This window comes from Carassius gibelio, chromosome B17 (assembly GCF_023724105.1).
Source record: "Carassius gibelio isolate Cgi1373 ecotype wild population from Czech Republic chromosome B17, carGib1.2-hapl.c, whole genome shotgun sequence".
NCBI lineage: Eukaryota > Metazoa > Chordata > Actinopteri > Cypriniformes > Cyprinidae > Carassius > Carassius gibelio.
The window spans coordinates 1054186-1105291 of NC_068412.1; the positions used below are offsets into that span (position 1 = coordinate 1054186).

At 35.8% G+C, this 51106-nt stretch overlaps 2 protein-coding genes across 4 annotated transcripts; both read left to right on the plus strand.

Moving 5' to 3' along the window:
• Positions 1-277: 277 nt before the first annotated feature.
• fosl2 (FOS like 2, AP-1 transcription factor subunit) lies at positions 278-7709 on the plus strand. 2 transcript variants are annotated; one of them, XM_052579873.1, is made up of 5 exons: positions 278-442; positions 793-885; positions 3712-3966; positions 4288-4395; positions 5445-7709. In XM_052579873.1, the coding sequence occupies exons 3-5, from the start codon at positions 3727-3729 to the stop codon at positions 5988-5990; spliced, it is 894 nt and encodes a 297-aa protein (XP_052435833.1). In that variant the 5' UTR covers positions 278-442; positions 793-885; positions 3712-3726; the 3' UTR covers positions 5991-7709. The 2 variants fall into 2 exon arrangements, with proteins under 2 accessions (XP_052435833.1, XP_052435832.1); XM_052579872.1 differs by having other exon boundaries at positions 279-442; positions 672-885.
• A 3909-nt stretch (positions 7710-11618) lies between these two features.
• Positions 11619-33278, plus strand: LOC127975844 (molybdenum cofactor biosynthesis protein 1). Of its 2 annotated transcripts, none has more exons than XM_052579853.1 (11): positions 11619-11859; positions 15277-15415; positions 16251-16418; positions 18647-18811; positions 19661-19722; positions 22766-22877; positions 23800-23912; positions 24175-24285; positions 24411-24531; positions 24666-24713; positions 31797-33278. In XM_052579853.1, the coding sequence occupies exons 1-11, from the start codon at positions 11704-11706 to the stop codon at positions 32849-32851; spliced, it is 2250 nt and encodes a 749-aa protein (XP_052435813.1). In that variant the 5' UTR covers positions 11619-11703; the 3' UTR covers positions 32852-33278. The 2 variants fall into 2 exon arrangements, with proteins under 2 accessions (XP_052435813.1, XP_052435814.1); XM_052579854.1 differs by having other exon boundaries at positions 11625-11859; positions 24666-24728; positions 31797-31969.
• The last annotated feature ends 17828 nt before the right edge of the window (positions 33279-51106 follow it).

Here is a 51106-nt window from a genome sequence, read left to right on the forward strand (position 1 = left end):
GGTCGAAACCAACTGTGAAATGGGGGTGGCTGTGAAAAGCAAACAAGTTTAAAGGAAATTAAAGCATTTTAAACATTTCTCAATTGCTCAGTAGAATATATAATTCGTAATTTACCCATATTATTCCATAAACTTTTTACTGGACAGTAATGCCTGGTAGTGATTATGTACAATATGTATGCTGCCACCCCTATTTTGCTGTGCGCCTTATCAAGACTGTGACGCGTAGACGCAGGTTGGCGTTGATAAGCGGAGCTACGAAGTAGAGTAGTGCCATTGAAGTGAGTCATCTAACGACGTGACCTGTAGAAGTAGCACTGAAGTTCACTTAGTCGCCAAAATCAGCTCAACAAAGTCCAGAGCGGTACACTCATCACAGCCGTGAGTCACTGCTATAGGGACAGGACTAAACCTACGAGAGCACAGAGTTCACTGAAGAAAAGTAGGTGCTTCACAGATTTTTTTTTTTCTTCATTTCATCTGCTTCTACTAGAACATCTCAGTAGCGATGAATATTAGGCATTAGGTTTACACGGGAACATCTATTTATTGGACTGTTAAAGAGACTACAGAATTTGAGAGCGTTGACTTCTCTTATAATATAATATTACACAGATATTCCTGGATTTTACATAATGACCATTAAGAAGTATTTTGGATATAATTTTTAGATTAGGTATAAAGGAATCGCTTTGCTTGGAAGTGCTTTTTTGCCACTGGAGACACTGGTCGTGTGGGAATTCATTATCAACCTTCTGAAATTTCCTCCTCTTTCTCTGGATCATGTACCAGGATTACATCGGGACATACGACACGTCCTCCCGCGGCAGCAGCAGCTCACCGGCGCACCCGGACACCAGCCCCATTCCTGCCTCTAACTATCAGGTAGCATAATGTGCTTGAGTGTCCACTTTACATGTTTGCACTATTCGGGTTTACATGAATAGTCCTAGTTACCATGTTATCATAAATAATTCCAAACTGACAGGTAACGATATGCACTTATGCAGAGCATATTGTCTTCACACACTTTACATCACAGTGCGCATACTACACATACTAAACAATGTGTTGTTAAACAACAATGGCAATATGCAATTAGAAGCAGCTCCGCTAAATAATAACACTGTAGCACATATTAACATAAACTGCGATGTAAAATGGGACCAAACTTTCTATACACCGAGGACTTGGTCATTGGCATTGGCTTTCATTTTCATTATGTGAACTAAATTAGGCTACATTCAGTGGCCCTGTATGAATGTTTTTGATTAAAAAAGCAGCGCAAGTGTTATAAGTGCTTAAAAAAAACTTGACACTTGATAATTGAATAGACGGACGATGCGCCCTTACCTTAAGTAGGCTATGCATGCCTACCGTAAGAATACAGTGTATGCTACATATTTTTATAACTGTTTTCCGAATTGCTAGGTTTTAAAATAATCGTATCCGATCATTATTTTCAAAAGAAAGTGCACGAAGGACGCACATAGCTTTTATGCATCCGCAAAATGCGTAAAATCCAAGCAGAGGAGTCCGTCTCGCTCTCTTAATAAATGATTCCCAGTGTTTTTCGTTGTTGTTGTTTTGCCCGTCTTGCAGTCTATCGTTTTGTTAAGACAGTGCACATGTTGGCACCCATAACATTATGTTTCCGTGGAATTAGGCATGTTGTCAGATAAGGGTAGCAGTGGCGTGGGTGGTGTGCGTAATGTGAAATAAACCCACGGAGAGTGCGTACGTAGTGGCCACAGGATGCCACACTTCCGGGACTTCCACATAAGCTATTGCTTTTTACTAACCTTCAGAACATTTCATTTGTTTATCTGAAAGAAAAAAAATATATATATGTGTGTGTGATGGGGATAATAGGATACAGCATATGCTTAAATAGCTGCTTAAAAATGGAGGGGGTGGGGGTTGCATTAAATTACAGTTTATTTAATTATTATAATTTATAATTTAATATAAACCTTGTTGCAAATAATGTTTATCACATACATTGTAATATATAATTGCCATCTGTCTATGGCTATACCACGAGGGTTGCATTATATATTACATGTTTCAAGTAAAGTTTTCTAACAGCTAAGAAGTTTAGGCAATTTTGTGAGAATTTTCCGATCTCGACATCAGCGCGAATGAATGGGAGCTTGTGCACCGGTCAGTTTGGCAACTTGTTCCCCAGACTGGTATTTTAATCACATCTGGTACGTTAAACACAGCCCCTGTCAGAAATTCCCGAGCATCATCGTCTTGTATGGTTGCTGTTTTAACTACCAAACCCATGGAATAAACTGCCCCCTTTCGATTCCAGCATGCGCTGTTTTGACTCCTTTGGGGAAAAATCAAGTGAAGGGGAAAATGCTGGTACATTTCAGGAGAAATTAGCGCAACGCGGTAAATTTCGCAACACAACAGAGCTTCATGGAATGATTCAGTAAGATGTTTATATGTTGACCTTCCCTTCTCGGTCGCTTGTGATGGACTCGATGAGAAATAGACGCAACAGTTCCTGGAAGGTAGTGGAGTCTTTCGCAATACTGAGTTGTAGAAAACTCTTCTCTACCACCGTAAAGAAACACTATACTTTTAGTGAAAATAAAACACTAAAGTGAGACTTACAAATACTGACGTTTAGCTCTAGTCAATTTTTTAATGCACGCAATGATTGTTATCCTTTTAAACAACACCACGCTTCCCGTAATTCATTCACCTCCAAATGTTTAAACATGGTCCGTCACATTTTCCCGTCAGTTCACAGTTTCAAGTCAGTTTCCCGTTAAAATCCCACCAGGAATGCGTGAAAGGACTGGAATTTGGTGGATGGAATGTGCTGGCATGGGATCCCAGTTCAGTTTCCCGGATGACTGTAATAAAGAGCAACCTTTGTAACGTGATTAAGCATTTGTCAGACTACATATGTAAAAAAAAAAAAAAAAACATATAACCCTATAACTTGGGTACTTTTTTACAAGTAATATTTAGGTAATAGCCTTGTTTGTACTGCAACTTTCACTATGTGTTAATTTACAGATCAGAAGTTCACATATTTTCAAACGTGACTATATTTGAACAAATATTTGTGATATTAATCTTTTCTAAATTGACATTATTAACATTAAAGTTATTTAAAACTGATGTTAGTAATAGAAGACCCGTAAGTGTCACTAGCTGCTGTGTACTTACATTGAAATTAATAATTGGATACAATGCACTTATTGTGGACATACATGATTATTCATTTGATTAAAATCAGCATTTTATTTCAGTCATCTTATAAACAAAGAAGTGTATTTGTTATGAGCCATATTCACTTCTTATAAGACAGAGTCTGTTTAAAAAAAATATGTTGTATACCCACACAGCAGTGAATCCGTTGCCCATTGCATCACAGAGGCTAATTATCTAACCCTGGCCGGCTTCTTTCATTGAGGGTTGTGGGCTTTCCCATGATTCACCGTGTGTGTGTCACCCTGTCGCTCTGGGGGTCAAGCAGTCAAGAGGGCGCAGAGCGAAGTAGCACGTGGAATGATTCATTAATCTGTGATGATGGGAATTTGTAAAATGGCTAAAAAGTGGGTGGCTGGGGTACTGCAGTAACAAAGAATAATGAATCATACAATTTTTAACGAACAGTGAAAGTCAGAGTTCTAATCCAGATTTTTATCATAAATATTTACACGTTAATCTCTCTCTCTCTTTTCACAGAAGTACATAGTAGACATGCCTGGCTCTAGCAGTGCCTTCATTCCCACAATTAATGCCATAACGACCAGTCAGGACCTGCAGTGGATGGTTCAGCCCACAGTAATCACATCCATGTCTAATCCATATTCCCGGCCTCACCCGTACGGCCTGTCTGTGTCTAGTGGCCCGAGCCTCCTCGGTCACACAGCCCTCACACGGCCCGGGGTCATCCGGTCCATCGGCGACGCCCGGGGTCGACGTAAACGAGACGAGCAGGTCAGTGTTAAATTTTTCATCAGACAAATTTTTTTTTTTTTTTTTCATGTGCTAACATCTGCTAAATTATTAAACAACGACATTTGTTTGTAATTAAAGCTTCATTACAGCAGAACTTTGCTACATTAATACTGTTATTTTCTTTTTTTATTTGCTGAGAAACAATTGTTATTGTACAAGTGTAATTTAAATAAATTTGCCTTCAAGTATGTTGCTTAATATGATGTAAGCCTTTTTTTTTTCTTCTTCGTGAGAACGATTTCTCACAAACAACTGGAAAAGTTTACTTGTGTGAGTGCTCACTCCTCATTTTGTGTGTAGCTCACCCCAGAGGAAGAAGAAAAACGGAGAGTTAGACGAGAAAGAAACAAACTAGCTGCTGCAAAATGTCGGAACCGCAGAAGAGAACTGACCGACATGCTTCAAGGGGTGAGTTTTCTACCATTGTTACAAAAAACATTCTTGTAAATTAACAGCACAAGGCGAACACGTTTACCAAATAGTCCAAATGAAATGTCCACAACTATCGCTAGGCTTATTTTCACAAAATTTTTAGTGGTTGAAAGTTGAAAAGACCATAAAAAGAAGGTTTTACAGCCACAGAAGACCAGTGTTCTCTGACAGACATGGGAATGCCCCCAGTCCCAGACAATTCTGGCTGTAATTTAACTACTAAGCTTCTTTATAATGGCATCTCTCAGGCTTTCAGACCTGAAACATGAGGGAGGAATGTGCTACAGGGGGTTGGAGGGAAGCAAACGTCTGATATTGTTCGACTAGGAAACCACAGCTAACCATCAAACCCCACACACTGCTATCTTCTCTCATCCCTTCCCCCACGCTTCATTCCTCACCAAATAAGGAACTGTATGACAATAACTATGCCCTTTCTTCCAATGTACTGTTTCTTTCTCTGTAAAACAAGCATTTGTTTTGCTTTTAGTTTCCTTCTTCCTCATAGCCATATTAATGAGTCAAAGACAGCTATGGTTTATATATGGCTGTCTAGCCACATTGTTATGTCTGTTTCAACCTTCTGTAGGCTTTGACAGTTGTTCCAAAATATTTGGTGCTGTGTCAAGTGTCCTGTTTAACAAAGAAATGTGAACAGCTCAAATTTATTTGGGAAATAATTGCTTGTGTTTATGGTTTGCTTTTTATAGTGCCAAATTGCTCTGAAGAGTTCAGTCAGGAAAATGTTCGGGGTGTGGATGAAATTAGGCTTTATATTCTAAGATAATTAAAACTAAACTAAACTAAACTAAAATATATTATTATTGTAAAAATAGTAGTACTGGGTTGACTAAGACCACCCAGAGCACCCTGTCAGCAACCTTGATAAACTTTTTAAAATACTTAAATTGAATCAGTAATTACAGCATAATTAATTTGCAAATCATTTCACTATCCAAAAGAGTATCAGACAAAATGAAGCCTGATCATTTATTGTATTTATTTTTTTATTTTTTTAATTCAAGGAGACAGAGAAGTTAGAGGAGGAGAAGGCTGACCTGCAGAAAGAAATCGAGACCCTGCAGAAGGAAAAGGACAAGTTGGAGTTCATGTTGGTGGCCCACAACCCCGTGTGCAAACTGCCTCCTGAAGAACGCCATCAGAACTCGCACTCCCAGCAGTGTGCGCCCCTCCCTCTGACCATGCGCTCCAACCTTGGTCCCCGGGGACCGATGGGTACCCTCAACCCAGTGGTGGTTAAACAGGAGCCTTTGGAAGACGATGACGATGAGGAAGAAGGAAAAAGCCAACGTTCAGTCATCAAGCCCATCTGCCTAGGTGGCGGCATGTATTGTTCTGATGGAGACAGCCTCAACACGCCTGTGGTGGCTGCTTCCACCCCGTTGTCCACTCCGAACATCCCAAGCCTCATCTTCACCTACCCCAGCATGCTTGAGCCCGAGAGTCCTTCACCCTCATCGGAGTCCTGCTCCAAAGCCCACCGTCGTAGCAGTAGCAGCGGCGACCAATCTTCAGATTCCCTTAATTCTCCCACCCTCTTGGCACTTTGAAGGAAGATTTGACGGTGCTCCTTTGCCATTCTTACAGATCTCCAGAGCGCGCTCAGCTACGACTTCACCTCAGCAAAGCTGAGAACCCTCAAGGGCTAATTTGCTCGTTTTATTTAAGCGTTTCAGAAGAGAGTTTTTGTTGTAATTTTTGTTTAAATGTATGTGCAAACTCAACTTGCTGTTTCAGTTACAAATAATCATGAGTTTCTGGAATGCGGATGAAATAAGGGGAGGAGAGATTTCATCTTTCATCTTTAGAAAGACTCAGAGCATCTTGCAGTCGGCTACCTGTACAGTAGAGCAAGATATTTCCTGCTGGCTGTCTGACTAATAAAAGATTGGAATGGTTTGCAAGATCGAATTCTTGATAGGTACAGAATAAGACATTGGACACTACAGTAGAAAGCTGCCCTCAAAACATCATCTTTGTATTTTTGACGTGTGGTTATTGTCCCTTTGTATTTTATGTCCTGCTGTTTATAATATTTAGGGTTCACTGGATGAGCCTCACTGCTGAGTGTCGGAAGAACCATCTTGTATATTAAAATGCTGACCTTTGTTGATATTTTGTATTTGCGGCACAGGCACTAAGATAATTTGCCAAATTTACATAGCTTTTGTTATGTGAAGCAAACAAAGAAAAAAAAAAAAAACACTTTTTAGCATCAGCGGATCTACTGTCAGGGATTTTTGTCTGTGTCAGTGAGCCATACAAGCATTACTAGAAGCAATTGCACAGAGAACACAATATAACGGTGTACATGAGGGAAACTCTAGCCATATTAGGCTCTGCCTCTAACCCTGACATGGCAATATCGCTTTTGTATTGGCACACACTGTGGTTTTCAAATAATAATAATGATGATTAAAAAAAAATAGTACTTTTATAATATGTACTTTTATGTCTTGATTGGCCCTTTTTTCAGGGTACAGTTTAAACTGAATCATATATCAGCCATATGAGCACTTCTCCCTGAAGAACTGGTTGGCTTTTATTGCCACACTTGGGAACAGATGCACTTTGTCAGCAACCTTACAATCAAATAAAACGCCATTCTTTACAGTGATGGAATAAACAGGGAACGCAAAATGATATTGAATGTTTGATGCAATAGGTGAGTGTGGTGTGCATCAGACGCTGAAGAAAAGATACACATTGCAATATTTCTTGAAAAACATTCCATGGAAAAGAAGACTTCAGTGAGATCTCAAGGTTACTGTTGCTACAGTCAGATAATAACTGAGGGTGAATGTGAGTATTTTGTTGTACAGGATGCAGCAAACTGAAAAAAAAAAAAAAACAAAACAAAACAAATGTGGCTTCTATTTGAAGGACTTTGTTGCTTTATTTATGTCAGGAACTTTCAAGGATCTAGGAGATAATTTCAGTGTTCGTTTTATGGAGTATGAGAGATTCTAGTTTTGAAAACCAATTTAATACCAAAAAAAAAGGAAAATGTTTAATGACTGTGTGCTGTAAACCGTTCTCTGTTGGTCTTTGAACCCTGTGTAATTTGAGCAAGCCGTCTGTATAGCTTTCTGCACATGTCCTGCTTATCAGTCTGTTCTCTCTCTCTCTCTCTCTCTCTCTCTCTTTATATTGCTTTTACTGTTGAAAGACAGAAAATAACCTACAAAAACAGCAATATGTAAGGCAGTGTTGTTCCTTTGGTAATTTAAATTTATTATAATGATAATAAAAACATTTCCAAAGTGGTATTTTTGGATAGTCGTACTTTGCTGTGTGAAGTGTTTTGCCTATGTTGGATATTTCATTGTTACAATGTGGTGCTTCTGTGTTTCTTTGAGTCAGTTACAAGATGGTTGAATGCACCTGCTTTATGCGTCAGTTATTCATTTGTCTCTAATTTCTGCACTTAATCAGAGATGCAGATTTATTTGGCCTAATATTGGTCTGTGAACCTAAATCTGTCATTAAACTTTTTTGATAGACAGCTTTGCTTTATCCAACTGATGATAATGTAAGACAATACTTGCTTTGTAAAATACATAAAACATTTCATAAATGGGGATCGTAGAGTGTAGAAGAAAAAAATAAGCAAAATAAGCATGTGCATACTTGCATGTACTGTACATACGGTTTTAAATACAATACTTTCTGCTCATAGTTCATCAACGCTTTTGCTGTCCTGGTTATCAAAACTGCACTTTATGTAAAAACTAAATGTATAAACTCGTTTGTTAGGTTGCTAATTTGGCCATACAAATTAGGGTTTCTCTTGAAGAATCACTCTATATATATTCATTTCAGATGTCAAAAATTATGTTTTGGTTAAAGGTGCATTCATTATCTTGCATTACCATTGTCTCATTTTACCAGATCAAGTTTTATAATGATTATGTACTAGGTTGAAAATGATTTGCCAAGTTTGAGATTTGAGTCTTTTTAAAAAAAATATTACTGGCTGTTTTGCGGTTGTGTATTGAGCTTTAGGCCAAATTCATGTGTCTGTGTGAAAATCTTTTATTTTGAAATAAATATTTCGATTTTTAAAATCTGAAATGTGTACATATTATTTCAGATATATCACTGCACTGATGTAGTCTCAAATCATTGTAAAAATAATGCTCTTCTGAATGTTTATCAGTTCCATGACTCATACTAAAATTATTTCCACTGAAAATAATAAAATACAATTAATAAAATATCATACAGGATAACATTATTAAAGATCAGATAATTATTATAGTTAATTCAGTTTTCACAATTCACAAAGCGATCACATATTTTATGGCAGTCAATAATTTATTCAAGACATGAAGTGCTTACTATATCTGGCAACCATAAACAAATTATACTTTAATAATGTGTTTACAAGGTATTTTGTAACTATTCACATTTTACAAGATTGTATTTTAGATTAGGTTTAATCTTTTATAATTAATATATATATATATATATATATATATATATATATATATATATATATATATATATATATATATATATATATATATATATATATATATATATATATATATATACACATGTACTCATTAATTAATTTCAATACTGAAAGGAATTTTATTTTAATTTTTGTCCACTGGTTGTGGACTGGTTTGATAGTTTACTGTGTAGTTTTATGAGTACAACACATAGTCTCAAGCTGATTTGGGGAAATTTTAGATCTCTGTCATTCTATGTTCATTTTAAATTAAAAGTCTCTTGCTTCAGTTATCTTTATTTTATATATATATATATATACACACACACACACATTTTACAATAATACTTATAATTCAACCTTCAAGGACAACTAAAAGGTAGTATTTGAAATGTGTAATAGTCAACAGGCAAAAATGGAACACGACACAATAGATTTATACTGCCACCTAGTGTTTAAGATACATATGAGTTTTATGATATTTTATTTTACATTTTTCTGCTTAAAAACAACACAGTTAAGTTATTTTTAGTATATACACATTAAATTATATTATAATAGTCATAATAAACATGAAAGATATTAGTAATCAAAAAGACAAAATAGAAATCTGAAATATCAGAACAAAAAACAGAACAATAATCTTCAAGGATTTATGTAAAAATTATATTACATAATGTGAGAGTTATAAAGTCAGATTGATATCTCCAATGAGCCCCTAACAGATGCTTGTGTAGATGTGCAGTCTATGATTAAAGGTTTAGGCTGGCAAATTAACGATTTCAGGATCTAACTTTTCTGCTTCACTGTGTTAGTGAAGACATTTGTTTTTTAGATACAGTGACAATTGTTATTTATGTACATTTTATGTACATAGTGTTCTATATTGTTAAAAAGGTATAATTGTTTTACAATTCAAATTATTCTAATTGTAGCATACTTTTTGGCATATCAGCAACTCATCTAACTATCATACTATGTGCCTTGCGAAAGTATTCAAACCCTTTAATTTTTTTTTCATGTTTTGTTATATTGATTACTTGATTTCCACATCAGTCTACACTTGCATAATGGCTAAGTGAAAAAAGAACTGTCACCACTTTGTAAATTTATATAAAAAAATAAAAAAACCTGCAATAAGTACATACGTATTCCAGTATTCAAACCCTTAACTTAGCTGAAGCACCTTTACAGCCTCAAGTATTTTGAGTATGATGCAACAAGCTTTGCACATCAGCATTTGGCAATTTTCTGCCACAATTTCAGGTTTCTCTAGAAATATTTGATTGGGTTCAATGCTCTGCACTGGGTTTTCATTAAGGTTATTTATATATTTTGGTGCACTGAGTTTTCTTCTACTCTGATGTGTCCTGAAAAACAGCACCTCGTCATGATGCTGCCACGAGCCCACTTTTTGCTACTCTGCAGGTGATGAGCGGTATCTGGTTTCTTTCAAACATGATGCTTGTAATTGAGGTTCATCAGACCAGAGAATCTGTTTTCTCACAGTCTGAGGGTCCTTTAGGTGCATTGTTTGCAAATGTTTTCATGCATCTTCAAAGAGGAGAAGATTGAGTTCAGCCATACCATCATAAAGCAGAGATCGGTAGAGTGTTGCAATGATGTTTGTCCTTCTGTAGGTTTCTCCTGTCTCCAGATATGATCACGGAGCTCAACTAGATTGACCATCAGCTTCTTCTCTTAACCAAAAGACTTTCTCTATCAATTGCTCAGTTTGGCCAGGAGGCCAGCTCTAGGAAGAGTCCTGGTTGCTCCAAACATCTTCCATCATGGATAATGGAAGCTACATGCTACATTTTTTTTCTTCTAAACTCTTCCCCAGATGTGTGGTTTGATGCAATCCTGTCTCGGAGCTCTATAGGCAGATTATATATTAATTTGTTTATTTATTGCTTCAGGCCTTGGTCTTGCAAAGATACCTGTTATTTGCAAAGATATCTAAAGATAAAAAGATAAAAACCAAATATTTGCTTTGTCATTAAGATGTATGGAGTGTAGATTTATGTGAAAATAAAAAAGATTTTAAAGCAATTCAAAATTTAACATAAGGCTGCAACATAATAAAACATGAAAAAATTAAGTGTGCAAGGCACAGTAATTAATAGTGTTTACTAATTAAATTAAACCTCTGTACAGTGTGTACTCAATGTGGTTTATCCATTTCAGATTAGGCTTTATTTTATTTTTTATGCAGCTACATCTGAACAACAAGTCCACTCAATTTCATCATGTAATTTCGAACTTTAAGTTTGCTTTCACAGGAAAAGATGACTAACTTCAGCAGACTGTGAAGTCACTAACAGATGCTCATCCAAATATCATCCGTGACACACAGTAATTGGGCAGGTTACTGTTGATGACAATACTTGTGACAAGACATTACTTGGTGTATATTCTAACTTTATATAAATTACAATTGCTGGTGCCTATTAACATTTTTAGGTCTACCTTTTAAATTACGGTACATGTATTTGTTTAATTTAAAATCAAACATTATCTAATGGAGTAAGTCAATATGATTTAGCTTGTAAACTATTTTTTTTTATTGTCACGTTCTGAAGTGAGCCTAACCAAAGTCCCTTGATGTATCGTAGTTTGTAGTTCGCTTCGCAATAATAAAACTATATTGCCCAGAATTCTTGTAGACTATTCTTGACGCTCATTGGCTGTGCAAAGACACCCCCTCGTAAATGTTCTAGGCGAACTGCATGTGAAGTTTAGAACAGCCTCTGTACATGCGCAAATGATGTCCCTAATTCTCACAGACTAGCCTTTTTGCTTTGACGATGGCATTAAACTGCAGCACATTTAGACGCCTTATCTTAGGAGCACAGACCGCGGCTGAGGCCTGCACAAAGCGGGCAGTTCAACAGACATGTGGGAGATACAGAGGATGTCGATGGTACTCTGGTGTCACTCATGAAGAGAAAACTCTAGAGCAGGTGTGTTTGTTACACTTTTTACACTTTGACTTTGCCCTGCCGCCGCTGACAGGTACGACATCATGAAGCGCTTTAAAGTCACGTGATGTCTAATTGTATGTTTTGGTTTAAAACATAGGTTTAAAGGTTTAAAACTCTTGCATAAACAGCATTTTAATGTTGTTTGTTTGTTTGAATATTTGTTTCAATGTTTGTTTGAACACTTTGAATGTTTTCGTATAACGTGTTTTGTATGTATTGGTATGTGTTTATGTATGATTGTGGCCTGTTTAACTTTGTTTACTTAGTATTGTGCATAAACTAGCCCTCAAAATTGAAACATTTCATTGCATTAATGTAAAAAAAAAGGATGATTAACATTTTATATATATATATATATATATATATATATATATATATATATATATATATAATGTATACATAAGTGTGTGTGTATACATACACATATATATATATATATATATATATATATATATATATATATATATATAAATATACATACATATATAGTGTGTGTGCGCGCGCATGTGCATATAACTGTTTTAAAGTGTGACAAATTATAAATGTTTCTTTCTTTACAACAGTTGGGTCATAAGACTTTCACTGAAGTACCAAACCAGACAAATCCGTCATGGATGTCACGCTTTGTAACATGCCGTTATGCATTACTGTGAAATCTCTCAACATCAAAGTGCTTCCCCAAACTGGGCAGTAGCCTACAAAACTAAGTAAATCACATCAAAATAAAGTATTTGTATCATAAAACTTTAAATTAATCTCTGTACTTGAGATATATATGGTAATTTCTTGTCAAATTAACCAAATTTCAAAAACTTCCCTAGCTCAGTGTTTTTTTTTTTGTTTTTTGTTTTTTTGCTGATATTGTTTCTTAAGAAAAACATACAAGTATCGTGATGAAACATACATATCACATGTCATGGATGAATATTGACTGAGTACAGTAATCCACTATTTTGTAGAGGGGGGGTCAAAATGGCAATTTTCACCTGAGAATCAAAGCCAAAATACAAGGGGGTACAGATTACTTGGAAGATGGCAGCATCATAATGTTATTTTTACACAGAGATTGGTAGGTCTGTTAGTAAAATCTGTTTTAGACATCTTTATTGCATCATGTGCCAATGGTGAAATAGGGAAACAACATCTATCATGTTTTTGCTCCAAAGTTTGCATGCCTGTAATTAAAGAAGTTTTAAAGATATCTTAAGGCGCTTTTAGATATTGGGACTTACCAAACTTTCCTGTCTGAGAGCCATGAATATTATTTATCCAAAGTTTGAATGCCTATAATTCAAGAATTATTAAAAATATTGCAATAAGATTTTAGGTTTTTAATAAACTTTTCTTTTGGAATCTTCATTTTCAAGGCCCTACATCAATCAGTTCCAGATATATGGGGATCTCAGTGAGTCTCCATTTTCAGAATGTTGAATGTTACCTATTTTTAGTGTCTGAAAAGCAAATGTTGGTCACTGTTTATACAGCTGATTCTTATTGTATTTTAAGCAGAATGTCTGAAGAATAAGTAATGTTGAAACTAGAAATGCATCATGTTTTCCTATATACATACCTGTCGGAGTGCTAAAAATGTACTGAAATGGTCAATGGTCAGTCGATATTGATAATTATCATGAAAAATGTAAATTATTTATTTCTTTAAGGTCTAAAGCCAGATTTTGGCTCTAAAACTAAATAAATATCTAAATAGAAAAACATATTTCTTAGTTTCTGCATGTTCTAATGAGTGATATTGTTTCTCTTAGAAATGTACATTTGGTAGAAGCTTGAGTTAGAGTGTAGAGGAAAATGTTTGTTCATTATCAAAATCTGTAATATCTGTAAAAAAAAATTGTAGCAACCCCAGTTTTAGACGGTTAAATTGATTCTGACCACAAGGATTTTTATTTTTATTTTTTAAGCATTGGTCTCCCATTGTAGCATACATTTAAATCATGATAAACATAGTTAAAACAACACATATAGCACCTCTTTACCATGGTAAAAATATAACTATATGGTTTTTATGTAGCTTATTTGTATAAAACAGCAGTCTAAAAATATTCAGTATAAATGTGCATATGCTAAAGCTTAATCACAAATACATACTATAATTATATATCATTACTCCTGTAATGAAATTCAGCGTGAATATTCCACATTTCTGCCACACTATCATGGTACAGTGAGTATTACTACAGTAAATCCTTTGTAAATGATATCGACATATAGATTGAAAAACCTTCTGACTGTCTCGTTGCACACAGTTTTTTCTCCTGTTTGGCTTTAAAATAGTTTAAATAACAGAGTCATTTGTGTTCATCGGTCTATTCGCACTTCACACTGAATCTCACAGCCCTGTTTAGTGCTCATGTGACTGAGTAAAGCCATCTGCTCTAGTGATCTCGCCTCGAGTGGCAGTTTGAACTTTGATCTGAGCAGATAAATGGTCCGTGTGGCACAATTCAAATGAGACACACTGTTTTGTTCCACTTTTGGAGCATTAACATTATACTGAAGATTTATCAAACTCTTCATATCGTTTTATCAAGGAAAATTATATTGCGATTAATTATCGTTATTAAATTATCAACCAGCCCTATTCTGAAGCTACCAAGAGTTCAAACACAGTATTGTAACATGTTTGAAGCAATTTAAATTTATGACATTCAAACAGGTATGTCCTATAAGATTGTTTAGGATAGAGGGAAACAAGATGCTTTCCTAGTTTCAACATTACTTATTTCTTTCAGATATTTTTACACTAAGTATCCGCTGTATACAAAGTGACCAACATTTGGTTTTGGATGTATATATTCTTCTGTTTGTGTTCTAAAGTTATTTATAATAAGTGAAGTTTGTTAAGTGCAATGATGTCAGACTTGTTCTGGATAATAAGGTTTATTGTTAAATTGTTAAATGCCCTGCATCCATTACATATTTTGTGGCATGATTATAAATGTTTGATTGTCACATTTGAGTTATGATTGCTAAAATTGCTAAAACAACAAAAATAGCTAAACTGAACATATTTTACTAACAGACCTACCAGTCTCTGTGTAAAAATGACATCATGAGCTGCCATCTTCCTGAAGTAATTTTTAGCCCGTTGTAATATGGCTCTGAATCACAGATGGAAATTGGCATTTTGACCCCCTCTACAAAATAGTGGATAAGTAAATTTAGTATTTTGGCTTTCATTACTATACTTTCTTAAGAAAAAATGTTAGCAAAATCAAAAATTGAGCCAGGGACCTGGATAACAAAAATTCACCCTTAATTTTGCAAAAGCTGAATGGATTATTTTTATAATTTAATATTCGAAATCTGACTGTGAATGCAAACTATTTTGTTCTGCTGATTTATGATTTTAACATGTTTTATTTGTTTTCTCTATAGGTCGGAGAGCTTATGGTTCCAGGTAGTCAGAGGCGAGTCCTGAAGGATGTCCTGCCTTTCTCAGCATTTCTTATAGACTCCTTTGGACGCAGGCATAATTACCTTCGCATATCTCTCACTGAAAAATGTAACCTCCGCTGTAAGTCTCTCATATAATATATGTTTTGTAAAAATACTTTTTATAAATGCTTCTGGTCCAAATGAAGCCCTACTAAATTTTAATAAAAAATATTAGTGATTAGTATTACATATATTCTACTGTATTTATCCAGAATTAGTACATAATGGTTTTATTAATTGGGTCACACTTTATTTTGATAGTCCACTCTAGACATTCTACTATGTAAGTAACTTTGCAGCTACAACTAATTCTCATTAATTTGCAAATACATGTCTACTAACTCTCAGAGTAGACCGTTAGGTTTACATTTACATTCAATCATTTAACAGACGCTTTTATCCAAAGCAGCTTACAAATTAGAACAATAGAAGCAGTCAGGTCAACAAGAGAACAAAAACAGTATACAAGTGCCATGACAAGTCTCAGTTAGTCTAGTACAGATCACGTAGCCAGGTTGTTTTTTTTTTTTTTTTTTTTTTTCGTTCAAGAATATGATAGACAAGAAAAGAAAAGGTAAGTGCTAGTATTAGTTGGTTAAGTGCTGGTGAAAAAGATGAGTCTTTAGATGTTTTCTGAAAATAAGTAAAGATTCGTTTCGAGTAAAGCTGTTCGAATTGAGATCAGGAGGTCATTCCACCAGATGGGCACAGTCCAGGAAAAGATCCGTGAGAGTGATTTAGGTTTTCAAAATAAATTTTCACCATTAATTGTAGCAATAAGCCACAAGAGGTTGTATATTACAGTGGTTTTAGATGAAATAATATTACTGCAAGTAAAAAAAAAAAAACTTAAATATGCATGAATATTTGGTTCTGTGTTTCTCCATAATTTAGAGTCAATAATGTTTCCTCAGGTCAATACTGTATGCCTCAGGAAGGGGTAATGCTTACCCCTCGCTCTCAGCTCCTAACAGCAGAAGAGCTGTTGATAATAGCCAGACTCTTTGTACAAGAGGGGGTAAACAAAATACGACTGACTGGAGGAGAACCTCTCATTCGCCCAGACATTCTGCCTATAATAGGTAATTGTTCCACCTTTTGTTAGTTTTGTAATTGCTTTTTACTTTTAAATATAACGGTAGTGGTATAGGCATTTTGAAAACTACATCTTATGTTGAATGCCATAAGGTCTGCAATTGTGAAATGACAATCAGTTCATAGTATTAAAGGGATAGTTCACCCAAAAATCTAAATTTATTTCATTTATAACTCACCCTCATGTTGTTCCAAACCTGTGAGACCTCCATTTATCTTCGAAACACAGTTTAAGATATTTTAGATTTAGTCCAAGAGCTCTCAGTCCCTCCATTGAAACGGTGTGCACGGCCTACTGCCCATGTCCAGAAAGGTAAGAAAAACATCTTCAAAGTAGTCCATGTGACATCAGAGGGTCAGTTAGAATTTTTTGAAGCATCAAAAATAAATTTTGGTCCAAAAATAGCAAAACCTACGACTTTATTCAGCATTGTCTCCGTGTCTGTTGTGAGAGAGCTCAAAACAAAGCAGTTTGTGATATCCGGTTTGCGAAAGAATCATTCGATGTAACCGGATCTAGTTGAGTAATTCATTTACTCAAACAGTACACTGACTGAACTGCTGTGAAGACAGAACTGAAGATGAACACCGAGCCGAGCCAGATAACGAACAGAAGACTGACTCAACTTGACTCGACTTGATTCTGAAGTGATTCTGTGCTAATGTTATGAGCCCAGGTAAACCGAAGGCTTGAATCAAGGGCAATCATCGCCAATAACGCCATTACGTTATTATACCGCATATACCGCAAAAGAACCGGTGAAGTGTTTTCTTCAACCGGTTTATTGAATCTAACTGTCTGAAAGAACTACTGGTGATCCGAAAACCGATGCAACCGGTTCTTGACTCGTGAACGAGTCATTGTTTCGTTCGTTATCTGGCTTGGCTCGGTGTTCATCTTCAGTTCTCTCTTCACAGCAGTTCAGTCAGTGTACTGTTTGAGTAAATTAATTAAGTATTGGTTTGTTTTAACTCGGAGGTAGTGTCAGCCACATTAAAAAAAGTTAACAGCTTAAGTCATTGTGGATTAATGCGTATTGGAGACGCAAACTGTTTAAAACGATTCTGTTCGATTTGGTGAACTGATTCGTTCGCGAACCGGATATCACAAACTGCTTTGATTTGAACTCTCTCGCAACAGACACGGAAGAGAAGAAAATGCTGATTAAAGTCGTAGTTTTTGCAATTTTTGGACCAAAATGTATTTTCGATGCTTCAAAAAATTCTAACTGACCCTCTGATGTCACATGGACTACTTTGATGATGTTTTTCTTACCTTTCTGGACATGGACAGTATACCATACACACAGTTTCAATGGAGGGACTGAGAGCTCTTTTCTCTACATCCGATCTGGGCCACTTCCAAATGTTGATTTTAATTGGATACATAATCTGGACATCAGACCCATAAAGATAGCTTTTTAATGTCTGCATGCTGTATATGCCCATGCATTTTATTGAGGTGGGAACTTTATATGTAATAAAATTGCGGAACATTCAGAAGCTGGTTTTCAAACCCTGCCCCATGAATTTTAGGCTATAGATACAATAGCTTCACTAATAAAACCTACATTATATTTGTCAGCAATGAGGTGATAACTTCATTATAACTGGGGTGATAACTGTTTTTGTAATTAAACTGTAAGGTCCAGGCACTTGGTCCAAGGAAGGTATCCAGTGCTGGCTGAAGGTTTCTTGCGTGTTCGATCTTTTCAGCGTGTAGTGTTATTAAATTTAGGTTAAACTCAAATCTGATTCTTTTTTTATTATTTTAATCTGACTCCATTTTATTATGATCTCGAATTTAGGTTGGAATACCAAAAAAATTGGTTGTATGTCTGTTTCTAATTAGTATTCTTCTGACATTTGATTATTCTAGTTAAACTCTTTTTTTTATATTAACTCGTTCATTCGGGTGCTCATGTTTAATAATGTAAACAAAGTGAAATGTAAAATGGTGGGCCAAAAAATTGTTGTATATGGTCAAACGATTAAGACTTTTGAGTGTAAATGCACCCTAGGACTGATAATAATTTTGTTGGTCTGAATTTTTGGCAATTTATTCTGCAACTTGCATGACAAAACAATGTTACACTCAAAAACACTAATTAATATATATATATATATATATATATATATATATATATAATATTATTATTATTATTTTATGATTTTTTTTTTTTTTATAGTTATCTTTTCTCTTTCTTTCTGAAAGCGGAACTTAGGAAGTTGGAGGGTCTGAAGACCATTGCAGTGACCACAAATGGGATGAATTTGACCCGACTGTTGCCCAGTCTAAAGAAAGCTGGAGTGGATCTACTCAACATCAGTCTAGACACTCTGGTCCCTGCAAAATTTGAGTTCATCGCTAGACGAAAAGGTATTAGGTCCTAGATCCAAAATGGTTCATAAACTACAAAAGTTTATATTCCTGCATGACGGCTAGATAGGTGCAGAAAGAACGCATAAGGTGTGTCAAATTCTCAATACAAATCATCGTACTGATGACAAAACTAATCTGACTTCTCTACCCTGTAACATACAACTCAGTCAACCTCCAGTTGTCAATAACATTATACAATACCAATAAAATACTGTACTTCCCTTACAAAAGTATGGTGATGGTGTCCCGTCAAGAAGCTACTATCACTACCTCAAACCACACATGTACTGATCTTTGTCATATGACTGTTAGCTCTGCTGTTTCTGAAGCCATTACATAAAAACATTCCATCACAGGTGTCATGGATGAAGAAATGTAGATTGTGATTGTTATGAAGCATAAAGGTAGCAGCAGAACATTGAGAAAGTGTATGAAGCAGTTGATCTCAAAAGGCTGAAAATAACTGACGAAAGGATTATGAAAATGTTTTATTTGAGATTGCTCCATGTTCAAGTTTCATAATTTTCATTTATTACCAATTTGAGTCTGTTACATTATTGGGTCAAAACATATAACTACATTAATATGTTCTAATCAAATATTGACCAGTAAAACTTTTATTATGGATTTGAAAGAGATGATCTTTTAACCATTTATTACATTTTAATGCCAAGCTGTATAAGCGGCTTACCTTTTTTTTTTAGTTTATTAATGTTATTTACAAAATAGACACTTGTACAGTCACACTCACACAAAATGTTTGGTTGCCAAAATAAGTTGGTGTGTCTGCCACCTTAAATATGTGCAATCTGTCTAATTGATGCCTAATATTGGTACCTCTTGCAGGGTTTCATAAAGTGATGGAGGGCATTGAAAAGGCTATCGAAATGGGCTACAATCCAGTCAAGGTATTTTACCTGCCTCGAAACATCTGAATTGTTAATCCCTTATAATATATGAAATGGTTCATGTCTCAGAAAGTGTCAAATGCTAGAGCTCTAAAACCACTTTAGGGCATTTCTTGTCACCTTTCTAGCAACACCTGAAACAACTTATTAAAGGGATAGTTCACCCAAAAATTTAAGTTATGTCATTAATGACTCACCCTTATGTCATTCAAAACCTGTAAGACCTACGTTCATCTTCAGAAAACAGTTTAAAGCCCTATTCGGACGGGACTAGTTTTATCTCATTAGTTTCACAGACTTACTGGGTGATTTTAATCCTGTCCAAATCTGCCACGTCTGTGTTTTTCTCACACAACCTCTGTGATAATTCCAGAGCAAATTACCTGCTGTTTTTCAGCAAACTCAGTGATCCTCTGAGAAAACTAATCCCGTCCGAATGCGAATGTCTATGATTGCCGGTGATATTTTATTTCACAACGCGTTTCCTTGTGTGTTTTGGCCAACGTGAATTACCGTAGATGCTCTTACTGCGCGCATGTTTGATATATTTGCTTAGCGACAAAGAAATAATGATAAAAAAATAAATAATAAAATAATAAAATCAAGAGCAAGATCAAGTAAACTGTTAATACTGGCTATTGTAATATCAGCATCAGGTAAGATTACTCACGTTCATTTATGTACTCTGTTACATAATGTTTTAATTTACATTTAATAAAATGTATATATATAAAAAGGAAACCAAGTTAAACTGAAGGAACCACACATTAACATGGTTTTACTATACTAGCCATTAAGTATTTATTGTGTAATAATACTAAGGCAATCATTCTGAATGAATGCAATGCACGCATACAGAGCGCGTGATCTGTGTGAAGCCCAGATGTACAAAACAGACCTCCCACCTCTGTAATAAACACGGAGATGTTAGTCCCGTCTGAATTGGTACATGAAAATCGCAGACGTCAGGTGGTAAGAATCGAAACTCAAACGTAGTTTAGAAAACTAGTCCCGTCCGAATAGGGCTTAAGATATTTTAGATTTAGTCCAAGAGTTTTCTGTCCCACAATTGAAAGCGTTTGTACGGTATACTGTCCATGGTTAGAAAGGTAAAAAAAACATCTTCAAAGTAGTCCATGTGACATCAGAGGGTCAATCAGAATTTTTTGAAGCATTGAAAATACATTTTGGTCCAAAAATTGCAAAAACTACAACTTTATTCAGGATTGTCTTCTCTTCCATGTCTGTTGCGAGAGAGTTCAAAGCAAAGCAGTTTGTGATATCCGGTTCGCAAACTAATCACTCGATATAACCGGATCTTCTTGAAATAGTTCACCAAATCGAACTGAATCGTTTGAAATGATTTGCATCTCCAATAAGCATTAATCCACAAATGCCTTAAACTGTTCACTTTTTTTAAACAAACAAACCAATATCCTGGAGTAATTCATTTACTCAAACAGTACACTGACTGACCTGCTGTGAAGAGAGAACTGAAGATGAACACCGAGCTGAGCCAGATAACGAACAATAGACTGACTCGTTCTCAAGTGAAGAACCAGTAGTTATGGGAAGTTCAGTTCTTTTCCGTGAATTGGTTCTTCTAGACAGTTCGATTCAGTAAACCAGTTGAAGTAAGTAAGTAATTTATAAAAATTATAAAGCACATTTACACACAGCGCAAAACTGACCAAAGTGCTGTACAATGAATAGCTAAAAAGACAATAAAAATATAAACACATAGATTGAATAATCATAATTATATAAAACATTAATAAAAATAAGCCTTCAATATCACGTCACACAACACAGAAATACAGAAAACAAACAGAGGTACCAGGTTAGGGAACAAGGAAAGCCAAGGAATAAAAATGAGTTTTTAACCTGGATTTGAATGTAGCAATGGAGGGAGCAGATCTAATATCCTGGGGGAGCTGGTTCCACAAACGTGGGGCAGCAACTGCAAAGGCTCTGTCACCTCTCTGTTTAAGCCGTGAGCGTGGCACAAGCAGGAGCCCTTTGTTTGAGGATCTCAGTGACCTTTGAACCGAGTATGGTTGTACAAGGTCGGTGATCTAGGTCAGTTGAAGAAAACGGTTCACCGGTTCTTTTGCGCTCAAAGTAATGACGCCATTGGCGATGATTGCACTTGATTCAAGCCTTCGGTTTACCTGGGCTCATAACATTAGCACAGAATCAGTTCAGAATCAATCACCAAAAGAATCCGTTCAAGCCGTTCAGACGCACTGTGTGGTTGTCTGCTTTACACTGAATCCTACATGCGCAGTTATCATCAGCTCCTTGGTTCTCGAATCTGACACGTCCGACAGAAATGGTTCTTGACTTGAGAACGAGTCAATCGTTCGTTCGTTATCTGGCTCGGCTTGGGGTTCATCTTCAGTTCTCTCTTCACAGCAGTTCAGTCAGTGTACTGTTTGAATACATGAATTACTCCAGGATATTGGTTTTTAACTCTGAAGGAGTGTCATCCACATTAAAAAAGTTAACAGCTTAAGTCATTTGTGGATTAATGCTTATTGGAGACGAAACAGTTTCAAACAATTCAGTTCGATTTGGTGAACTGGTTTAAAAAGATCCGGTTACATCAAGTGATTCGTTCGTGAACCGGATATCACTAAACTGCAATATTTTGAACTCGTTTACAACAGACCCAGAAGAGAAGACAATGCTGAGTAAAGTCATAGTTTTTGCTATTTTTGGACCAAAATGTATTTTCAAAAAATTCTAACTGACCCTCTGATGTCACATGGACTACTTTGAAGATGTTTTTATTACCTTTCTGGACATGAACACACACTTTCATTGGAGGGACAGAAAGATCTCGGACTAAATCTAAAATATCTTAAACTGTGCTCCGAAGATGAACGGAGGTCTTACAGGTTTGGAACGACATGAGGTTGAGTCATTAATGACATAATTTTTATTTTTTCAAAAATGAACTATGAACTAACCCTTTAATATTTGTAATTAATCTTTGTGCGTTTATTCGTTCATTGTGGTAAATTGTCGTCTCTCTTCTCAGGTGAACTGTGTGGTCTTGAGAGGTTTGAATGAAGATGAGTTGATTGACTTTGTGTCACTGACAGAGAGGAAACCATTGGATGTGAGATTCATAGAGTACATGCCTTTTGACGGTAAGATTGTTATCTGAAGTCAAATAGAGAAATCTACATCATACACTTGCTAGCCCATCTTACAGGTTTAATTATAATCGGCACAGTTGTAAAGGTAACAGTTTCTGCCCCAGTTCTTTAATCACATCAGTAGTGCAGATTATTCTCTTTCCAGGTCAGTGAGACCTGAGGTACCTCAGGATTTATATTCATAACACGTTATTGCAGTCCACATTCTGTTGATATTTTAGTGGAAGTCATATACCTTCACTACTAAACAGGTTTAACAGCTATGTGCAGAAGCAAGTTTAGAAGAAACTCCTTAAACTGGATAACAGTGACAGTGGAGAGTTTAGAGACATTGAATAGATTACTGTTTGTGATCCTGGAAAAGAGAGATTTTATGAAGGCAGTTGCAGAAGCTAATACGGTGTCACTTTTATAGATTTTTGTCCTGAGGGCCAATACTACAGCAATCACTGCAGTAACAACTGATTAGATGCTGTGAATAATGGAGCAGTTTGTGTAGTATGCAAACCTCACTTGACTCAAAGTAAAACTGAATGACTACAGGAAAAAATAAATAAATAAATAATTAAACATTCTGTAGAATCCATACTAAAACTATGAAATTAAACTATTGTGTTCTTCAATGAACTATTGTGAACTATTCTGTTTCCAATGCACTTTTCTTGCTAACTTTAAGAAAGATTGAGATTAGCATTGGAAAAAAAGCTTGAAGTTTGTAGTGAAACACTTCAAGATTGATTTTAGCATTAATATCTCTTCACATGGGATGCAATTTTTTAAAATCTTAATTAAAACTGCCATTTAATTTGTTTCAAGAAAGAAAAAAAAGGAACAACAAAACAATTTCTTAATTAAAGAAAGTTAAGCAGCTGAATGTTGTTCAAGTACCTCTGCATATTGCCTGTCTCTGTAGGTAACAGATGGAATTTCAAGATGATGGTGAGCTATCAGGAGATGCTGGACTCTATAAAGCAAAAATGGCCCAATCTGGAGCCTGTGCCTGGAGAGGAAACTGATACAGCCAAGGTCAGCCCAGCTCCTGACTGCTAAATAAATCATTGGCCATGAATCATTCTCAATGTTAAATTCTCGTTAGCGCTTATTTAAATGTTCTGTTTTGAGGGTCAAGTTTGTGCAGTCTTTATGTATCAGTCTGTAAATGGATATTTCTGTAACTTGTAATTATCCTTCAAGAAAAGCATTCCTTTTGTAATCTTGCGTCAAGGCTGTAAAATCATATCAGTGGGATAAGCCCTCATGTGTGTGCTTCTGTGTTGTGTGCTTACAGGCGTTTAGAGTACCAGGATTTCGGGGCCAGCTGGGCTTCATTACCTCCATGTCAGACAACTTCTGTGGCTCCTGTAACCGCCTGCGCATCACGGCTGATGGCAACCTTAAGGTAAATGGTGTTTGTGTGTATGATGTTCCTTATACTGATATGTCTTGTGCTTAAGCTTTTCAGTTTAGCTATCTGATCTGTGATGTTTTGTTTTTCTATATTTGCCTGTGTTGGCATGCTATTAGGTTTGTTTGTTTGGAAATTCAGAGGTGTCTTTGAGGGATTTTCTGCGCTCTGGAGCAACTGAAGAGGAACTACTGCACATCATAGGGGCAGCAGTCGGGAGGAAGAAGAAACAGCATGCGGGTAAAGACAAACACACTCTGACATATCGAACCAACTGTTGGGCAAATGATTCCCAAATACAGATTTGATTATAGTATCAACATTCAGGTCATGTGTAATTCAGAATTAATTTACTTATTTGTCTTTCTGTGCAGGGATGTTCAATATATCTCAGATGAAGAACAGGCCAATGATCCTCATTGGTGGGTGATTTGGCTGTACGTAATACACTTCCCATCTCCCTATATCATCAACTGGGGTGTGCCATAGTGTTGAATATCTCATTATGTTCTGTGATTTTGTGTAAGGATAATTAGGCAATATTTTGCATTATTTTGTTTTTGTGCTGGTACCTTGACTGGTTTGTGCATGATATGGACAACTGACTGCCAAAGCTTTTCATATTCTTCATATTCTGTGTAGTGGTTAGTTCACAGCAGGGACAGGAATTACAAAACTTTTGCCACACTAACTGGATTTTTCCAGGGGCATTTTTACTATTTTTACCAATCAGTTGAAATCAGTATCAGCAAAATTATTAATTTTACATATCAAGATGTTGCAGCATTAAGATGTATTTACACAGTAGTTACAGTTACATAAATAATATTGAGATTAATGTTTAAAAATAGGCTACATTATGAAAGGTGCACTCTTAAAGGTATAGTTCACCCCAAAAAGAAAATGTGATTTTTATCTGCTTACCCCCAGCACATCCAAAATGAAGGTGACTTTTTTTGTTCTACACAAACAGATTTTTTAAACAAACCGTTGCAGTCTGTCAGTCTTGTAATGGATGTGAATGGGAACCATGGCTAAAACATGCACAAAACCAAGTTAAACCCTGTGTCTTGTGACGGTAGATTGATGTGTAAAGACATAAAATGATCGGTCTGTGCAAAGAATTTAACTGTATTTATGTTTGTTTTTTTTTTACCACTGATGCATGAACTACTGAATGGGCGCCTATTCAAAACACAGCTTTTGCGTGAGGGGTCGTCGTCCTGCTTTACAGCGGATCACAGTCTTATAAGTGCATTACCACCACCTATCTCTCAAGTGGACCATTGACACTTCTAATTGAACTCCTAATTTTCCTAATCCAAAAATACTACTGACCTTAATGTGTATCAGTCACTCTTCTCTTCCTTTTCTGCTAATGTCTCCAAGTCAAGTCAAGTCACCTTTATTTATATAGAGCTTTAAACAAAATACATTGCATCAAAGCAACTGAACAACATTCATTAGGAAAAAGGTGTGTCAATAATGCAAAATGACAGTTAAAGGCAGTTCAACATTAAATCCAGTGATGCCATCTCTGTTCAGTTTAAATAGTGTCTGTGCATTTATTTGCAATCATGTCAATGATATCGCTGTAGATGAAGTGACCCCAACTAAGCAGACCACAGGAGCTCCACTGCTAAAAGGCCATACTACCATAACACTCTGTTTTCCTCACTCCTTTATCCACCTCTTGCATCAACTCTAATAGCTGACAACTTAATTAATAAAATGAAAAACATCAGTGCACAATTTTCCACAATCCATCAAGCACATCTCACCAGCAAACATGTTCATTTACATCCTTCTCTTCACTTTCTGAGGCAGAAGTCTCCAAACTCATCTTTCTAATCATCCTACTACTTGTCCGGTTGATCCTATTCCATCTCATCTCCTTCAAGTAATTTCTCCTGCAGTTGTACCTGCACTCACTCACATCATTAACATATCCATCCACACTGGTGTCTTTCCCTCAACATTTAGACTGGCTCGTATAACTCCACTACTTACAGGGTTAGTTCACCCAAAAATCTAAATAATGTCAATAATAACTCACCCTCATGTCGTTCCAAACCTGTGAGACCTCCGTTCATCTTTGGAACACCGTTTAAGATATTTTAAATTTAGTCCCAGAGCTTTCTGTCCCTCCATTGAAACTGTGTGTATGGTATACTGTGATGATGTGGCTCTAACGTCTGTCGTCATGAAGTTGAAAAACAGGTTCTGGCTTATCTGAAGGACATCACTGGACCCTTACTGGACCCCCTCCAGTTTGCTTACTGAGCAAACAGGTCCATGGATGATGCAATCAACATGGGATTGCACTTCATCCTGCAACATCTGGACAAAACAGGGACTTATGTGAGGATCCTATTTGTGGACTTTAGTTCGGCATTCAACACCATCATCCCAACAGCCCTTCAGACCAAACTGACCCAGCTCTCTGTTCCTAGCTCTATCTGTCAGTGGATCACCAGCTTTCTGACAGATAGGCAACAGTTAGTGAGACTGGGGAAATTCACATCAAACAGCTGCTCCACCAACACTGGTGCCCCTCAGGGATGTGTTCTCTCCCCTCTGATTTTCTCCCTGTACACCAACGACTGCACCTCTAAAGACCCCTCTGTCAAGCTCCTAAAGTTTGCAGACGACACTACAGTCATCGGCCTCATCCAGGACGGTGATGAGTCTGCTTACAGACAAGAGGTTGAGCAGCTGGCTGTCTGGTGCAGTCTTAACAACCTGGAGCTGAACACGCTCAAAACAGTGGAGATGATCGTGGACTTTAGGAGAAACCCACCTGCACTTTCCCCACTCACCATCATGAACAGCACTGTGACTGCAGTGGAGTCATTCAGATTCCTGGGAACCACCATCTCTCAGGACCTGAAGTGGGACAATCACATTGAATCCATTGTTAAAAAGGCCCAGCAAAGGTTGTATTTCCTTCGCCAGCTGAGGAAGTTTAACTTGCCCCAGGAGCTGCTGAAACAGTTCTACTCGGCCGTCATTGAGTCTGTCCTCTGTACTTCAATAACTGTCTGGTTTGGTTCAGCAACAAAATCAGACATCAGAAGACTACAGAGAACTGTTCGGACTGCTGAAAGGATTATTGGTGCTCCCCTGCCCACCCTTCAAGAACTGTATACATCCAGAGTGAGGAAAAGGGCTCAGAAAATCACTCTGGATCCCTCACATCCAAAACACCCCATCTTTGAACTTTTGCCATCTGGCCGGCGCCTCAGAGCCGCAAACACCAGAACAGCAAGGCACAAGAACAGTTTCTTCCCCCAGGCAATCTACCTCATGAACAGTTAAATGTTCCCTACTTATGCTTATAAACGTGCAATATCCTTATATTTATTTGTTAACCCTCCATCCTAGAACATTCCTGCATCTCACTCAATCCTTTTCCATTATCATTTATAGCACAATTGTTTATACACTTATTTATTTACTTTTTTTTTTGTCTGTGTGTTGTTGTCTCTGTGTACTGGAAGCTTATGTCACTAAAACAAATTCCTTGTATGCGTAAGCATACTTGGCAATAAAGCTCTTTCTGATTCTGATTCTGATGTTTTTCTTACCTTTCTGGACATGGACAGTATACCATACACACAGTTTCAATGGAAGGACTGAGAGCTCTTGGACTAAATCTAAAATATCTTAAACTATGTTCTGAAGATGAATTGTCACCGTGGTCTCACGGGTTTGGAACGTCATGAGGGTTGAGTTAATTTTCACATAATTTTGATTTTTGGGTGAACTAAACCTATAAGAAACCTACCCTCTCTTTTAGAGAACTACAGACCAGTTTCCCTTCTTCCTTTCATTATAAAAAGATGAAATTCTTCATCCAAGTCTATGCCTTTCTCAAACAGAACAACCTCCTTGACAGCAACCAATCTGGCTTCAGAAGTGGACATTCAACTGAGACGGCCTTGCTCTCAGTTGTTGAAGCACTAAGACTAGCAAGAACGGAATCCAAATCATCATAATTATTTTGCTTGATCTGTCCGCTGCTTTTGACATGGTCAACCACCAGATCCTCCTGGCAACCCTACTGGAAAAGGGCATCTCAGGAGTCTTACCTGTTAGATAGGTCCTGCAAAGTATCTTGGAGAGGAGAGGTGTCCAAGTCGCAACATCTAACTGCTGGGGTGCCTGAGGGCTCAGTTCTTGGACCACTTCTCTTCTCTGTCTACATGGCATCTTTAGGTTGTGTCATTCAGAAACATGGCTGTTTGGCGATGACACTCAACTCTACCTCTTATTCCATCCTGATTATCCGATGGTAGCTGTTCGCATCTCAGTGTGTCTAACAGACATTTCTTGCTGGATGAAGGACCATCACCTTCAACTCAACCTTGCCAAGAGTGAACTGCTTGTGGTTCCATCAAACCCATCATTTCATCACAATTTCACCATAAAGTTAGGCAAATCAAACATAACTCCTTCAAAAATAGCCAGAAACCTTGGAGTTACAATTGATGATCAGCTAACTTTCTCAGACCACATTGCTGTCCGGTCCTGCAGATTTGCTTTATTCAACATCAAGAAGATCAGGCCCTTTCTTTCAGAACAAGCTGCACAACCCCTTGTTCAAGCTCTTGATCTGCCGAGGCTGGACTACGATCCATTTCTGAGTGCACTATCAAATTCCGTAACATCAAGCACATGGACTTCACTCTTTTTTTGACTTTTGTCTCTGGGCTTCCCAATACTAACTCCGTGGAGTACTATAATTTCCATGCTTTCCTCACTTTTGGATGAGTTCGCACCTGTGCGAGAACAGCTTGTTACTGTTAGGAAACCCTGTCCATGGTTTACCCCGGACTTACGTTTAATGAAAGCTGCCAGAAGACAATTAGAACGGCAGTACAAAAAATCTGGCCTGACGGTGCAGTCTGCTTACCATTCTGCTTTGAATACTGCACGTAAGAACTACTATTCAAGCGTCATTGGTAACGCTGCAACACATTGTTTAAGGCTGTTTAAGACTGTTGACAATCTTCTCAAACCAACTAAGGCCGTTGTTCATTCCTCTGTTGACCAGTGTAATAAGTTTCTTCATTATTTGTACAATTCACACAGTTCACACAGTTCAGGCATTGCAGTGCATCAGAGGTAAAAAAGTTTCTTTTCAGTTCAGTTTCTTGCACAGACCGATTGTTTTGTGTCTTTAGACATCAGTTTATCATCACGAACCATAGGGTTTATTTTGGTTTTGTTTGTGTATGTTTTAGCCATGGTTCCCATTCACATCCATTATAAGACTGACAGACTGCAACAGTTTGTTTTAAAAATCCCTGTTTGTGTTCTACGGAAGAAACAACGTCACCTACATCTTATATGCACTGGGGGAAGCAGATAAACATCAAATTTTCATTTCTGGGCGAACTATCCCTTTAAGATGTGCTCAATAATGTCACCTTTACCATTGTCACAGTTTTCTCAGTCGCTTTGTTGCATTTCTCGAATCATCCTTTATATTTTTAATGAAGTATGTGCATTTCGCAATACAACAATTCGTACAAACAGTGTCATACAATGGTTAACCTGCAACTTACTCAGAAATTTTAGTTCATCTGTCAAAAGTATTTCAGCGAACTTATCATAGTCCTTGTGTCATTGTTCACAAACGAGATTCACAATGCTTAGTCTTGTTGTCAATATACCTCAATATACTTATGTTAATATTACCTGAAGTAAACTGACAACCGTTTGGATGGCAGTTACTGTATTGAAATGCAGAAGGCTGCACTTCTTATGTATGCTATATATCCATTCCAAAAAGTACAAATTAACACATTACTGTATGTGGGATATTGTTTGAAGCAGACTGTATATGAGTCATAATTACTAGTGGGTTGATAACAAGACAAAAAAAAAAAAAAAAAACCTTTGCATTGTCATTGTGATAAAGATAAGACAAATATGGGCTCAAAGATGAAAATACAAATTTAGAAAGACAAACACAGGAAACACCAGAAGCTTTTGCATGCAGCACTGTATGAGGAATTTCAGAAAACTGGTTTATCATTGGTTGAGCAACATTCTCATCATTAGTGAATGTCAAGATTCGCCTGCACAAATCATAGCAAATGAAAAAAAAAGACTAATAGAAATGTGTAGAAGATGTGTTTGGCAGTTTATGACAACTACATTAACCATTTTGCATTTAATGAATTGCACAGTGAACGAATGACTTTTGAGGGGTAAGACTGTTGCGCAGAGAACTATATAATAGATTTTGAGCAATATGACAATAGAAAATGATAATGTAGGAAACCACAGACAACTGTTCATAATCAATTGCATGAATGTACCAAAGCAATTTCAACTTGTTCAAAAAAAATTGAAAATTATTTTATGATGTAGTTAATTGAGCTCAAATGGGAAATTTATATAAATAATTACAATTAATTATGATTAATTACAATTATTTATATGGGCTGCTAGTAGGAACTGTAGCAGAATTAAATTGCCATCAGCTAATCGGTTCGTCCAGTGAACCCTTAGCACAATTTCATATTAACTCTAAGAAAGGATATTTCCGTGGCCACAGAAAATACTTTCATATAGTATTAGAGCACATAGCAAAATCGGAATCGTATTGGGACATTGAAATGTAAGGCAGAATCAGTAACACATGTAATTTGTGCACAAGATTTTTATTAACTAAACACTAATGCAAACTAGTCTAACAAACAAACATACATACAATCACTCATACAAGGGAAAGAGCAAATTAGATTTGGATGATACCATCAGGAAAACCAGAGAATGAAGCTATGAAAAGTGTCAGTTAACCACCTGAGTAAAAACATCATCGCCGTTTATAACGGGGTCCTTAGCTTATACTAAACTTCTGTTTTGTTTCATTAAATAGTTCATTAAACTGTTCATTAAACTGTTTTGTTTCAAAAAAGCCTAGAATGAGCGTCTGGATGCAAAGTCTTGATGGTCTGGAGGTTCATTGGTGTAGGAGTCGCGATCACGTTCTTCAGGTTTTGAAGAGTGATGAATTCCAAAGGTGTTTCCAAAAGAATTCCAAAGAGAACTTAGGAAGAAGATCCTCTCCACATATTTTTATATCATAAAAGTTATCTTATCTTGCCTAGGTGTTGTGTTTGCAATGGTAACCAGGGGTCTGGAGTCATTTGCAGACATCCTGGCATCTAGTATGTTTATTGGCTAAGGGGTCCGAGATTTGTTAAATAAAAAATGGTCCAGATGCTACAATGATGTGCACAAGTAACTGGATTGAACAAATAGATTTTGAGAATTTCATTTCTGATCTGAGAAATGCACCAAACAGAAAAACTGTATAACAATAACTACATTATTCTACATGATACCTATTGCACACCCCTGTCAACAAGCAACATGTTTCATATATTTATTGTTTATTACCCTCCCGCTTATGTTAATGTGTATGCATTCCCTGAATTTTCACATTTAAAAGTGATTATATTGTTGAATATGTGTGCCCTTGTCTACAGGTAGAGAGCTCAAATGGCTGCTGTCAGTACATCTATTTAGAGGCAGTCAGAGGCAGCCTCTTCCTCTGATCCACTACATGGTTCCAGCATCCTCTGCAACAACTCACTCATTAACAAATTGCATTCAACCCTTTTGTGGCAATGCCCATCAGGACTACACAAGCACTTTTGTCTATGATGCACTAGGATTGACTCCTCTTTGTAAAAAGCATAATCGACCAAGGTTTCATTCTATGAAAAGATTGAACAATCAAAGGCAAATTTGTGCAGCCTCAGACTTAATTTGCAGTGAAGTGATGACTGAAACTTATCAAGTGAATGCTGGTGCCTTAAAAAACCCCACAGCTTCAACTCTTCATATGCACATTTTACGCAGGGGGTCTCAGCCACCACAGTTACAGTCCAAAACATTTCCTCCCATCCTCTTTCAGAGTGCACTACTGTCAACGTCCAAATTTAGAGATTCAGCTCTGCAGTTTTCACGTCACTACCATAAAAAAAACCCTGAATATGGATTTGATTTGAAAACACCACATACAGATGCACAGTCCTCCAGCCTTGATGGGACCTCTGATAAGTTGACCCACACTGATGCACAGGGTAAAGCCTCCATGGTCAATGTGGGCGGTAAGGCGGTGACTTGTCGTACAGCCATGGCTTGTGGCAGGGTCGTCCTGGGCCCAAAAGCTTTTAATTTGTTGCGAGCCAACCAGCTTGCCAAGGGCGATGCACTAGCGGTAACACAGCTAGCGGGCATCATGGGTGCCAAGCAGACTTCATCTCTCATTCCCCTCTGCCACCCGCTTCCTCTTGACCACGCCTCTCTTACCATAGAGTTGCTGGAGGAAGAACATACTGTCATCATCAAGGCAACCTGCCAAACCACGGGCCGCACAGGAGTGGAGATGGAGGCCCTGACTGCCGTTGCGGTGGCTACGCTAACCCTCTATGACATGTGCAAATCAGTCAGCCATAACATTGTTATTACTGACATCAAGTTGCTCAGCAAGACGGGTGGGCAGAGAGGGGAATTTAATTGGTCACCTGATTCCTAAAGAATGCATAAACCGCTGGCTTAATTTCACCTGTTTGAATGTAGCTACAGTATTTATTTTTCTGTTTAGAATGACAACAGTTTTCTGTAACAAAATGTGCCTTCACATGCCTCTAATTAATCTACTTATTTTCATTTTTACTATTCCTTTGTCCATGCCCTTTGTCCATGAAAAATACTTTATTTCAGTTTATATTTATTTTGATAATGATAATGCAGCTAATTATACTGCATTGAGAAAGGTTGTCACAGTTTTCACCAGTTGAGCAAACTTATATTATCACTGAAAAGTGGTTAAGCAAAACCAAGCAGCAAATGTTTGACCTCTGTGTGAACCATCCCTTTAAACTAAAACACAACCAAAATGCAGCTTTATAGAGTGCTCCAGGGTTTACACATTTTGCAGGTCAATAAACCAGGAACAAGCATTTTAGCATGTCTGGTCTGGTTTTCATGTCTGTTTTTTGGCTTAAGGCCTGCAACATATTCTAACTCAAACCTCAAATTTTCTGGGATTTTTTTTCTTCTTTTTAATAAATTAAGGCTGAAAAACTTGTTGGAAGCTTCTTTACAGTCTTTGTTTAGCTTTTTACTTTTTTTTAGATTTTATTTGGGATTCATAAAGGTGTGAAAGAATTTGTGTAAGAATCAATGTAAGAATCACTGAGTAAGAATCTGATGTAAGAATCAAACATTTGTTTTTAATGGTTTGGCATACAAAAATATTTCATCACTGCAGCACTCTTCAGAAGGCTTGCATTGAAAATTCCCAATTGGTGTAACCGTGTTACAGTATTAAAAATCCCCTTTCTTTTAGGTTACATTATTTTTGTTTTTGTGTAGTCTTTCATGTAACATGAGCAGAACAAATTCATTACAACATTTGTGACAGTAGTTTTATCAACTAACATTCTGCTTGTGTTTCATGAACATGGCCCATATTTTATAAAATAACATTTTCCATATTCAAGTGTTTTTGAAAAGGAATAATTTCATGATATCCTGCTAAATAAAAGCACAAACTGTAAATTCACCCTGTGACTTGTCCAAACAAACAAGAATACAATGAATTTTTCTTTTATATATAACACTGAAATCACTAAATGTCAGAATGCTGTTCATCATAATTTTCTAATATAATTGATGTTTACAATGTGTAAAATGTTCCATGTTTCAAATGCAATAGTTGTTTTGGATAAAATGTTTGAATGATAGATGTGTTTGGTAGCCAAATACTTTTTTTTTTTTTTTTGTCTAGGTAAGTTGTAACAGACATTGATTAAACTAATTTGTATAAAGGAAAGTCATGTTTAAAACTGATGTGCTAGGGACGTCTGTATGTCGGACCAGAAGTTGCTGTTTGAATGGTTCTGATTATTTTTTTCTGTGATCAGAAGAGGGCAGTGTTGCACCGTGAGAAACATCTTATGCAGCCGTGAGACCTGCCATTATTAAATGGATGAATGTCTGCCTAATGTATTCATAGTAAAATGACATGTGATTTAAGAGCCAGCTGTAAACAGTTTACCCAGATGTAAGTGAAACAAGTTTATTTTACCCTACAATATGTCACATAGAAAGGGGGTCAGGTGGAGGGTCGGACCATAGAGATCAAATGTATATAAATGAAAGGCTTGTCATTCTCATACAAACTAGCTGACAAATATCAATCACAATATAGTTATACCATTTCTTTCATAATGCTGTATATACATACAAGATATAGTAAAATAACTATGCCAAATAAATAGAGCTTCAGTTTACAGAGTGAAAGAAAAATCCTCATTCCAAATTCAGTATCACTTTTTTTCTTTTTGTCTTCAACTGACAATGATGTTGTACAAAATATTTTGATAACTACATCTATTTTGTCAAATCAACATTTAAAATGGTGCATGGCACAAATACAACCCGTCAAAATCATAATGGAGCATTCCATGAACACACTCAAAGTTTAATTTTCTTGTAATTTCTTGTAATTTCTTGTTCTTGTCACAGATAATAATACACATATATATTATCAGAGAACCACTGCTATGTCCCACTTGAGCAAACAGGGACAACATCAAGTGCCAAGCAGAAGTGGGAGGCAAAACATATTTCAAATATATCTAAAATATAAAAGTGAGTTATACATTTAGGCAGTTGGCATGGTGCTTTCATATTCAATCTAGTACCAATATTTTTATCTTGTACCAAAAATAATCAGTATTCTTTATTATTCATATTACAGTTCATATCTATCTAATTCTATATTCAATACAAAGAGCTGAAAAGGACAGTGGAACACAGATTATTGGGTAAATTTACATTTAATCTATGTAGGCCTCTCTCTCTCTCTCTCTCTCTCTCTCTCTCTACATACATAGGTTTTCTTTTTCTTTTCTTTTTTCAGCCTTTGTCTCCTCAGGTTTGTGATTCAGTTAAAAGTCTGTCCTACAAAAAAGTGCATTAAGCAACTAGTTACATTTTTTTTCCTTTGGTTTTGGAAAATCAATCACCAGATATACATAAAGTACAAATAATATCTCTGAAGATTTTTATACTCTTTGAAGCTTAAAAGGCAGAATACCAAAGTTGTTTTATGCATCAATGTAACTTCTAGAGTCTGCAGTACCACTCTTCTCATGACAAGCTTGATAGAGATGTAAAGGAAATTAAAATAAATAACCCCAGTCTTCATTTGGCAAGGGGCAAGTGTCTGTTTTTTTTAGTACTACATGTATTAATATAAAATTGTCGAATTTAGTGTGTCTTCACTTATTTTGGATCATATTTATTCTGGTGCACAAAGAACAGTTAATTGTGCAAACCCACATTCCTAATTCTGCATGATCTCCAATTAAGCAGCTCAAGACTAGGGCTTCGCCACAAGATCTAATAAGAGCCTATATGGGGAATCCTTAGGAAGTGCAATCAAACTAATTACAAATGCTCTGATTTAAGTGGGCAATAATTGTATTTTTCTAAATGTCCCAGAAAAAAACTCTCTGCTCGTTTCAGGTCAAACCTGGAATAAACTGTCTGTTGTACAAAAATACTAACTTTTTGTAATAAGCAATCTCAAACCATTAGTCGCGAAAAAGTTACTTAACACAGATAAGACTACAATGACTATTTTTGGTATTAAACGAATAAACAAACAAATATACAACTTTCAATCATTAAATCTAATTAAGTACACGAGCTGATACAGGTGATAAAGGAGAGAATTTCTGCACTGGCCCATTGTTATAGCACTTGTAAATTTAGTGTTAAAACTTGTGTATTTTTGGACTATTAATAAATAATTTTACTGGCTCAAAGAAATAGATATACCACATATAGATATACCACAAGCCCTGCAGTCACAGACACCATTCTTGTTCCTTAAGCAGGGTCAGAGAGCAGAGCTGTACCCACAAAAATGGACAATTAGCACCATGCATGTCTATATTTAACTTTTATCTCTTAAAAGATAAACACAATCATCTTATACCGAACTCCCACTGTGACCCCATATGGACAGAGGGCACAGGAGGCCTCAGACTGCTGCAATGTAACCTGCATGGGGTGATTTTTTTTTTTCCTTAATCCATAATCACAGTCTCACTGGAATCTACATTTCCTCTTCAAATGTTTGCATTCATTGCCTTCATATATGTGTATATTTACATATCATAGGCCTCTCCTTTACCCTGTCTCTGAAACAAGAAGAGAGAGATTGCAGAGCATCTTTCAGTGAGCCTGTCCATCTTTGAGCTTGTCCGTTATTACTGGTCTGAGCATAATAAAAACAGAGGGCAGTGTATGGTATTTCAAGAGAGTTCTCTGTCGGTCTGTAAATATAAAAATGCGTATTCACTGAGGTCAATAGTTCATCTTGCTGACTTGAATCACTTTGAATCTGCCAGCTGGTTGACAGAGCGCTTGCGGTTGCGTTTAAGTTTAGAGTCCTTGTCGCAGACTTCACCTGAGCGAAGCGCCGATACGAGATCATCAAACTCCCCCACCTCCTCTGACACACTGCATCCGGTGCTTTTCTTTGCTTGCCTTTCTCGCTCCCGCTGGTCCTTCAGCTGGGATAGATACATGAACAGAGATTAACATTTAAAATAGACATATATGTTTAGTATATATTAACACTTATATTATTATTTCCTCTGTCCAATGTAAAAAAATATAAAGTAGCTTTAAATACAACTAAACATTTAACAGAGGCCAATCTTGAAAATGTCCTACAATAACAGCATTACAACGCAGTAAGGCCCTAGTAGAACTGTTTTGAGGTGATTCATGGTCTCATGAGTGATTACAGTGACCTCACTGCATTTGTGATCCTACTACAAATTATTCCAAGGCCTGTCGACTTATGGAATGTTTTCCCTCAAGGTCCCTCAAAACTCAACATAAGATATTCAGCTCAAGTGTGAATTTGTTTGTTGAAATGCATTAATCTAATGTACATGGTAAAGTGACAAAGCTGTGCATTTTCTTCTGATATTTATATTTTATCAGATAATGGATGTACATCACGTGTACATTCACATTGGTAACCACTTGTTACATCAGCAGTTTTGACTGTCTACACTATATGTGGGAACCAGATTATTATCAGTGACTCTTTATATGCTGGATTCAGTAGACAGATATATTTCTGACTTACTTCATGTGCTTTTTGTTTTGTTTTTTGGATTTGACACATCCAGTTTAGACAGCCTGTTGGAGTGTCTGCACAGCCTTTAAAAGAACCCCAGCATCAAGAATGATTGGCATCATTAGGTTCTGTCATTCAGAAACATGGCTTTTCATACCACTGCTATGCTGATGACACTCAACTCTACCCCTCATTCCATCCTGATGATCCGACGGTAGCTATTCGCATCTCAGCTTGTCTAACATACATTTCTTGCTGGATGAAGGACCATCACCTTCAACTCAACCTTGCCAAGACAGAACTGCTTGTGATTCCAGCAAACCCATCGTTCCATAACAATTTCACCATCAAGTTAGGCACATCAACCATAACTCCTTCAAAAACAACTAGAAACCTTGGAGTTGCGATTGATGATCAGCTGACTTTCTCAGACCACATTGCTAAAACTGTCCGATCCTGCAGATTTGCTTTACTCAACATCAAGAAGATCAGACCCTTTCTTTCGGAACATGCTGCACAACCCCTTGTTCAAGCTCTTGTTCTGTCTAGGTTGGACTATTGCAATGCCCTCTTGGCAGGTCTTCCAGCCAGTTCTATCAAACCTTTACAATTATTCCAGAACGCGGCAGCAAGATTGATTTTTAATGAGCCAAAAAGAATATACGTCACACCTCTGTCTGTCACACCAATTTACACTGGCTTCCAATAGCTGCATAAAATTCAAGGCCTTGATGTTTGCCTACAAAACTACCACTGGCACTGCACCGATTTACCTAAATTTGTTACTTCAGACGTATGTGCCCTCTAGAAGCTTGCATTCTGCAAGTGAATGTCGCTTGAATGTGCCATCCCAAAGAAGCACAAAGTCACTTAACAAAACCTTATATTAGTATATAGTATATAGTAGTATATGAGGTGCCAAACAGGAAATGATTATATAAAAATTTGAATATACAAATGTAAATCCGAATATACACTTATAACTCCGAATATATAGAAGTAAATCTGAATATATAGTTATAAGTCTGAATATATAAATGTAAATCTGAATATATGCTAATAAGTCTGAATATAAAGAAGTAAATCTGAATATATGGTTATAAGTCTGAATATATAAATATAACTGAATATATATAAGTAAATCTAAATATATAAATGTAACTGAATATATATATAAGTAAATCTAAATATATAAATATAACTGAATATATGCTAATAAGTCTGAATATATATAAGTAAATCTGAATATATGCTTTTAAGACTGAATATATATATATATATATATATATATATATATATATATATATATATATATATATATATATATATATATATATAAATTGTCAATATATAGAAGTAAATCTCAATATATATTTATAAATCTGAATATATAGTTATAATTATACACACACACGCACACACACACACACACACACACACACACACACACACACACACACACACACACACACACACACACACACACACATATATATATATATATATATATATATATATATATATATATATATATATCTGAACATATAGAAGCAAATCTGAATATATAGAAGCAAAACTGAACATATCAAAACTAATTTGAATATATATAAGTAAATCTGAATGTATAGTTAAAGTCTGCATGAATAAAGTTAAATATAATTTTGGTAACATATTCAATGAAGCCCGTATTTATAATACATTATAAGGGCTTAAGGCATTATAATGAATAAACCATAATAAAACCCTATAATATGTTGTATCAACTCATGAATAATCATAACGACAATTATAATACATCATAATACTAATGTATTTGTGGTTGTAAGTTTAAGAGTATGATTATTTCTAACACACAATGAACTCCATATTAAATCTACTTCATTTACAGTATAATGGACTGTATCATATCTTGACATTGTTGACATTGTTTATTCTGATATGATATCTGATCTTATTGCTGTCTGAGAGAAGTTTTTTTATTATTATTATTATTATAATTATTACTACTTATTGTAACAGACACGCCATGCTCCAACACCACCCAATCACAGCGCACGCCATCACCAGAGTACTGATCACACTCACCTGCCCCTCATCAACTTGCCAATCTCCCAGCACTCAAAAGACACACATACACGCAGTAACTGTCCGGTCTCTTTCGCAACTAGGTCAAGCTTACCTGCTAACTTCAAGGACTAACCGTGTTCTCTACCTACCTCCAGCGATCTCTAGTTACCTCCTATTCCCATTGTGTGTGTGTGTGTGTCATCGCCCTCCATCGTCTCAAGCCTCTGCGTCTCAGATCATCACTCCTCCAAGACATCAAGACAGTATCCGCACCCATTACTCACTCTTCACCTCTTCACCCACAGTTTGACTCACCATTGTTCACCGTTACCTCTGCTTGTGTCAAATAAACATCATTCCCTGTCATTCTCTCTCTCCGGTCCCTATGTACTGTAACACTTATAAGTGTTCTTTGACTGCTTTTAAGTAAAGTAGCATCAGAAATACTGCAAGAAATGAGTTTAATAATGGATTATAACTATGAGAAATATAATCCATTGTAAAAAGTGGATGCAACATGTTTATACATTGTGTAAATATTAAAATATAGTAAAACTGTTCTTATGAATATTCATGAAATGATACAACATATGAAAAGTTTTTTTTATAAAGCATTATGTATTCATTATAATGCCTTAAGAATACCGTTATAATGTATTATGGTGTATATGGGAAAGTCGTGGCCTAGTGGTTAGTGAGTTTGACTCCTAACACTAGGGTTGTGGGTTTGAGTCTCGGGCTGGCAATACCATGACTTAGGTGCCCTTGAGCAAGGCACTGAACCCCCAACTGCTCCCCGGGCGCCACAGCATAAATGGCTTCCCACTGCTATAATAAACTATGATACTTACTTGTGTGTGTTCACTTCTGTGTGTGTGCACTTTGTGCACCCTAAATGCAGAGCACAAATTCTCGTAATGGATCACCATACTTGGTTGAATGTATGGAATGCACTTCACTATATAGTCTACATTTCAACAGAAATATATCTTTATTAATAGAGAGATGTTCTTTTTTTTTAATGAAAACGCTGGGCCTATGTATCCTGTACTTGTATCAATGCAGATAAGTTAACATATTAGTTCTTTTAATTATTACTATCACATGCTGCTACAATTGTCTCTATTCACTTCAATCACTTCATACCTCTCAGGGTATTAGCATTTTCACTGACTTTGAGGGTCTTTTGACACCACAGTCAGCCTTTTTTAAAGTATACAATACTTCTTTTGGTTTAGATTAATGAGCTGCACTTACAATAATTAATACAACAAAATATTTACATTAATAGCTATATACAGTATGCACAGGTATAATAAAGAGTCTATTGATATGCTATAATATAGATATGCCTTATAATATAGTTCTATCGAAATGTAGACAATATATATCCATGTTTGCATTTATACAGTATATTCCGGATTTATACATATTTTCAGATTTCATGATTTGCATAACTACAGTATATATTCAGAATTCATATTTTATATTCAAAATGTGCATTTATATATTCAGAAGTATAATTATAAATTCAGGTTTATAACTAATATTCAGAATAACTTCTATACATATTCAGAGTTATAAATATAAATTCCTGCAGGTTTGCCTTATACGACATTAGGAAGATTAGACCCTTCCTGTCAGAGCAAGCAACCCAACTTCTTGTCCAAACTCTTGTTCTCTCCAGACTGGACTATTGTAATGCTCTCCTGGCGGCCCTTCCTGCATGTAATGTCAAGCCTCTGCAATTGATCCAGAATGCAGCAGCGAGGGTTGTCTTCAATTAGCCAAAAAAAGCTAATGTTACTCCTCTCCTCATCAGGTTACACTGGCTACCAGCTCGCATCAAATTCAAGGTACTGATGCTTGCCTACAAGATGACCACTGGCATGGCACCAACTTACCTAAACTCATTGGTTAAATCTTATGTGCCCTCCAGAAGTTTGCGCTCTGCAAGTGAACAACGCCTTGTGGTGCCATCCCAAAGAAGTTCAAAATCACTCTCACGGACCTTCTCCTGGACTCTGGCCAGCTGGTGGAATGACCTCCCAATCTCAATTTGTACAGCTGAATCTTTACTCATTTTCAAAAAACATAAAAAGACATAAAAAGACATAAAAAAGACTTTTTTGCCTGCACTTAACCAACTAATACTAGCACTTTTCCTTTTCTTGTCTTTTCATAAAAAAAAATAATAAAAAAAATAAAAAAAACTTGGCTGTGCATTCTATACTAGACTAACTGAGACTTGTCATGTCGCTTGTATACTGTTGTTGTTCTCTTGTTGACCTGACTGCTTCTATTGTTCTCATTTGTAAGTCGCTTTGGATAAAAGCGTCTGCTAAATGATTAAATGTAAATGTAAATATATTCAGATTAATTCTATATATTCACAATTTACAGGATTATAACTTTATATTCAGATTTACATTTTTATATTCAGAATTATAAATATATATTCATATTTACATTTATATATTAAGAATTAGAACTATATATTCAGATTTACTTATATTCAAAATTTACATTTATATATTCAGGCTTATAACTATATATATTCAGATTTACTCCTATATATTCAGGTTTATAACTATATATTCAGATTTCCATGTATATATTCAGAATTATAACTATATATTCAGGTTTACTTCTATATATTCAGAGTTATAAGTATATATGCATATTTACTTTTATATATTAAGGCATAAAAATATATTCACAATTTACATTTATATATTCAGATTTACATCTATATTCAGACTTATAAGTATATATTTAGATTTACTTTTATATATTCAGACATAACAACATATTCACAATTTACATCTATAGATTCAGATTTAAATTTATATACTCAGAATAATTATATATTCAGATTTACAGTTATATATTCAGACTTATAATTATATATTCAGATGTACTTTTATATATTCAGACATAACAATATATTCACAATTTACATTTATATATTCAGATTTACATCTATATATTTCGATTTTTATATAATTATTTCCTGTTTGGCACCTCAGTAGTAGTAGTAGTAGTAGTAGTAGTAGTAGTAGTAGAAGTAATAATAATAATACTAATAAAGGGGTATGTCAGTAATATTTCAGGGTACCTCTGATGAGATCGCTTTAAGTTGGAGAAATAAATGATGGATGACTCACCACCTCCAGAGCTTTCAAGCCACTCCTAATGATGAACACATCCTTTTCCAGCTCAGCCAGACTGTGAGAGTAAATGTAAGATAACTGCAATACAAAATGGCCTAAGCCTATCAAAAGAATAGATAGATACTATGTTTATGCTCAACAGTATACAGTGTTTGACTTACTTGACTTTGGCAGCTTCTGGTATAGAGACCAAGTCCTGTTGAAGACTGAGGATGTCAGGGTAATTGTTCTCAAAGTTCATGATCAGATAATGCAACATGGTGATGTTCCTGTAGAAAATGCATATAGAATTATTAATTTATTTCAAGTTTAAAGCAAAGAAATGGAAAAAAAAACATATTTACCACTGTTATTAATCCATATTTAGTGATTTTCATACCATAACGTGAACTCAACATCTACAATTCATTTTTTTTTAAACAGTGAATGGATGCTTTGAATTTTTAAGAGATTTGATACAATTTATGCTAATAAACTGCAATTATTTAAAAAAATGCCTTGTGTGAACATTTTTAAGTGACAACTAAAATTTACTACAAATAAACAAAGTTGACTGATTACACCAATTCTGTAAAATGCATTTAACATCTCAATGGTGGCAGTGGGAAGTCTAATACAGAAAAGCAACTTCAGTCCTGGAGTGCCGCTGTCCTGCAGAGTTTAGCTCTAACCCTAATTAAACACACCCGAACAAGCTAATAAAGGTCTTCAGGATTACTGAGGCTATTTAGTATAAGGATTTGTTTCAGGGCTGGAGCTATACTCTGCAGGACATCGGCACTCCAAACCAATGACATTAATTGATGCATTTAGATGAACAAACTAAAAACCTCTTCATTGAACTCTGACCTGTCTATACTTGACTTGGTGTCTATGATCTTGTTGAGGCTGGACACTTTGAAACCATATGCATTGCCTCTCTGTCCTTTGTTCATGAAGTTCCCAAATGCCAAAACCACTTCCAGAACCTGTGTCAGGCGCTTACTTCTCATCACCTCATGTGACGCCCACAGGATAGCTATAATAGATTAAAGAAAATATATTACTCCATAATGTCTATAATGTCTATATAGCCTCCATAATGTCTATATAGTACTAACATATTTATTATCAGGCAATATGGACAACATGATTTTCTTTCACAGACTTAACTGGAATTTGTTGAACATTAAGTGTTTATTATTTCTGGATTAAGTATTCATAAGTAAGGTCATAAACCGGCTCAGCAGATTGATTCATAATTCACCAAAGCTTATATATAGGGGACGGGATATATATATATATATATATATATATATATATATATATATATATATATATATATATATATATATATATATATATATATATACAGTACAGACCAAAAGTTTGGACACACCTTCTCATTTAAAGAGTTTTCTTTATTTCTTTATCATGACTATGAAAACTATGAATTAACACATGTGGACTTATATATGGAATTATGTACATAACAAAAAAGTGTGAAACAACTGAAAATATGTCATATTTTAGGTTCTTCAAAAAATGCCAGCTTTTGCTTTGATTACTGCTTTGCACACTCTTGGCATTCTCTTGATGAGCTTCAAGAGGTAGTCACCTGAAATGGTCTTCCAACAGTCTTGGAGTTCCCCGAGAGATGCTTAGCACTTGTTGGCCCTTTTGCCTTCTGTCTGCGGTCCAGATCACCCCTAAACCATCTTGATTGGGTTCAGGTTCGGTGACTGTGGAGGCCAGGTCATCTGGCGCAGCACCCCATCACTTTTGTTGGTCAAATAGACCTTAATGCCTTCAGTGTGACTCTACAATTTTCATAGTCATGAAAATAAAGAAAACTCTTTGAATGAGAAGGTGTGTCCAAAAGTTTGGTCTGTACTATATATATATATTGGCTAATTGGATTGTGCTTTTAATAAGAGTGTAGTGCACTCAGCTCTGTTAAACACATTTTACCACACGTAATTCCATTGCATATAATCTGCAAGAATGTGCAGAAAATGTGGAAAAACGCAGCAGATTCTAAAAGTCTAGTAAAAATAGTTTTCCGGGGGATAACATATGGAAACCAAATTATTCTGTATGAGGGACCAAAATGCAATTGTAATCATTTCATGATCAACACGATTCACTGTACAAGATCAGTACCCACAGTAATGTCAGCATGAATCAGCAAACAAATAAAGACATTTCTGAAATAAATAAATTAAACCCTTTCTTTTCTTCCAGTTCCAGTTTACACAAATGAATTACACAGCCCAGTTTAGAACCCTACGTTTTGCCTCAGAGTTCCCATCACAGAGCTGCAGTACTGAGTCACTCCAGCAGGAACAAGAAAGAGTATGTGACTTTGATGCCTGTCCACAATTTTCCAGCCGCCAGTTTCCCATAAGAAGCATTTCCCGAAGGGTCTTAGCCACAGTAAGACTTCCTTTGCCTGGATGTTAAAACATTCAAAATGGCTTTCTGTTGACATGTTTTAATGTGCAAGGGTGGGCCAGAGAATTCCTTAATTTGTTTTGTCTTTGTTGATGGCACCCATTATTTAAGCTCTATAAAGCTTAATTAGACACTGTTATCAATTAGACATGATATGGCATTGTAAAATAAGGGAAACTGTCATATAAGCAACCTTAATGTTTACCTTTGTAATTGTTTTTCACTTAAGGTTGTGAAAATGAGTAGTTAGTAATATTAGAGATCGGTGTATGTACTTGGAAATTTGAGGGTGTATGGCTATTTATCACATTATGGAAAAGAGCAGCATGAACAATCTTCAAAACACCTTCTGTGTATCACAGAGGAAAATAAATCTTTTTTTTTTTTTTTATGACATTAGGTATATGAAATGATGACAGTACTGTACACTGTTAGAAATGTCTGTAAATTTAACAGTATTTAACTGTAAAATGAACTGTATTTTACTGTAGGACAGTTATACAGCATATTACTGTATTTTAAAGTAACATTTTGGGGAATACCCTCTTGGCGACACTAAATTACAGTATTTTTAATTTACTGTAAATTTAAATACAGTAAAGAAAAAATGAGCGCGAAACCTGACCAATCACAGATCAAGTTTTATATCCCACTTGGAGAAAGAAGAAAACAAGACACACAGATGCGAAAAGAACCAGTCAGATGCAAAGGTAGGTACAAATATTACTTCTTTTACTTTAAATATATTATATCTTTGGTTTAACTAAAACAAAAATATAAATAAAAAAAACGCTGCCACTGTATGGCGCGCAGTCACCTCACATTTATGCTGTGAAGAGAGCTAGAGAGAGTTGTGGTGACACTGTGCAAACATTCATATTTCTTTCATTTCTTCCCCTTTACTGAACGTTTCACCGTCAAAATATGGACATTAACGGGTCTCTGCCTTGGGTTTGACCACTCCAGGAGCTGGTGAGTGTTCATGTGAACTGTTAGCCGAACAACAAAGCTTTCGTGGATTTAGCTTAAAGTCAGTCGGATTTTTTCCCGCTATTATCGCTTGCTGTTAACTGATTACCCCATATAAATGCACGTCATGCTTGTAGTGCTAGAGTAAAACCCGCAATGTTCGTGTCGTGTGCAAACACTGGCGTCTCTGTGAAGACATTATACGCCTTTATTAATCATGCCAAAGGGCATAAAAACACGGCGAACTTAAGGTTTTCGTGTGCAGTTCCTGAATGCTCATACACTTTCCAAAGCCTCTCCGCCCCTCAGTCTCACATTTAACGTTACCGCAAACACATAAAGTTAAGGAAACTAAACAACCAAGAGAAAAATATGTCTACTTCAAATGTAACATTTGTTCTGTACATCAGCATCGGGAGAATAACATAATCTCGTTCGCGAAAATGCGCCGCAAATGGCACAGAACACAATGGAAATGTTTTCAGGGACCCCAATAAGTGACGAACCCGACTGTGTACATCCAATGCGCGATCAACGGCTGTCCGAATTCATTCACAGCTTCAAGTGAACCGTATTAGTGGACTAATGTAGAAATGAGTGAATGAGTGTTAAGGGGGCGATTTCGGATTTAGCCAACGTAATTTCCTCATTATTTTAACCTGGGATGTTCTCGTGACAAAGCAGCATGGTGTCTATCAGCTTAATAGCTGTACTTAGGACATAAATGTCTTATTATTGCTGTTAACATAACTGTTGCAAATAAATACATTTTATACAAAAAAAGTTTTCGTAATATGCTTTATTTATCTGTGTGTGTCTCAACTTTAAAATTAGCTGTTTCATCTTTGGACCCTACATTACCTTACATTTCTTACCTATGAAACTTATTTAAACATAACATTAACATTACATTTTTTATATTGTATATAAAGTTGTATGTCATAAATATGTAATCTCTGTATTTTTTGCAAGAAAACAAAAGTAGACATTGAGTACTAAACATGCTCCATCCGGGTTCGTCACATATTGGGTCCCCTGGAAATATTTCTGTTGTGTTCTGTGCCATTTGCAGTGCATTTCTGTATTTGGTTGTGTTGTGAGTATTTGGTTGTTTTGTTAGACATTTTTCACATCAAATGATCTAACTTTTTTTTCTGTTATGTAAAGGTTAAATGATAACCCTGACAACAGCAAGTGCTCCTCAAAGTTCCACGTCATCAAAAGAAGTGGGAAGATGGTGCAAAGGAAGAACTCTGGTCTGAACCCTCATGTATCCTCCTTCATTAAAGGGATAGTTCACCCAAAAAATTAATTCACCCATTAATAACTCACCCTCATGTCGTTCCAAACCCGTGAGACCTCCATTTATCTCCTCTGTCCCTCCATTGAAGCTGTGTGTTCGGTCTGCTGTCCATGTCCAGAAAGGTAAGAAAAACATCATCAAAGTAGTCCATGTGACATCAGAGGGTCAGTTAGAATTTTTTGAAGCATCGAAAATACGTTTTGGTCCAAAAATAGCAAAAACTACGACTTTATTCAGCATTGTCTTCTCTTCCGTGTCTGTTGTGAGAGAGAGTTCAAAACAAAGCAGTTTGTGATATCCGGTTCGCGAACGAATCACTCCATGTAATTGGATCCTTTTGAACCAGTTCACCAAATCGAACTGAATCATTTTAAACGGTTCGCATCTCCAGTACGCATTAATCCACAAATTGCTTAAACTGTTAACTTTTTTTAATGTGGCTGACACTTCTGAGTTCAAACAAACCAATATCCCGGTGAACTGCTGTGAGGAGAGAACTGAAGATGAACACCGAGCTGAGCCAGATAACGAACAAAATACTGACTAGTTCACGAGTCAGCCACATTAAAAAAGTTAACAGCTTAAGTAATTTGTGAATTAATGCGTATTGGAGACGCGAACAGTATAAAACGATTCAGTTTGATTTGGTGAACTGGTTCAAAAAGATCCGGTTACATCGAATGATTCATGAACTGGATATCACAAACTGCTTTGTTTTGAACTGTCTCACAACAGACCCGGAAGAGAAGACAATGCTGAATAAAGTCGTCGTTTTTGCTATTTTTGGACCAAAATGTATTTTCGACGCTTCAAAAAATTCTAACCGACCCTGTGATGTCACATGGTCTACTTTGATGATGTTTTTCTTACCTTTCTGGACATGGGCAGTATACCACACACACAGCTTCAATGGAGGGACTGAGAGCTCTCGGACTAAATCTAAAATATCTTAAACTGTGTTCTGAAGATAAACGGAAGTCTCACGGGTTTGGAACGACATGAGGGTAAGTTATTAATGACCTAATTCAGATTTTTGGGTGAACTATCCCTTTAAGGAGTTTCTGGATTTCAGCTGGCAAAACTATTAAGCTACTAAGAGCAAATACATTCTACACAGTAGTTTTCTGAATTAGTAAATTTTTAAGATTGTTCTTATGACTGAATCTGTTCATGTCTGTTGTTTTAAAATGCTCTTAATATGAAACTTTTATGTATAAATGAAATGTATTCAAGTTTTTGGAAAACTGAAAGTACAATCTGCAAGAATATTAAAATGTTATTTCAAGTATTACAATTTAACTATTAAACCAATAAAAGAAGTTAAACAGTCTTTTGTTTCTTTTTATAGTTTTTACTACTGAGACATGAGACCTGTTGAAATACAATAATTTGTAAAGTTTTACAATACATAATAAAAGTGAACCAATTACAGTAAATTTCACAGTGTAAAGTAATATTTTATTGTATTAAAATATATAAAAGGAGAAAAAAAACATAATTGTGTTTTACAGTAAAAAAATATATTACTGCAAATACATTTACAGCAAGTTAAATGGTACTGTAAATATGAATACAGTATTTTTACTGTAAGTTTAATTTACAGTAAGTTACTGGCAAACTGCTGCCAGTAAGTTACTGTAATTTCTACAGGAAATTTTTTACAGTGTATATTTGTTTTTTGGTAAGATCATCATTAATGTGCAGGGACAGGTTTATAACCAGAATTGAGGAAAGCTTATGTTTATCTGAAGTACTATGCAAGAACATGCATGTCATGACTCTTTCTTGAAAAGCTTGAGACTCTTTGAAGAAAAAAAGCAGCATTTATGAGAACGACTCTCCTCTCTCAACATGTGCCAGCTTTCCAAAACAGCCTCCGTGTAAACTCTGTTCTTTATTTGAACTGGAGATAAATTCAAGTATAAAAGCCACACACAATCACAAACATACCAGCCCTGACTTATGTTCTAATATCCACTTCTCCCAAATCACATTTATACAGCCACTGGTCTCTGTTCTTCAATATGAACCAGTGTTAATTTGCAAAGAAACACCTCTAGTAACATTCCTTCTAAACATACAAACCTTCAACCTTTGGTTTTATTTCTGCTAGACGCTCTGCAAACTTCTTTTTGAAGAAAAGAGACTGGAGCCTCTGCTGATAGTGGTCGATTCTGACAGAGAGAAAAAAGTCACAATTATTTAAGTTTTAGACCCCCCCCCCCCCCCCCCAATAATTTTAATTATTCTCAAAGGTATTGTACTTAATTTTGTTTAAAGATAAGGTTTAAAATGCTGGAATAAAATAAATTGTTTAAAAATTATTATTTATTATTTTTTTGCATTAGATTAATGAGAAAAAAAAAATTCACATTACAGTAAGTATATATGGGGAGGGGTAAAGTAGTAAACTTTTTTATGACATTAAGAACCTCTTAATGTCAAGGGGGAAAAAGATGGCTCTTTATTTTACATGTATGTACTTATTATAATAACTATATACAGACCCTGAACCAAAACCTTAAATCTAACATGATTTATAACCATATTAACATCAATAAGTTATCTTACATTACTCTTTTTTTGTGTAAGGAATGTAGTTTATCAAGTATGCAGATATAACCGTGAATGCATAGCCAGTGAAAACACTTTTGTTTGGTTATTAGCTTTTAGATATGTAGATTTATGCAAGTATGACTGCTTGACAGAAAGTATGTTTCTGGCCTCATGATAAATGTTGACTTTGGAATTTCTAGATATCACAGATTTTTGCAGTGTCCTGTTTCTTTGGAGGTAAAATATGCTGAAGAAATATAAATAATGACTGCCAGTCCTGGTTTGTTGCCTCTTGTGTAATTAATGCAATTCAGTATTAAATCTTCTGGTTAAGAACTTTCAATAATATTATCCTTCACTCATCCAAAATTGCTATTTTATTATTATTATTTCTGAAGCCATAGATACATCATTGTGCTCATTTATCAAATGTATTTAATCTAAGATTCAATTACTTCGCAGTACCTGCTCATCTCATACAGGAAGCGATCAGCCCGGGCCATACGCTCAGGCTCATGTTTGCTCATGTCATGATATTGACCTCCAGAAGGTCAATATCACTTTTTTCAGGAACAAACTTCAGCAGCTGTGAATGTACAATACATGGACCCATACAGAGTGTTTACTAGTATATAATAAAAGTACTAATTGCAAAACATTATAGTTACATATTTCTTGATGAATCCATTCTAAAGCCTTCACCTGCTCTAACATGTCTTTAGCCAGCTCCTCCCTCTCATCCATCTCCAGAATGGCTTTCTTTATCTCTTCATTGCTCATTTTTAACCTATATTGACAGAAATATTTTCTTTTATTATGTAAACTCTTAATATTTAACATTATTTAGAAAGTACAAAGACCAGTAGTATGCCAAACCATTCTTTATGACATGAGAGGTTAGGTGTGGTACAATCAATGTTCTCTCCTCTCAGCTTTGATCAATAAAAATTGGGCCACATCAAAGAACACTATCAAACTTTTCCTGGCATCATTAGGTAAATATGTGGCACCTGGGCCACAGAATTGCAGGAAATAGCCTGTTTCTCCCTTATGAGGGCACATTAATAAAATATATGTGTGCATATATTTCCAGATAAATTATTTAGTAAGTAAATAGTA

Bases quoted from the DNA above. Each gene is read 5' to 3' on its own strand.
- LOC127975844 (XM_052579853.1), top strand. From the start codon at position 11,704: ATGGCATTAAACTGCAGCACATTTAGACGCCTTATCTTAGGAGCACAG. The intron at 24,532-24,665 runs GTAAAGACAAAC...CTTTCTGTGCAG, and splicing joins GAAGAAGAAACAGCATGCGG to GGATGTTCAATATATCTCAG. The intron at 24,714-31,796 runs GTGGGTGATTTG...CCTTGTCTACAG, and splicing joins CAGGCCAATGATCCTCATTG to GTAGAGAGCTCAAATGGCTG.
- fosl2 (XM_052579872.1), top strand. From the start codon at position 784: ATGTACCAGGATTACATCGGGACATACGACACGTCCTCCCGCGGCAGC. The intron at 3,967-4,287 runs GTCAGTGTTAAA...TTTTGTGTGTAG, and splicing joins GACGTAAACGAGACGAGCAG to CTCACCCCAGAGGAAGAAGA. The intron at 4,396-5,444 runs GTGAGTTTTCTA...TTTTAATTCAAG, and splicing joins TGACCGACATGCTTCAAGGG to GAGACAGAGAAGTTAGAGGA.